The 55,111-nt window shown below is 54.7% G+C and overlaps 3 protein-coding genes and 1 long non-coding RNA gene across 8 annotated transcripts; all 4 read left to right on the plus strand.

Moving 5' to 3' along the window:
* Nucleotides 1-15: 15 nt before the first annotated feature.
* On the plus strand, nt 16-3,674 carry SRSF1 (serine and arginine rich splicing factor 1). The gene is made up of 4 exons (XM_057417480.1): nt 16-331; nt 628-812; nt 1,070-1,242; nt 1,497-3,674. The coding sequence occupies exons 1-4, from the start codon at nt 138-140 to the stop codon at nt 1,689-1,691; spliced, it is 747 nt and encodes a 248-aa protein (XP_057273463.1). The 5' UTR covers nt 16-137; the 3' UTR covers nt 1,692-3,674.
* A 9,521-nt stretch (nt 3,675-13,195) lies between these two features.
* VEZF1 (vascular endothelial zinc finger 1) lies at nt 13,196-28,007 on the plus strand. Of its 5 annotated transcripts, none has more exons than XM_057417482.1 (7): nt 13,197-13,405; nt 18,712-19,517; nt 20,131-20,194; nt 21,095-21,278; nt 22,735-22,953; nt 25,157-25,201; nt 25,586-28,007. In XM_057417482.1, the coding sequence occupies exons 1-7, from the start codon at nt 13,373-13,375 to the stop codon at nt 26,011-26,013; spliced, it is 1,779 nt and encodes a 592-aa protein (XP_057273465.1). In that variant the 5' UTR covers nt 13,197-13,372; the 3' UTR covers nt 26,014-28,007. The 5 variants fall into 5 exon arrangements, with proteins under 5 accessions (XP_057273466.1, XP_057273465.1, XP_057273467.1 ...); XM_057417484.1 differs by having other exon boundaries at nt 13,199-13,405; nt 18,712-19,430; XM_057417485.1 differs by having other exon boundaries at nt 13,201-13,405; nt 18,712-19,409.
* LOC130603625 (uncharacterized) lies at nt 14,321-15,579 on the plus strand. The gene is made up of 2 exons (XR_008973228.1): nt 14,321-14,361; nt 14,749-15,579. It is a non-coding gene; the product is annotated as an uncharacterized LOC130603625 (long non-coding RNA).
* A 15,809-nt stretch (nt 28,008-43,816) lies between the features above and the next one.
* Nucleotides 43,817-50,564, plus strand: CUEDC1 (CUE domain containing 1). Its single transcript, XM_057417481.1, has 10 exons — nt 43,817-44,120; nt 44,678-44,805; nt 45,429-45,555; nt 46,672-46,858; nt 47,488-47,571; nt 48,204-48,293; nt 49,069-49,162; nt 49,327-49,385; nt 49,722-49,792; nt 49,958-50,564. The coding sequence occupies exons 1-9, from the start codon at nt 43,827-43,829 to the stop codon at nt 49,787-49,789; spliced, it is 1,131 nt and encodes a 376-aa protein (XP_057273464.1). The 5' UTR covers nt 43,817-43,826; the 3' UTR covers nt 49,790-49,792; nt 49,958-50,564.
* The last annotated feature ends 4,547 nt before the right edge of the window (nt 50,565-55,111 follow it).

Below are 55,111 nucleotides of genomic sequence, written 5' to 3' on the forward strand. Positions count from 1 at the left end.
CCGCGGTCGCCATTTTGAAGCGGTGTTTGGGGAAGGCGGCGCGCTCGCTCCCGTGTGCCCAGCCCGGCCCCGTGCCCGCCGCCCGCCCGCTCCCTGCGCCCCGGCCCTGCACCGCCGCAGCCATTGCCGACCTTGCCATGTCCGGAGGGGGCGTGATCCGCGGCCCAGCCGGCAACAACGACTGCCGCATCTACGTGGGGAATCTACCCCCCGACATCCGCACCAAGGACATCGAGGACGTCTTCTACAAGTACGGGGCCATCCGCGACATCGACCTCAAGAACCGCCGCGGGGGCCCGCCCTTCGCCTTCGTCGAGTTTGAGGACCCCAGGTGAGACCCCCACAGCCTCCCCCCATAGGGCAGGGCGGCCCGGAACCCACTGCGGCCTGCCCGTGTGCGTGTCCCACAGCGCTGGGCCCGAGGCGGGGGCAGCCGCCCGCGCTGCCGCTCCCCGCCCTGCAGCCCCGGCTCCTTGCGCCGCGGTAACGGGCCCCGCGCCGTTGCGGGTGTCGGGGGCCCATGGAGGGGGGCGCCGGGCGGGCGGGAAGCGGGAACAAAGGCGGGGGGGCGGTGCATGGGCAGGGCGGGGCGGGCGGCCGCGCTCACCGCCCCGTCCCGTCCCGCAGGGACGCGGAGGACGCCGTCTACGGGCGGGACGGCTACGATTACGATGGGTATCGCCTCCGCGTGGAGTTCCCTCGGAGCGGCCGGGGCACCGGCAGAGGTGGCGGCGGCGGCGGCGGGGGTGGAGCCCCCCGGGGCAGGTACGGCCCCCCGTCCCGGCGCTCGGAGTACAGAGTGATCGTCTCGGGTGAGTCCTTGCTCTCATTTTCTTAACCCCAGTGCTCCCCCGGGGTCCTCCAGGCAGGCTTCCCAGCGGAGAGGTGGTGCAGCTCCAAGTTGTTTTGCCTCGCATAGCCTGGGAGGAACGCTGTGCCTGCGAGCATCCCCTCTAGGCACGCTGTCTGCTTCCTCAACAGCCTCTGTCGATTCCTTTGAGCTGATGCTGTAGCTACACGAGGCTAGAGTACAACTCGGTTTTAAAGTCGCTCCTTGCTTTTTACATAGGGCTGCCTCCAAGTGGAAGTTGGCAGGATTTAAAGGATCACATGCGTGAAGCAGGTGATGTATGTTATGCTGATGTTTTCCGAGATGGCACTGGTGTCGTGGAGTTTGTACGGAAGGAAGATATGACCTACGCTGTGCGAAAACTGGATAACACTAAATTTAGATCTCATGAGGTAGGTTTCATACTTTCTTTGGCCAGAATTGGATACAAGGGGCTTAACAGTAGGATTTGAAGGTAAGGAACGTGTGGTGTTCGTTTATATACAAAGCGGCTGAGTAAGTCTGTGGTCAGTTTGTCAGGAGATAGGCTTTAAAGCTTTGTCTGTTTCCGTGCTGCTAGTAAACAATATCTGCAGTCTGTCAGCATGCCTAAAAAGATGGCCCTAAAGCCTAGACTTTTCAATCGAAAGTTCTGTCTATTCAATAGGGAGAAACTGCCTACATCCGTGTTAAAGTTGATGGCCCAAGAAGTCCAAGCTATGGAAGATCTCGGTCACGCAGCCGTAGTCGTAGCAGAAGCCGTAGTCGAAGCAACAGCAGAAGCCGCAGTTATTCCCCAAGAAGAAGCAGAGGATCTCCACGCTACTCTCCCCGCCACAGCAGATCCCGATCTCGCACATAAGCGATCACTAGCTCTGATCTTTTTGTAGAAGCCCATGTTGTACACAGTTTTCCTTTAGTACAGTCTTTCATTATCCTCTTTTTTTTTTTTAATTCCAACTGTTTTACTCGAATTGGCTAAAGTGTTGAATTGCATTCTTGTGTAAAATCCCTAGTGAGTATTTGCTCCTTCACATCGACATTCCCCTCATGTCTTTGGTAAATTGTATTTTAATTGATGTCAGTCAGGATTGTTTCGGTTTAGTTTCTAGTTCAAATACCAACATTCTTGGAGCTGTGGTATTGCTGTGTAAATGTCTCAGTGTTCAGCTATGGTTTATACGAGCTGGGGATGTTGGGATGTTTGTGGCTAACTTGTCTCTTCTGGGGGATCTTATATTTTATCTTGCCTTTTCGTGTGTCTTTCTGTAGACATATCTGAAGAGATGGATTAAGAATGCTTTGGATTAAAGGATTGTGGAGCACATGTCAATCATTTTAGGATTGTCAAAAGGAGGATTGAGGAGGATCAGATCAATAATGGAGGCAATGGTATGACTCCAAGTGCTATTGTCACAGATGAACTTGGCAGTATTGACCTTATACTGAGAGTCAGGCTAATGGAGCGCGTGCACCTCTGTGTCACGTCAGGCACGGTCTAGTTACCGCAGGCTACAATTGCTCTTTGCTTTAAAACTCTTCTTTTGGGGGGGCAATTGTGGCTAAATATTTGCTTTTGTTTATTCTCTAGTCCATTATTCCATTCTATTTTTAGGTTTTTTAAGGAATAAACCGGGTCGGGGGTGGGAGTTTTGGTTTACTTTGTCATGTAGCATTTGGTTACAAGTGTTAAATGTTCTGTAGTATTTGTGCACTTGTAGTAGATCAAAGGGTATCTTTAAATCGGAGTATAATATCAATACTGCTAAAATCTGCATGTCCTCTGTGTGACTGATACAGCGTTGCTATTGCATTTCTTAAAGTATCAGACTGAAAGCAAAAATACAACCAACAACTTAGACAACCAAGTGGGGAATAACTTAAAGTCTCAGCCCTGCCCCCTCAGACTAATTGTCAATTGACTCACCGATCCGTTTGCGAACTCCAGTTCCCAGCGTTCCCTTCCAGCCGGGAATGCTGTTGTAGCTCAGGCCTGCAGCAGGTGGATAGTGTTAGCAGTTAAAGCTCTTCCAGTTTCGTAGCCGTTTTTTGCGACCACAAAGCCGTGCGAGCGATGAGTATGTTGGCATTTTCAGTTGACATATTGTAAATATGACAGATGTTTCCTCCCAGTAGTAATTAACATTTCTAAGAAAGAATTATCTGAGCATCACCATTCACGAGTTTGTTTTGGGGAATTGATAGTTATTACTGTACATCTCTGTTAATTGATGGCAAACATAACTGATCATTCCCCAGAATCCTATTTTTTCATTACAGTATCTAACTTTTTGCCTCCTCTTTTTTGGTTTTGCTGGTTATAAAGGTTTGGATTGGAGAGGGCTCACTGGATCCCAATCCTTGGAGCTGGATCATTGGATTCAAATCATAATGTGGATAGGATAGGGAGGCTGAATTACAAGGATTCATGGAGCGGGATCAGATTACCAGGAACATAGGAGTGGATTCCTGCCCCAACCAAACCGCACTCGTGTGGAGTCTTTTTGTTATTCAACTCAATTGGCTATTCCAAAGATACCTTTTTTTTTTTCCTATTTTTGACGATGGGAGCCCTTAAGATGCACGATGGAGTTTTTCCATGGTTTTTGGTAAAAGGAGCAAAGCGAGGACCTGGAGAGGTGCGTTGGAGCGATCTCCTTGGAAGGATTCAGCACGAGTAGATGGTAAACGCTTAAAGGGGAAAAAGGGGGGGGTTGTTTAAAACATAAAACCGAAGTCATTTCTCTAAATTTAATGACCAATTGGAGTTAAAGATTGAGCAGGTTTTCAATTGGCTTCTGCCTTTTTCTTTTCCTTTAACAAATAAAATTTTTACAGAAACACACACCCGGGGGTTGTGGTTTGTTGCCAAGCTGAGGGCTCCGCTCGCCATCACGGCCCCGCTCGGCCGCACAAAAGCCTTTTGTGCTCCACAGAGATGTAGTGTTCACAGGAAGCGCTGGTGTTTGAGCTGCTCCCAAAGAAAGGGCTCCGTTCCCTGGGAAATGGGTGGAATTTATTACAGGAGAAGGGGGAAAGAAAGACTTCTCGCTGCTTAAAAGAGGATGTGTTAATATTCATGTTGCCTGTGATACTCAAGGGAAAATGGGAGGTTCGGCAGGCTCTGTGCTGGCCCTGCAGTCCTCTTGAGGGCAAATGGGATGTGCAGACCTTGGTGGTGGCTGGAGGCAGCAAGTGAAGATGATTACAGAGGAGCTGATGTAATCTGGTCACAGTCATCCCCAACATCCAGCCTGGGAATGTGGCTCCTTTCTTGTGTGGTGACTCTCATCGCTTAGTATGAAGTCCATGAAAATTCCTTTGGTTATCAAAGTTTGTGTGAAACTTGCAGGGAATTAAAGCGTCAGTGTGGAGCACAGGGGTTGTGGTTCTGCACAGTGTAAGTGTGGTGTACAGGGCTGTCCTGGGGAGCACAGGCTGGGTGGTTGGGTCACTGTTTAAGTGGGTACCTTGGGTTTGTGTGGCTGGGGCTGGGTTTTGGTAGCAGGGGGCTGCAGGGATGGCTCCTGTGAGAAGCTGCTGGTAGCTTCCCCAGTGTCTGATGGCACCAATGCCAGCCAGCTCCAAGATGGATCTGCCGCTGGCCAAGGCTGAGCCCTCGGGGGTGGAGATGGCACCTCTGGGATCATGCGTTTAAGCAGATGGATAAAGTCCTGCACAACAGCAGCTGGAAGAGAGAGGAAGAGCTCTGCAGACACCAGGACACACTCAGTGCAGGAGGAGGGAGAAGGTGCTCCAGGCACCAGAGCAGGGATTCCCTGCAGCCCCTGGAGGTGCAGCAGGGGGATTCCCAAAGGAAGCTGTGAGCATGTGGGGAAACCTGTGCAGAAGCAGGGTCGGGGCAGGACCTGTGGTCCCATGGAGAGAGGAGCCCATGCTGGAGCGGGGATGAGCGTGAGGAGCCAAAGACGTGTCTATGAGATGTACTCTCAAACAATTACTGATTGATGGCAAAGCCCTGTGCCTGAGGGCAAGGTAAGAGCCATGCTGCACACAGAATGCACTTGGCTGCTGGAGTGGTTGTGGGACAATGCTGGGTGGGAAGAGCTGTGGGGATGAGTGGGATGGGGAGCAGGAAGGTGGGGTGGCTCTTGCCAGAGAGGTTTGTTTGTCGGGGAGTGGAGGGGGCAGCGTGTGCTCGATGGCATGTAGGTGTGTGCTGTTGGAGGGGAAGTTGGCCTGAAAAACCCCAAACCCTTGTGTGGCCTGAGCTCAAGGAAGGTGAAATGGGAGCGGCTTTAAAGCAGTGGTTCGAGTGCGCTCAGGGAAACAAAACCTCTTCTTGCACAAAAGGAAACCTGAAGAGTTTGGTTTGAATTGGAGTGGTGCTTGGAGCGGATCCCTCTTGACTGCCGAGGGGCTGGGAAGAAGGGGACCTTCATGGGGTAGGAGGAGTGAAGGAGGCTGAGACCCTCAGGGATGGAGGGGCTAAAGGCCCCTCTTCGAAACACGAGGGTCTGGGTTCTGACGCAGGGAGTCCAATGGCACTGGGCATAAGGAGCTGATTAATGTGCCGAGGCACTAATTGAAGAGGTGGTTCAGCTGATTTCAAGACACAGCAGGACCTGTACAAGCTCCGAAGGGGTTGCAGCGTGGTAAGAAGCATCACCTCGTGGGAAGGCCCTTCCTCCCTGGCACAGGAGGGCACCAGATGCTGTGAGGAGGAGGAGGAGGAAACACCAGTGTTCCTCCACGTTGGGATTTGTGGACCAGATCACCTTTGTGCCAAGCTTTTAACACGGAGTTCTCAAAGACCTGATGGGGGTTTTATCCCTGCAAGGAGGCTGCCGGCCCTCCCTGCTGGGCGGGAATGCTGTGTTTTCACTTGGAAAAGGGGAATGGCGGAATGCTGGAGTTCCTTCTTTCTACCCTGAGGGAAGAGATGTGGGGCTGCTGCAGCTGATCCATGTCCCTGCTTTAACGCAACGGTGCTGGAGCAGCTCTGCTGTTCCTGTGCAGGGGAATCTGCTTTTCCTGATGATCCTGCGCTTCCCATAGTGCTGCTTTGGTACAGCTGAGGGCAATTGTCCTCCCTGGGGCTGCGTGGTCCCTCTGTGCCGCCCTGGCTCCACGCAGCTGCCTGTTGGCAGCCCAGCACTGCTGGCATTGTGCAGGCACTTTGGGAAGCGCAGCGGTGAGGGAGGGAATCTGTCCTTAATCCCACTGGTAGCAGAGCGCTTCATAAACCTGAAATGGGTGGAAAAGTTGTGGTTTCTCCCAGAAACCACGGCTTGGGGGGGTTTGTTGTTTTAATGAACAGAAACTTCTGCTTTAGAACAGCAGAGTCATTCATTGATCTGTTCGTATCGGTTGTGGCTTCAGGTTTCTCGCTCCTGGTAACAGCAGTTTTTAGCTGTACAGCACAATTGGAGCAGTTCCTGTGTTGGCTGAAACCAGCTCCAGTAAGGGTAGGTGCAGAATGAGCCTCGCTGCACCTGCGGCTGAATCTGTTTCAAACAGAAAGGTGAATTCTTCAGGAGGAAACACCCCATCGAATCAAGATTCCAGGCAGCTCCCTGTGGAACCAATGTTCCCTGACATCCCTCTCCCGCATGCCTGCAGAGGTGAGTCAGACTTGCAGGGCTCCATGTAAGCAGCCACACTGTGTGCTCCTTGAAGGGCACAGAGCCTCGCCTGCCCCTCGGCCATAGAATCCTGGAATGGGTTGGGTTGAAGGGACCTTAAAGCCCATCCTAATTCCCTGCCACGGGCCCGGACACCTTCCCTGCTCCAAGCCCCTGTGTCCAACCTGGCCTTGAACACTGCCAGGGATGGGGCCGCCACAGCTCCTCTGTGCCCTGTTCCCGGTGATGCGAGGGTCCAGGCTCAGCCTGTTCCTGCCCCTTCCCCACCGGAGCGCTGCGTGTGTGTGCAACAGTTGTAGGGCCATTAGCATAATTTTATGCACTAATTTGTGTAATCATTAAAGAGCTGAGAAGGGCATTGTTCGCATGAGTAATTACCTCGCTGTTCTAATAGCTCCCGTTCATCCCGGCAGCGAGTTTCATGTTTCTGTGAGTCAGCCAAAGAGCCCTGCTTTGGCTATAACAGTGTTTTAAGCAATATCCCCCTGTTTCGCATGCCTCGGTTGTGCTCTGCGTCGCTGTGACGCAATGGAGCTGATGAGCTTACACCACGCAGATGGCTACTGGGGACGCGGGCCAGCACGGATGCAGGGCTGGAGCAGCTCTGCTCTGGAGCCAGGCTGGGAGAGCAGGGCTGGGTCAGCCTGGAGAAGAGAAGGCTCCTCAAGGGGAGACCTGAGAGCAGCTCCAGTGCCTGAAGGGGCTGCAGGAAAGCTGGAGAGGGGCTTGGGACAAGGGATGTAGGGACAGGCCAAGGGGAATGGCTTTAACAGCATCAGGCACGTAAGGTCAGTGCATTCAGGGAAAAACACAGCCACGGAATTAGAGCAGCCGAGGCAGCGAGGAAATCCGGGCGCTAATCCCTGATCTTTCACTGACACACGGCAAAGCCCGGGCGAGCCGGCTGCCTCCCTGCTCCCAGCCACAGCTGGAACACACGGATAATGCTGCATTACCTTCCCCGCGGGCCTGCCGCGATTAAGAGCGGAGAAGAGCTCACAAATCCTTCGGGAGAGGGAACGGTGGGGATTAGTGCCCGGCTGGAGGGCTGCGGTCCCCCTGCACCCGCTTGTGCCTTTGCCAGCGCCGTGCCCCATTTTCCTTATTCTTTGTTGTTTACTCTTTTCCCAGGGCCTGGGTGTTGGTTAATCCCATTTGGCAGCTATGGATCGTCTCCACGACAATCGATGGTTGTGCATTCGGCTGCATCGCTCAGCTGATCCCACAGGAATGAGCATCCAGCACCAGCAGGAGCCTCGGGCACAGCATCCCTGCTCCACGGGCAGGGACACCTCCCACTGGAGCAGCTTGCTCCAGGCCCCTGTGTCCAACCTGGCCTTGAGCCCTGCCAGGGATGGGGCAGCCACAGCTTCTCTGGGCACCCTGTGCCAGCGCCTCAGCACCCTCACAGGGAAGAGCTTCTGCCTAAGAGCTCATCTCAGTCTCCCCTCTGGCAGGTTAAAGCCATTCCCCTTGGCCTGTCCCTACATCCCTTGTCCAAAGCCCCTCTCCAGGTTTCCTGCAGCCCCTTCAGGCACTGGAGCTGCTCTCAGGTCTCCCCTTCAGGAGCCTTCTCCTCTCCAGGCTGACCCAGCCCAGCTCCAGAGCAGAGCTGCTCCAGCCCTCACAGCAGCTCCATGGCCTCCTCTGGACTCGCTCCAACAGCTCCACGTCCTCCTTATATCTGCATATCTCTGTAAAACATACATGTGTATAAACACGTTAATATACATGTACCAACCTATATGTATAAATTATATACATGCATAGAACTGAGTATTTGATGCTAAGCATGGGCAATCCTCACTGCACAGCACCAGTGCCCTGGCACTGTGCATCTCTCCGTATACCGCTTGCTCTGGGGTGTCCCTGGTGAGCGCACCCACAGCGCGCAGCCCCATTTAGAGCAGGAGCAATCACTTCGCACATGCCTGAGGACAGCCTCAAAGCAGGAGCTTCCCCTGCCCCTCGTCTCCATCGGTGCAGCCAACGACAGCAGCTTCTTGGTGGGAAGAGCAGCTGTGATGGAGACACCCAAAATAACACCCAAGGGCAGGGGATGAGGAGTGCGGTGCAGCTCCGCTGCAAGGTGCAGAGGGCAGATTAGCCCAGGCACAGCTGAGGACAAGGAGGTGGGAAGAGATAACGGCACTCTCCCTGCTAAACATAGCCAGGATGGCTCCCGGCCCCGCCGCAGCGCTGAGCATCACTCACGGCTATGGGAGATGGGAGCCAGCGGTGCTGTGTGCCATAAAGGCAAAGCTCGGGCTGCAGGAAGGCAGGGATCTGCCTGTCTTGGGGATGGTGCTGGATTCAGAGGGATGGCAGAGAGGGAGGAGGATGATATTCCAGGGAAGCGGGAGGGTTTCCCATAGCGGGACAGCCGGGAAGGGAGTGTTCAGAACTGCACGGATCGGCCATGGCAGGGCTGTTTGGGATGGGAATGCTTTCACCAGGGAATGCTCGACAGCACGGAGCAGCTGTAACACTGTTCCTGCCTGGCTCTTGGGGAGCCCTGGGCTGGTGAATGTGTGTGATGGGAGCTGACACCCAGCTCCATATGGACCTGGGAGTCTCTCTGCCACCCTTGGCATCACACTGGCTTTTCCGTGTCCTTCCTATGCACATGGCTGCAGCAGCAGCACCTCAAAAGTTTGGTGCTAAACACATGAAAACAGGGAACGCAGCGGTATTCCCGCAGGCTCCTGCTTAGGAGGCTCCTTCCCTTTGATAGCTCCTTGCTGCTCCTCCGTGGATTGCCATCACGCCTCTCCGCAGCGATCCAGCCGAGCCGGCTGGTGAATTCCTGCATCCTATTTTCCTCCTCTGAAAACTGGAGCGATCCTTCAGATGTGCTAATTATGGGAAGGCGACGGCGCGCTCTGCACCAGCAGCAGCAGCAGTGCTGCCTCCGAGCCCCAGGGCTGGTGCGTGTGGTGGTCCTGGCATTGGTACTCAATGGCACAGGATGGAGAGTGGATGGGTGGCAGCAGGGGATGGCTGTGGGCAGCCATATGGCAAAAGCCTTCCCTTTCCCTCTGCATGCAAACACGCTCTTTACCCCTGCAGCACCTCCTATCCGTGTTTGCTGCAGGTCAAGGATGCGCTTGTCCAGCAGGCAGTGGGATGCTCTTTGGAGGATGCTGCCCCATCCCATGGTGTAGCTGGCACAGGGCAGCCGTGCTGGCGGCTGAGCCTGCAGTGCGTGCTCCCCGCTGACGTGTGTTACTGTCTCTTTTTAGCTTCCCTAATCACTTGGAGAGGGAAGTTGAAGCTGCAAAGAGAGACGCCAGAGAAGACACGAGCTGGGGAAGCAGCTGAAGGGAAGCTGCCTGCAGGGAGCACATTCTGTCGCTGCAGCTTATTTACACACTCGAGGGCTCTTCAGCCCCACGGAGCTGTGGAATCCACTCGAGGAGCAGAGACAAACAGCGAGGGGCTCCTCCAGCACTGAAATGTCCAATGTGTTCTATTCTGAGCGATGCACACGCAAGCTCAACACAGGAAGCAGAGCACGGCGTGCCAGAGATAGGGGCTGGGAAGGTGCTGGGTGAGGAGGGTCCCTGCCATGGGACCCAGCCCATCAGCTCTATAACCATGGGAAGTGTGCAGAGAGCAGATGTTATGACTTTATCACTCATGTCCACGACAGTCCACGCGGGTTCTGCAAGGATAACAGGATAAAATGAATACAGTTTAGATGGAATTCAGAGTTTAGCCCTTCTGGGCTCCTGAATGGAGGGGAGCTGCATCCTTGCTGCAGCAACACCCACTGGTGCCCATGCAAACAGGCACCTTACCAAGTCCTGTGGCCGAGCACGGTGGAAGAAGCTGCTCCTCTCTGTATGAGTCGTGCCGTGAAGTGGCTTTGACACATGACCCATGGGTATTGCCTCCTCTGGAGGTGGGGCACTGGAAGCAGGGGATACCCCAGCAGCATTCCCGACACCAGCTTGGGAAGCGCTGAGCGAGAAAGGAAGGCAGGTTTGTGTTCGGAAAGGCAGGAAAGAGCACCCTGGGGATGGTTAAATGGGCCACGCATCCTGGTGCCCTAGAAATTCCCTGTGTGGGTACGCGAGCGGCAGCACTGCGTGGAGGCTGATGATGCTCTCGCTGTCCCGGCTCCATGGCTAAGGGAGCTGGAAGGTGTAAGTTAAACAGCAGAGCACCTGAAGCCACCTGTGATGTGGGTTTGTCCAAAGCAGCGCTGCTGTAATGAAGATGGGGAGTTTGCAAATCAAACCTTTGTTTATTCTGCTTTGGGGCATATATAATGTATATGTACATCTATAATGTATATGTACATATATAATGCAAATAACGTGTTTTCAAACACTGTGGCTTTTCCATTTCCAGTTATAATTCTGGGTAAAGGGAAGCTCGTCAGGTTTGGCATAGACTTGCCCTTTATTAACAGAGCTCCTCCGAGCTCCTGCTTTGCTTTGCTCCTAACACAGCTCCTCTCCCAGTGTTGGCTGTTGTGGGATGTGGGGTGCCTCAGCTGCATGCTGGTGAAAGGAAAGCGGCTTCCAGCTCCGTTTTCCTCTCCTCTCACTCCATAGGAAGGGTTTGAGTTCCCAGTTTTGTTCCCGTAGCCCCTCCTCGGTTGCAAAGCCCCAAGAACGGGGCTCAGCCTCCTCCGTGCTCATCGGGATTTCTCCCATGACTCAGTGATGCTCGGGCAGTTTTCTTAGCCTTTAATTGACGCCAGCGCGAGCCCTCCCAGGTCTTCATGAACGGGCATTAACAAACCAACCCGACCAACAGGGAGGAACGTAGCCAGGAGCAGCAGCGGTGTTCCCCCTGTTCCCAAGGCATTGCTTCCCCTCGGCTCTCCTGCAGCCCCTGCTCTGCTGATAACGGTCGCTGCTACTGGGAAAGGGCAGGAGAGGGGAATGCGGCGGTGCGCGGGGTGGAACGGAAGATGCTGTGGTTATCCCCGTGCCACAACGGGAAGAGCATCTCTGCGAGCGCAACAACCGCTCTGTGAGCGAGCTGCGAGCCGCTCGGTGTGATCCCAGCGGGGCTCAGAGCGCTCCACGTGCGAGCCCCCTTGGGCTCCTTTATTTGGGTTTGGTTTTCCCAATCCAAGGCTTTTGCAGAACAGGGTGTGTGTGTGGGGGGGGATCTGCGCATCCCCAGCGCCGCCCACCTGAGGCATCGGCACAGGGGGCTGCGTGGTGCCGATGGGGTGGGCAAAAGCAATCAGGCTCCATATTCCCCCAAGGGAAAAGAACCCGAGAGGGGGTCAGAGGGCTCCGGGAAGCCTCATTCCCACAAACTTCCCTCTGGGAGCACACGGACGAGAAACCCTATTACTGTTCTTTTGAACGCAAACAGAATTTGACGTCACCACTTGACCCTGGCACTGGGATTCAAGGAAAACAGCTTGCACATGGCCAGGGAGGCGTGAAACGACCGCAAGCATCCCGAGGGGAACGACGGCTCCATTGCAACGCTCCTGGAAAGCAAAGAAACGCCCGGGGAGGGCTGGGACCCCCAGTGGGGCATCGGAGCGGTGCCGCACCGGGGTTAGGGGCTTTGGGACCTGCCTTTGTGTTACCGGTAGCAGGAGGCGAGACCAACCTGGCTCCTCGCTGAGGTCAGGCTGTGCAGAAGCCGGTGCAGCGGGCACCGAGGCCTCGGATGCAGCGGGGTCGGCGAGCCCGGGATTGAACGGAACTGAGGGGGGGAAGCATAATAAAGTGCTGTGAGGCTGTTGTCATCTCCCCCCTTGCGTGAGCAGGGTTTGGGTTCAGAACACCCCGTCCCTGTTGCAGCATCCAGTCACCACACCCGTGTTCTCCCTATCCCCGCCATCCACCCCTTGGGTCCCTCATCCTCAGGTGGGGATACAGGTGCCCGCGGTGCCCCCGCATCCGTCCCTGCCTCCTGGAGCACCCAGGAAGCAGGAGGCGCCCTCCCGGCACAGGGAGCCCAGGGCCCCGTCCTTCGCCTCTCAGGGATGCGCTTGATGTGTGTAAACACGTAATTAACGGTAAGTATACACTTAATTGCTTGCGGCTTTGATTTGCATTCGGGTGCTGCGCTGGAGACGCCTCGATGCGAGGAACCCGGTCAGTTCGGACCCCGGCGTGTGCGGGTGGGGGCTAAAGCCGAGCAGCCTGGGGGGGGGCCAGGCTGGAGGCCGCGGGGCTGCGCACCCTGAGGGAGGGAGCCTCGAACCGCGGCCCCGCGGGGGGACCGGGGTCAGGGCAGCCCCGGGGATCCCCCCCCCCCCCCCTCCCCAGCCTCATCCCCGCGGGCCCCGGCGGCAGCGGGCGGGGCGGCACCTGCGGGGCCTCCTCCCGGCGCCGTCCCGCACCCGCGGGCGCAGCCGCCCCCCGCCGCCCCCGCGGCTCCCTCCCTGCGCGGCGGGCGGAGGCGGCGGGCGGGGAGGGAGGGGAGAGGGAGAGGAGGGAGGAGGAGGAGGAGGAGGGCGGGCGGCGCAGGCGGCCCCCGCGGGCCGGGGCGGCGGCGGCGGCGGCCCTGGGCAGCTCGGCCGCTCCTCCATCTTCTCTCGCCACAGCTCGCCTCGGCTTCCCCAGCTCGGGACCGGCCCATTGCCAGCCCCGCGGGGGGGGGCGGCCGGCCCTCCGCGCCGCCCCGGCCCCGCCGCTCGTCCCGACACCCCGCCGCGCCGGCCCGGGTCCGCCGCCCGCCCCGAGGTGAGGGGAGCGGCGGGGGCGGCGCCGCGGCGGCCCGGGCCCGCACCGCCCCGCCGGGCCGCCGCGCCGCCGCCTCCCCCCTCTGGGCCGCAGTGGTGCAGCCCGGAGGTTAGCGGAAGCGGCCGCTCGGCGCTGCCATGTTGAGCCGCCGCCGCCGCCGCCGCTTTGTTGTCGGCTCCATGTAGCTGAGGCCCGGGGGAGGGAGGGGGGGGACCGCGCCGCCGGAGCCGCCGCCGCCGCCGCCCGCCGAGGGCCGGGACGCCCCCGCCATGGAGGCCAACTGGACCGCGTTCCTCTTTCAGGTGAGGCCCCGCGGCGGCCGGCGCTGCCCGCGCCCCCCCCTCCCCTCAGCGGCCGCCCGCCGGGCTCCCCGCTAGGCCGGGGCTGTCAGTCAGCGCCGCCGCCCGGCCTCCCGCCCGCCTCCCCCCGGCCGGGCCCGCGGCGGCGGCGGGGCTCGACCCGGAGCGGAGCGGAGGGGCCCGGCCCGCCTGGGGCAGCGGCAGCCCCGGGCCCCGCGCCGCCGGCAGCGCTTTTCCCTCCTCGCCTCTGCCTCCCCGCCCGCCTCCCGGCTTGGCCGCGCTCCGCCGCCGCCCGCGATGCTGCTCCCTTATTTATTTATTTCCAGAGGAAGCCGATATCGTTCCGCACCTTTCATTTTCCCCCAAATAACCTCTTTTTGTTGTTGTTGCTTTGCTTTTCTCCCAACAACCCCCTGCCCCCCCCCCCCCCCGCCGCCAAAAAGAAAAACAACAATAAAAACCAGCGCAGCCTTCCACCGGGCTCTAACAAAACCCCGATGGAACAAACACCGTGTCTGGGAGAATGCATTAATCCCTCTTTAACCGGCCTGACTCAGGGCCGCTGGCGGGGGGAGCTTGTTTTCGTTTAAAATGGGACGCGAGCGGGCCGGATTCGTGTGAAAACTGGCGAAATGCTAACGGTAACGGGCAGGAATAGGGACGGTGGAGCGGGCAACCCCTCCCTTTGCCAACTGAGTCACTATTTTCCCCCCTGTGTCTGCGAGAGGCTGACTTAGGAGCACCGCTGTTTATGTAATTCCAAGGGAAAGGCAGGGTAGCGATGAAAAAAGGAGGAGGAAAAAAGAAAGCACGATCCTCCCTTGGCTTTTGTGAGCCGAGCCCTTTCACGCCGGATCGTTTTCTGGTGCCTCCTGCTCTTTCGGAGCTTGGGAATGTGTGGCTGCAATAGGAGGCAGAGGGGACAGAAATAAGCAGCCCCGCACATCACCTTTGTCAAGGTACAGTAATCCCCTTTGCACGTTCCCGGCGGCGGGCACTCGCTCCCTGTCCTCCTCGGGATTAATCCCAAACCCGCCCCGTGACACGAGTTCGAAAGCCTGAGTTGAATGAATAAATCCGCCGAGAGCGAGCACCATTCCTTCAGAGAGGGGCAAAATCATTCCCTTGCAAGTACCGAGGGATGAGTCACTCGCTCGGGTGCTCTTGCCTCCAAAAACACGCCGGGAATGTTCCCGGGGAGCCGGTACCGGGAGCTGGGTTTTCCACCTTTTCGCCATGGGTGATGCCATCGAGTTTGGCTGAGGGCTGGCGAATTATTCCTCACTCTAGTGGGCAGTTGTGATTCGCACGTAGGAAACTTCACGCTAAGAAGTTAATCTCCTTAGTTTAGGGCCATCTCCCTCCGAGCTGGGGCTGCTTTTATCGCCTTGCTGCCTCCCAGCTGAGCGTTTCCCAGGCTGGCAGCGTGGCGTTGCAGGAGCCTCCGTTAAGAAACGCCGAGTAATACTTTTAAGTACGTGTCCAGCGTCTTCCTGCTCCTCTTGATGCTGGAGGAGGGTTCTGCCTTTTGCAATAGCGGTGCCGCACTTGGATTTAGGAGTAGGATTTTGCTGCTTCTAATTAAGGAGTCAGCAGCTCCCTTTCCTAACGTGCTCAGCTCTGTGCGACTTGGAAGCATCTTCATAAAGCCGTGACATGGAAGTTTTCCTCTGACTCCTTTATTTTTGCCCCAAAGAATAAAGCCTTAAGACCTTGGAAGAAATGTTGGATATCGTCCCTTGAGTCATTTTGTTCAAATAATGGTGTAGGGTGCGAGCATCCTCATGCAGCGGGCAGAAAGCGCTGTTCAGACAACTCCTGATGTGAGTTTAGTTCTCCTCCTTGCTCACCAGCAGCCTGTCAGCCGAGATCCAACTGGGATTAGTTAAAACTAGCAGGAAAAAGTGGATTTAAAAGCCCTTCCCGGTCCCTCCTCGGTATTGGTTAAATAACAAATGCCAGGGACTGAATAAACCCCTCATTCTTCTAGGGGGCTTTTAGCACGCTCCAGCTGTGACAGGATTTCTCAGGGACAGCTCACGGCGCTGTGTGTAGAGTTGTAATTCTTAGCTAAATGTGTTTGGAGGAGGCTTCGATGCCTTAATTCGAGCCTTGGCGGCGATGGGATGCGTGACTGTAAATTGCTCCTTCCAAATAAAGTTGTCTGATTGTGTTTAGGTGGCGTTTTGATGACTTGTAGCTCTCTCTTTAAAGGCTGCGCTACTGAGTAAGCGGTTCTTGTTTGGAGCAGTTCTCGTTGGGATCTTAATAGTGCCTGAAATGCTCATTTTGAAACCCACTTTAAGTATCTGCTGGGGAAAGTGAAAGTTGTATCTGTTAATGTGAGGAGGACTCATCCATCAAGCAGAGCGCTGGAGATATGACTCATGCTAATTTGTTGCTCTCACATTAAGGCTGGAGCGCGAAAAAATGTTCGCCTCTGGCATTGGGAGTTCACAATGCCACATCCTAGCACTGCGGGTCAGGAATTACAGCTCGCTGGTGTTTACTGCCCCCCAAGGAAAGCACAAATCAGTGCTAGAACCAAGGGGGGTTTGGCCCGGGCGAGCCAAGTATCACTGAACTGTTGACTTGATGTGAATGCTGGGTCAGGCAAAGCCGGGTCTGTGCCTGAATAGGAATGACTTGCCAGGGGCGTGCAGCAGGTGCCGGCTCCCTTCTGGAGCAGGGAGTGAAACAAATACCGCCTGATCCTTTGCTAAAAGGCTTTGATGCTGCAGCCCTCGGGAAGGGAGGAATACTGCTTGTTGCAAACAGGGGTTGTTAGGAAGACAGCCCTGCTAATAGCGGTGGCTATCTGGGAACCAAGATAAGCAGACTTATATAAGCAGCGGCTCTGTAGCCTGTAGCCTTATGAATATACATTGTTTTATGGCTCCCATCCGGATCGGTTCCGTAGCAATAAGTGCATCGTTGCCATCAAGTGCTGACGGTTCTTTAAGGCTTAAAAATATCCATAAACTGCGTAAGTTTGAACCTTGTCCAAAGGATTTGGGCTCTCTATTATCCGATCTGCTAGCTCTGCCTTTGTAACTGTATCTCTGGAGCTATCCTTAGGTGCTCTTAAGTGTCTTCTGATGCAGTTTAACAACATTGTCTAACGCTTATTTCAAGCTGGCTGTAAAACATCTCAGATTTTCTAGTTTTTAAATTAAAATTGTCTTTTAAGTACACAACTTGCTTAATATTGTGCTTTCAATGTGTGTGGTGCATGCTGGTTTTATGCAGCGTAGATGTCCCAGTGGCTTTGTAAAATCATGGAAAAGGAGCGGTTGGAACTCCGCGTTTGCCACTGAAGTCAGGCAGGAGTTTAGTGGAGATGCTGGAGTTGGGACCGTGCTGGTTCCAGGAGAGCTCTGCATTCGGCTCCTCAGCAATCACAAAGCAGCCCCTGAGGCTGTTGTTTGAGGTGGCTGCTGTGGCCAGGCCCGGTGTGGTAATTCTCAACCTACCTGTTGCATCCCGAGCTCCGGCGCGGATGGGATCCAACCAGACAGGCTGGCCTGGCTCCTGCCGAGTCCTGCACGTTGTCACACCGAATCCAGGCTTTCTCCCGTGAGCCGTTTTCCTGTCACATAGGCTCGGAGTGTTAGGGAGCACGTATTCACACCCACGTGGGTCAGTGTTTGTGTCCACCGGTGGCTTCTATCCAAAGATCACCGGCATCGTGCTCCTGAAAAGTGAGTGGCTTGAATGCTGCAGGGCCCCAGCGGTGGCAGGAGGAGGTGGGACCCCCCCCCTGCAGCCAGGGGGGAGCCCCACTGAGGTGCTGTAGCTGCTGCAGCAGTCGGGAGAGGCAAAGTGGCCAGAGCTTGGATGCAACTAAGAATAAAGTCCCCGAGTGAGCTCGTGGAGGTACTGACTTCTCCAGAGGACGCGATGGAATGGATTCCCATAGGAAGAGTATTAGCCTGAGCGCGGTTTGTAGTGCTGCCCGTCCTGAACTGCTGTAAACGGAGACAGGTTGGGGGGCACGAGCCAGCGCAGCGTTTTGTTCGGCTCTGACAGCCTCGGGTCGTGTTATTTTGTGAAGGAAACCATAGGAAAGAAGTCCTGGAAGGCTGCAGCACTGATCCAATGGGAATGCAAGTTTCCCCAAACTCAGCTTCAGCCCTGGCACGCTGCGTTAATAACGAGACTGATTTAAAACTGGTCTGATGAGACCGAGGCACATCTTGAATACAGATGCGCTTAAACTGGCTTAGGGTGCTAGAGTGATTTATTTTAATGCTCCATTAGACTGAATTGGTTTGTGTGGTTTCTAAACCGCTTTAAATTTGTATCTGCTAGGGTTTTGTCCTAGTCTGACTGGAGGAGTTTTAATCACCGTGTTTTCTGCCTTAGAATAAACAGCCTCCAAATACAAGCGGCGTGTAGGACAGCCTGTAGCAGCACAGGCTGCAGCTCAGCTGAGCGGGGGATCCCCTTCTGTCTCTTCCCTTTAGCTTCTCCCACTGATTCTGTAGTTCGCAGGCAGTTGGTAGTGGCTGTTTTGAAACAGTTCTCAGGGCTGTTTTTTCCCCCAACGCCCCCAACTGTGTTCTCCAGCATCTCTAGGTATCTACAGTGCTCATCCAATTAGCTCCTCTGCCTATCACACAGTAGCTGCTGACGGAGAGAAAAAGGACATGTCACTATTCTCGTTCGTTTCCAGATGCAAAGAGCACGCTGTTCAGTGTATAAATGCGATGGGAGCCTGCTAAGTGTAGCAATGTGGCTTGAGACAGCCCTGGATTCAAGCTGCTTTGGTTCAGTGCTAACGCGCCAGCACGAGCCCGCTGTTTAAATAAGACACCTTAGCGCATCCTGGCTCCCTGTGGCTGCAGTCTGATTCTCAGCGTGCACTAAGCTCGGCTTAAAGGTGGGGCATTATTTTGCAACTCCTGTCAGTGCATTCATAAGCTCCAAAGATAGTCCCAAGGTGGCGTCTGATACGATCGCTAGCAAAACAAGTTATCTGTTATGTAAAGATCAAATGCTGTGTTAGGAAAAGATCTGACAAGCGCCTCCTTGTTTTCCATAGGAAGTGTTGCCCTCCGGAAACTTATTAATTATTTGCTTGTTATGATGTGTGCCATCCCTCCGCTTGCCACAGAATCTGCACAGCCAGTGCATGTACAGCGTGAGCGGGTTTGTTCTTGTCCAAAACCAGAGTTCTGTTCCCTTTTCCAGTTGTTAACTTCAATGGCTTTTGGTGTAGAATGCGCTTTCCTGTAGGTTGTCAATGTTCTCACCGTGTCAGAGCGAGCACCCATCAATAGAATTTAAGTGTGAATGTTTGGTTTTAGGCACACGAAGCCTCACATCACCAACAGCAGGCAGCACAGAACAGTTTGTTGCCTCTCCTGAGCTCTGCTGTTGAGCCACCCGATCAGAAGCCGATTCTGCCCTTACCAATAACGCAGAAACCTCAGCCTGCACCAGAAACATTAAAGGATGCTATTGTTGGGATTAAAAAGGAAAAACCTAAAACCTCCTTTGTGTGCACTTACTGCAGCAAAGCATTCAGGGACAGCTACCATTTGAGGCGTCACGAGTCCTGCCACACAGGGATAAAGTTAGTGTCACGGCCAAAGAAAACTCCCACCACAATGGTGCCCCTTATCTCCACCATCGCTGGTGACAACAGCCGAAGTTCACTGGTGTCGACTATCGCAGGCATCCTGTCCACAGTCACTACGTCTTCCTCTGCCACCAACCCCAGCAGTAGTGCCGGCGCGACGGCCATGGCAGTGACTCAGACAGCCAAGAAGCCCAGCAAGCCCGTTAAGAAGAACCACGCTTGTGAGATGTGTGGAAAGGCCTTCCGGGATGTCTACCACCTCAACCGGCACAAGCTGTCCCACTCAGATGAAAAACCCTTTGAATGTCCCATTTGCAATCAGCGCTTCAAGAGGAAGGATCGCATGACCTACCACGTGAGGTCCCACGAAGGTGGCATCACGAAACCCTACACCTGTGGTGTTTGTGGAAAAGGCTTCTCGAGGTACCATGTAGAAAATCCCAGGCGAGCTCAAGTATTGGCTTTTCATAACCAAGAAGGGTTAAGCTATCATAGCGAGGGGCTAGGAGAACCAGACATCTTAGAAGATTGGTGAGGGGATAAAGAGCCTTGTTTACCTCTAGGGTGTGGGTCTTGCTGTGAGCCAAAAGTGCTCGTTCTTTTGTGGGAGTGTTTTAAAACCATCTTGTGACCTCATCCAGGTCCATAGGACGAGTGTCCGTGTCACTGATGGGCGTCACGGAGCCCCTTGACCAGCCTTTGCAGAGGCCAGTGGCTGGGTTGGGGCACAGCAGGCAAACCGCCTCCTCGTCTGGTAGCAGGGTTGAGGTGTACTGACAGAGCAGTGCGGGGGAGCTTGCATTGCTGCTGGCTGTATTTACACCCGTGCTCGTGACAGAGAGAAAGCTTCAACCTTTAGAGCCGTTGCTCTGTCACCTTTACACAGGGTACCACCAAACGTGCCACTTTCAGGTGTGTTAAGAGGAACGTGGTTAAGTTTTACACAGCAGGTTGGGTCTCAGCGTAACCGTGTGTTACTCTAGCTGAAAGCCACTGCGTAGGTGAGGGGTGGATTTATTCGTGCTGTGCAGAGGGGGTGGGCTGCAAGGGGTCACCAGCAGTGTTCAGCACTGCTAGACGCCGTGTCCTTACTATGTATTTGTAACAGTGTGCATTCTCTTCTCTGTTCCTCTCTTGTTTGCAGGCCTGATCATTTAAGCTGTCACGTTAAACATGTTCACTCAACAGAGAGACCCTTCAAATGCCAAGTAAGGGCTAAAGTGATTTGTTAAGAACAATGCCTTATTGTAACGTTAGCATCTCGGGTGAACAATCTTCCCAGAACTGTATTTGCTCCTGGACTGTTCGTTCACAAGGAAGTTTAGGAATAAAGTTACATCTGCCTTACGTACCAGCAGCGCTGTAGTTCTGATGGAAGTGTAGATGCAGTTTAAAAGGATGCTGCGGCTGCTCTTTAAGGAAGATGAGAGGCTTTTTGCTTTTTTGGAGATCAACATAGGTGCTCTGTTTTAAGATGTGCTTAACTTAGCAGTAGGATTGTAACAGCATCCTCAGCTCAGTGCTGATCACTGGAGTCATGTGTGCAGTGTGTTGCTCAGCATGTTTCAATTACGTATGTTCCTCACTATATCCATGTAAAATGGGTTGGAATAGTTGGTCCTGGGTCCGTTACTTTGCTGGGAGGTGAAAGCAAGTTGGTGTAAGTTGATGACTGAGTCTAAGAGAAGAAAACTTGACTGCCCTGGAACAATTAACTGTTTTGCTTGGAATAGCCATGCTTGTTCCAACCTGTGTTTTAGTGACTCATCGCATTAAATAAAAGCCTTGTGTAAAAGGAATAGCCTTAGTAGAAGGTTTCATTTCCTTGTTCTGATTTGGATAGGAACAAACGTAATTGAGCAATTGAGGGTATCAGGTTCATATTTGTACAGTTAAATTGTATCAAAACCCAACTTTGCCTCTTCTGGGCTTTGTTTATAAGATACCTCTTGTTATGGTAGGTAAAGCAACCACTGTTTAAAGACAGTTCAAGTAGCATAGAGTGTGATTTTTGCACGTACAAGGTAAACCAGCCTTATGGTGGGCATGTAGTTCATACTGTAACGATGCTGTCTGCACTTCAAGTGTAACTGTTGTCCTCTATATAGACGTGCACTGCTGCCTTTGCCACCAAAGACAGACTGCGGACACACATGGTGCGCCATGAAGGAAAGGTATCGTGTAATATCTGTGGTAAACTTCTGAGTGCAGCATATATCACCAGCCACTTAAAGACACACGGGCAGAGCCAAAGTATCAACTGTAATACCTGTAAACAAGGCATCAATAAAAGTAGGTGAACGTTTTAAAAACATTTCTAATAACAGTGTGTTTGCAAAGGGAATTGCCTTTGGTGACGTTAAAATGCCAAAACGCACCCCTCGGTCCTAGGCGTGCGTTTTAATAGGTGTGAATGCTCTGTTCACACCTATTAAAAATAGATGGTTGATAACAGAATCTTCTTCTGCTCAAGAATTGGCTTGTGTGGAATTGGTTTGCTGCTAGAATGTGCTGTTATCGCTGCAACTTGTGAGGGTAACCCATCTCTTTGAACAACAAGAGTTCCCAGGTTTTCTCAGCTTCTAAGTACTTGCTGAACCATACAGGCCTAAAAGTCCAGCAGGTAATTCTGGAGAGCTTAGGATATTTAAGAGCTGCTAAGATCTGGCAAGTTTCAGGTGTGAAGCCTCCCCTACAGCTCCTCAAAAATAGGAGAAAGATTTCTGTGCTTTCTCCAAGCTTTGACCCTTTGGGTTCGATGATGCCTCCCTTTGGCATTAACTGACAGGAAAAGCATTTAAATCCAGCCCTGAAACGTTTTGAGCATTAATGGCATGTGCCTGGTGGTGTGCAGGAGTTCAGATGGGATGCTTGTAATAGTTCCTTCTAGTCTTAAAGTCTGTGGAAGTGCTGAAGCCTGAACCTGGGAGTGCTTAGTAAGCAAGGAAAGGCTTGGTTTTCGCATCTTCCCTATTAAAATACCTGTAACTTAAGTTAACCTGCACGGTTAATGATACAGAATGGGTTTTCAGAGGAATCTAGAGGGAGAAGTAAGGGTTGTCTTTGGAAACTTTGTCCTTAATGCCTTTTAAACAGTATTAATTTACAGCATCTTTTCAGTGCCTGTTACTCCTGGCTAATTTGAAGGTCCTGGGAATGTCTGAAATGCCTGATGGTTGAGCTTAACACAGAATTTGGGTGTGAAGTATTTTTCAAGGTATAGGGTTACAGCTCTGGCTTCCCAAGCCAGTTTGGGGCTGCTCGGCCAGTTCACATGAGGCATTTACAGCAGTTGTTAGAGGTGGAAATGATGAGCTGTTGGGCGGCCAGAGAGTAGTAACGCACTGTTCTGTGATGTAAAGGTAAACTGAAAGTGTGAGGTCATACTTGGAATAACAAGTTAAAAGGCTTTTTTCTTTCAAAAGCTGAGATTTAGAACCAGCGCAGTTGGCTCAGCAGCTCGAAGTCTAGAGCCTGGAGACTTTTCTTCAATTCTTCCTAAAATGCAAACAAAATAATCAGAAAGGAAGTCAGAGCAGATGTTCCCAACTTGCACTTTGTGTTTTAGCTCTTGGAAAAGTAGTTTTCTAAAGCACAGAATTAATTATGTGGTTTTAAGCACCTTTGATTTTTGCTCTTGGAATCCTGTGAGATTCCACATGCTCTTTATGGAAGAAGCCTTTGTGATGTCAGCAGAAAACAGAGTAACTTTTCAAGGTGAATTTGTGTTCTTACTTAATTGGCATAGCATGCATGAGTGAAGAGACCAGCAATCAGAAGCAGCAACAGCAGCAGCAGCAACAGCAACAACAGCAGCAGCAGCAGCAGCAGCAACAGCAACAACAACAGCAACAACAACAGCAGCAGCAGCAACAGCAGCAGCAGCAGCAGCATGTAACAAGTTGGCCTGGAAAGCAGGTAGAGACCCTGAGACTATGGGAAGAGGCCGTCAAAGCAAGGAAGAAAGGTAAAACAAACCAATACTTACAGTCTTGGCTTTGTAAGATATTGGAGTTGATAGTTCTATAGGGAGTTTAAGATGTCAGAAAAGGATGTCTTACAGGAACGTTTCATTCTTAGTAATAGCTAGAAACTAGCAGGAGGATAACATGGCCAAAATTACCCTGTTGTAAATGAGCTCCTTATTACCCGCTTCCCTTTGGTCTGTGCGCAGAGCAGTCATCATTATAAAGGGATGCTTGTGTCTGCTCCAAGGCAAGAGTGTGTTTTTTATCCTTGCATGTGGTTTTCAGCTGTGTTTGTGCATATTTACCAGTTGTTAACTTGTGTGCATATATATTTATATGTATATACACACATAACACCCTCGGTCATTGCATCATCATCAGTTTGCATGTGGGTGCTTTCTGTGTCCCTTTCATCATTTCTCCCCCCAATTTATTCCATTGGCTTTAGCATCATGTCACTGGCTTTGCAGAAGGTTTTCTAGAACACATTGTTTGTTTGTTTGGGGTATTTTTCACTTAATTGCAGAGCTAACTCATAAGTGATCCCATTTGTCGTTATCACTAGCTCACAGCTTACATATATGTGTGCTGCTGCCATTGCAGTTGAATGGCTTCCCGTTGTTGGTCAATGTGTCAGTTTGTGTCAAAGAATAGGTTGCTTTCAGTTTAGTGTAGGAGTTCAGCAGCTTAAAGTCTTCAAGTTACTGCTTTCTTACTGTTTCACAACAGTTTGATTTCTAATGCCTATCTGTGACTCTCCTTTTAGAAGGAATTCCTAGCCACCGCTTGCTGCTTTCACTAGCTGTTCTAGTAATAAATGTTATTGACTCACCTTGTTTTTCCTTTTCTCCTAAGCTTACTTTCAGTATCTTCAGTCTTTTTTCTTTTCTAGGTCTTGTTTGTGTATTAGGCTGCTTAGCTCCTTTTGCCTTGGTTGTTATTCCAGTTGAATTCTGTGATCAGACAGTGTAGAAACAGCTTCAGCATGTTCAGATGCAGTGATAACAGAAACGTTAAAGACCATCAGGCCACTAGATAAAGCAGAAGGGTGTCAGAGTTAGAAAATCTCTGAGAATTTGGGGTTTCTGCTTGTTCCTTCCTGTGTCTTGTTCCCTCTCCCTTTCCTGTTCAGATGATTGAATATGCACTCACATGAAGAGTGGGTTGGGGCAGACTGGTGGGTGAGGGAGGCGGGTGGGTAGAGGTGCTGTCAGTTGATACGAGCTTAACTGAACTGGGAAGGGGCACGGGTGGGATGTGTCTTCACGTATTACTGTGCTTGAAAGGTGAAGCTAGATCAGACAGTGCCATGCCTCGTGCTGCTCTTTCCATGCTGATTCTCCAGTGCTTGTGCCCCCTGTTGCATTGGCTTTACAACACATTATGGGATACTTTTTTTTAGTCTAATACGATTCATTTTCACAATTTATTATTATTTTTTTACTCTTTCCCTTCCTTTCCACCCCTCCTAGATATGGACTTTGAAGAACCAACAGTAACCCTTGAATGGGGCTAATGTTGCTTTCAAAGTTAACTCTGTCTTGGTACATTTGTATTGCCCAAGTGGCAAGAGTGGACTCTTTGCTCCTGGCTTACCTCCTGAAACGTGGGTGTAGACTGAGCTTGGTGTCCTACCCTACAAATGTGGAGCAAGACACGGCTTAGAAGTGCTGTAACGTTGATGTAGGATGTGTTTTTGTTGGTTTCTCTAGCACTCATCCCTTCCCTTTACCCCTGTCCACCAACCCGCTTCTGGTTTTGGAGCCTTCTCGTATGGGTAGCCGGCAGGTGGTGCTGATGGATGTGTAGTGATCCCTCCACGTCCTGGACCGCTTCTGCCCGCTCCCCAGTGCCCAGCCCTGCCAGAGCCACCCCCCCCTACCCCGTGGCAGCAGGGCCGGGCACTGATCTGCTCCTCGGCTGCTTTGTTCGGCACTTAATTCCTGCTTGCTGCACCACCCAAACCACCCCACCAACCCAAAACCCCGCAGAGCAAGCCAAGCTGGTGTGGAGCTGTAGCTTATGTGGAAGCTGAGGAGATGCTGGGGGTTGGAAGGGTGTACTGGGTAGCCTTGAAAATCGCTAAGTGTGACCAGTGGAGTGGTATTTAGTAGCAATAATTAAGACTGAAATAAGCAGGTAAATATTGAAACGAGCTTTGCTTAATCAGTCCCTAATAATGACTTTTTAAAACCTTCACAGAATGTCAGTTCACCTTTGAGAAGGCTATAGAGTACGTACCATTCGGTATGTACACTCTCTCCTCTATTTATAATGTTCCTCTTGGGAGGATTTCTTTGACTGTACAGTACTGTTTTTATGCACATGGAAACCCTCTTTATAAGACAACCTCGCTTGACTTCTCAGGGAAAAAAAAAAAGATATTGCATTGAAATGAAGTGCATGAGAGTTTGTATTTCTTGTAGGCTATAGAATGTTAACAGTTTTAACTTACTAATAATTCCTAAAGAAAATGATGCCAGAATTTGTACCTGTTCTTGTTTGGGTTTTGTTTTTGTTCTTTTTTTTTCGTTTTTTTTTTACTTTTTATTTTTTTTTTATATATATATCTTGTCCATGGTTTTTTTTTATGTGTTAAAACCTTTTTGTCTTTTTATGTCTCATTTTTAGAAGCTGCTAACTTGTGCCAAACCTCCACTGCTGCTACTACGCCTGTGACTCTTACTACTCCATTCAATATAACGTCCTCTGTGGCTTCTGGGACTATCACAAACCCAGTCACAGTGGCAGCTGCAATGAGCATGAGAAGTCCAGTAAATGTATCAAGTGCAGTTAATATATCCAGTCCGATGAACCTAGGGCATCCTGTAACTATAACAAGTCCATTATCCATGACATCTCCATTAACGCTCACCACACCAGTCAATTTACCTACCCCAGTAACAGCTCCAGTGAATATAGCACATCCAGTCACTATAACATCTCCCATGAACCTCCCCACGCCCATGACGTTAGCTGGTCCCTTAAATATAGCCATGAGACCGGTAGAGAGCATGCCTTTCCTGCCCCAGGCCTTGCCCACGTCTCCTCCCTGGTAAAAAGAGTTTCTAAACAGTATTAAAAAGGATTAAAATGGAATCCTTACCAGCAGTTCTTTTCTGGGTTTTTGTTTGGGTTTATTATTATTTCTGTTGCTGGGGTTTTTTTGTTTCGTTTTGTTTCGTTTTGGTTTAGTTAATAATAAATTCAGACTAAGACACTGGGGCAACATGCACCATCAGAGACCATAGTAGCATCTTCCCCTGTTGATTTGGCTCGTATGGTTCAACCTTGAGTTTCACTGGAGCACTTGAGTTAACGCAAGTTTTCCCTCTTAGCTGACTGATGCTGAATTAGAGCAGATACTTATTGCCAGAGTTTTAAAAAAAAAAAAAAACAACTAAAAAAACCCACCAGTTTTATGTTTTATCCCCCAAATTATAACTTAGAGAATTACTTTAATGTAAGCACTAGCAAAGACCCCTCTGCGTGTTTAACAGGGCGGATGGCTAATCTTAACTTGACAGTTGTTTAAGTTTCTGAGCTAGTGTAGAATCCTTGTCTGTGTTGATGTTTTTTCTTTTACGGAGTAAATGCATTACAATGTTGTCATTTTAAACAAAAGAAAAATGCATTTTGGAGAAAAATATGCATTTTACCTTTGGGAATATGGTAATTTCAGGCAGCATTCCCTATGGGAAAGGTGATACCAGCTCTGATATGCAAAGCATATGATAACTTATCATTCTAACTTCAACGTATAATAGGGATTGTGACCTGATATTTGGAGATGTAAATATTACCCAACATATTACCCTAAGGGAATAGAGCATTGTAGTCAACATTTTGTTTAAGAAAGCTTATGGTTTGGTGAGAAACAGCCGTGGCTGACAGAAGAGGAGTCGAGATGTATGTAAACATGGTCTCTGAACAGTCAGACCCCTATGGGACTCTTATCTAGGAGCAAAAGGAGTGCTTTGAAACTTAAGAAATATTGCTTTAAGCTGGAAGATTCTGGAGGCACTGGGTATGATTTTTATGCCCTCTGCCTCCCAATCAGAGCCTGCTGGTGTTGCAGCAGGGGACAGACGTGTTAGTTGTTCACTAGAAGTTTTGTCTTATATTAAATTGTATACAGTTTTTATTCTAACCACTAACTAGGTAGGATGCCCCTCCAGGACAAGCAGAGAGCGTCTTTTAATTTCTCCCCTATTTCTTAATCAAGTGTTGTGCAAATCTGTTCAACTTTGTAAATATTTGCAAACATCATCATTTTTACGTTACTCTTCTATTGTGTTAACACATTTCTATCAGTTTGTGGGGCTTTCTGGGGTGATGGTTTCAACTGTGCAGCCCAGAACGTCTCCACAAATGGTCACACATGTTTAAGCTACATGTGCTTTTTATTTCTTAACCTGTTTATCTGTACATAAAGTAGAAAGCAAGATCTAGGGAAACAGCTATACTTTTTCGACTATCATGTCACATATTCACGTTTTTAAACCTTTGTTTAAAAAAAAAACCAAACACCCTAAACCCAAGACTCTACATTAAAAAGACAAATAAAGATTACAGTTGAGATGTCTATATCTTAATGAAGTTGAAAGCTACAGAGATTAGAGTGTGTGCATTTTCACAAGAGTGCTAGCAGGACTGACTAGTCAAAATGGACTGGCTGCTTCCGTTCCTACCCTGCCGTGTCAGTAACAAGCAGTGATTGCCAGGCTGCTGGCTCAGGTGACAGGTATCTGTATCATTACGTGAAACTGTTCTAGGGGCTTGGACTACATAGTAAAACAACAAAAAAAAAACCCACAAAAAAAAAAAATAGAGCTTAGTGTAAAATAATTTTATAAATGATCTTTTGTACTTTAGGACATCAAATTGTACAACTTTTGTATATATAAAAGCTTAGGAACTTTCTGTTTAGCAGAAAGGAAACACATTCCTACACTTTTAATGTATATGTTTGTTATAATGTCCATGTAAACATATGCCCTATGTTTGTGCCTTTTAATTAGTTTGTCTCAATAAACAAAAATGTAGAGAAGAATATGTAGCTATGACTTTGTTACCACTGTTCTTACTCCAGATGTGTAGAGGTCTTCGTTTTTGCACTGTGTAGAGCATTGCGTGCAGACAGCTGCATGACTTAGGCTGATCCGGCCGGAACGAGGCATGTGAAGGGAATGCACCCCAGGAAAACTCCCTCCTCCCGTAGCGTAGAGCAGCCCGTGCTGGTGGGGCCGTGCATGTTGGGACGTGCAGTTTCCAAAGCATCTCTGCCACCCGTGGCAGTGACACCAGCTCGCACCAGTTTTACACAGTAGGTGTGTAGCGTTCTGCACCCGGGGACGCTGCAGAGATGACCCTTAGGTGAAGTTTGGGTGTCCCTGAGCTTAAAGCAACCCCCAAGAAGCATTAAAAGCCAAGATGAAAATGTGTACGAGACGTGGTGATCTATGAATTACTGACAATAAACAGGTGTGAGACTTAATTGTACGTTGTCAGTTCCTGTAGCACTGACAGTGGGTCCGTGCAGCCCCGCTGCTGTTACGTATACCCCAGCAGCGTAGCAGTAGAATAAACCCATTAAACCCCGGCAAGGAGACTTTTCGACATGACAGAGGCTTCCCAAACCACTAAACCACGGTGCTCTTAGCAGGGCATAGGAAAAGGGCTGTTTCCTCTTTTATTTTATGTTGGTTCTGCTCGAATGTACCTGGTTTATGTCCACAAAGCTACATTAGCTAATTGTCAACCTGTTTCATCTGTACTTGGGTAAACATTTGCTTTGTACTGTGTATAAATGGTTCCGAGGTGTGCTCCTCGGCTGTCTCGACGCGGACATGAATTTCACGTTGTAATGCCATCGTACGAAATACATTTAAGCTGTTTTTTGACACCCAAAAGCTACCTGGTCAAGTAGTTTATACGGCATGCATGCTACCTTCTAATCGCTGGTTCATCCACAGTCTAACGAGGCGGCTGCTGTCGGGAGACGACGTCTCGTGTCACGACAGCGATGAGCCATTCGCACGGCAGCTCGTGCCGCTGCGGCGCCGGGGAGTTTGAGGCTGTAAGCAAATGGTGGATGTGAAGAACAGATGCTCCTGTTACACCGAGTTAGTTGCGATGCAGCTGATGCGCTTAGCCTAGTTTATTTCATGGAAACTTTTAAGCTGGATCTAGTCCAACATCCAGGGAAGCCTACTGCTGCCGTTGATGTGAGCGGCGTTTAGATCCAGCCCGCTCAGGTCTCCGATTGCAAGGAGCTCAATAAGGGGTTTCTTTTTTTTCCTCCTTAAGTTTCCATAAGCATCCGGCCTTAGGCTTAGCACCGACTGCAAGTTTGGAAGTTGCGTTTTGCCTTGGAAGGATCGGTGCAGTGGAAAGTCAGAGCAGATCAGTGGCACGAGAGCTCGTCCTGCGGGCAAAGGGAGCCACCGGTGCCCGGCTGGGTGCTGGCTCAGCACTGTGGGCAAGTGGGCACAGGGAAGTAAGTATGAGAGCGCAGGCACCCGTGCTGCGGGAGCTGCGCCAAAGGTGTAGCTCGGGCACGGTGTTGCCTTGGTTTGGGGCACCCCACCGCTTCCAGAGGGTGTCTGGGGGGAGGAGGAATGTGGGGTTCGACCTTTTGTGTCTTGCCAGTGGGGAGTTACCCCGGGTGTTGCGAAGAGGGTGGATTTCTGTCAAGATCACGGCTAAGACACGTGTTCTTCTCAGTGTGTGAGTTACGTTCTGTTTGCCGTTGTTCACAAATAAAAGATTGGGGTTTTTCCCCCCCCCCTTACAATAACTTTTTCTTGCGAGTGGCAGAAGAAACCCAAGTATTTAACGTGCTTGCATTTGTCCACGAGAGCTTTAAAGCAAAGCAGCACACCCCAGTAAGCTGTTTGAGCTGCAGCAATCCCACGTTACATAAAGGGGCCGGGGATTAGCCGGGGCATTACGGGTGGCGATAAGCCCTCCGAGTTCTGCTTGTTCTTCGCTCACTTTTATTTTAGCAGCAGTCCCTCTGAGCTGTGTTCTCAAGCTGCTTTGGGTTAATTTGAAGGCGCAGGGTTAGCTTCCCCTCAAAGAATGAAGGAAGGAGAACTTGGCTTTAAAGAACACTTGGGAGCATCCAGTCCACTGCTGTTTTCTTACCTTGGGGTCCCTGTATGGGTTGGGAAGCAGACTGCAGTTCTTCAGTGCTGGATCCTGCCTTGCTCTATTGGTGGCTCAGTTTCTCCATCTCAAAAATAGACTTAACATTATTTTCAAAAGGCAGCTATTAAAAGCACTTCCAGTTTTTAAATGCCATCGAGGTCTGTCTCAGTGCTTAAGTGGCCCTTTTTTAGCAGTGCTTTTCAGGCTAAGTAGGGAGTGTAGAAAGAAATCTCTTCCTCTCCTAATTGTCAGGCAGAATAAAACCCCATCCCCTTCTACCTGTTCGTGTAATTCCGCATGTTTGTACTCCTTGCTTATCTTTGGATCATTCACTCACAGCTTCCAGAGCAGCCACCGAAGGATGACAGAGGAACTACGTGCTCCTTTTTATGTCAAAAATAGCTTTCACCTTTAAGCGCACAAGGCTCGGGGACTGCTTCCTCATCAGAAAAAGAATGCCTGAGCTCCCATTGCGAATCCATTTTACAGCTGTGTTCACATTCGACTGTCAGCCCCTGCTGAAAACCGAGCGCTGAGGTCTTGACCTAGAAACAGCCCTTTTTTGGTATTGCTTTGGAAAAAGGTATTCCAGGGCTGGGAGAAGCCGAGCCAGGAGCTCAGGCCCTGATCCCAGGCTCAGAGCCTCGGCAGTGGATCGCTTCCTCGTGCCTTGTGTCTCCCTGAAGCCCAAGTAAAGACTGCTGGGAAAGGTGGGATTATGGTTTACAAAATTAAGAGGTTTTTTGTTTGTTTTTTTCTGGGGGGAGGGGGAGGTGTTCAGGTTTTGGGGTTAATTGGAATTATTTTTGTCAAAGTCCTGGGGTTTTCTTGAAGGAAACCTAAACACTTTTTGACAATAAGATACTTGTAAAGCATTTCAACGTGGGCATCTGGAATTACTGCTTGTGGCAGACCTTGGCTTTCCTCACAGAGCTTTTCCAGTGGCTACCTCCAAACCCGACCCATGTAGTAAGAAAGCAAGGGGCGTTTTGAGAGCGTGTGGACCCTTTTGTTTTCCAGGGAAGGCAGAGAGATTCCATTCACCTTTTCGCTTGTGCTTCCCGGCTGTCAAGACAAACCCATTTGTGTTCTGTTTTCTGTGCCAGGTTTGTTTTTCAGGGAATTCCTGATTCCGTTGGAACTGGTTGAATTAAAGTCACTATTGTAATTCCTTATAGTTGTGTATTTCTATTCCCATTTCTTCTTTACTTCCTAGCGCCATTAGCACCTAAGGCCCATATCAAAGGACAGTAAAGAAACTTGACCAAATCACCCATTTCCCCTGCCTGAATCAAGCCTGGATCAGGAAAAGAGATCATTGCAGTCAACAGATCTCTCCGCACAGCGCTGTGACACGGTAGAGATGCTCATCTCATCCGCGTTAACTTTGGGAAAGCAAAGGAACGCACTGAAAGCCGAAGGTTTGCCTCTGATGTTCTCTCTGTTACTGATGTCTGTGTTCCTTGTCAAAGCCTTACAGGTTGCCAGCCAGGCTCGGCACCGCTTAGCTGCCAGACGTGGATGACGCGGGGATAAACCTCGGCATGGAGCCTGTCCTGCGGGAGCTTTGGACCATCCCCGTGCTCGAGGCCGTCCTTTCGAGCTGGGTATCGGGAGCTGCGGTGTCCCGAAGGGTCTGGAAGCGGGGAGGGAAGCGGAGGCCGGCCCTGACCCGCTGCCGTGTGCGGTGCCCGCAGAACGGGAAGCGTTCGCTCCGTGTAAATCGGCTCCTGTGATGTGTAAGAGGAGCTCGCTCCCCGGCCTGGGCTGTGCTGGGCTGCGGGATGGCTGCAAGCTGTCAGGCGCCGGAGACCGGAGGCGGCTGCTTTCTGTCTGTGGTCGAAGTGATGCTGTTAGAATCCGCCTCCCGTGTTCAGCCCTTTGGGGCAGGAGTGCCGCATCCTCCTCCTCCTCCTTCATCCCCTGTGTGCACCGGGATGGGGGTCCAAGAGCCAGGAGCCGGGAACCGTAACGGAGGCTGGGAACAGAGCAGCTCCGCTGGGGGTGCCGGGGGTGCCTCACTCCACGCGATGCTGGGAAGCCTGGGAGCAGCACGGGGATTGCTGGGACCCCCCCCCCAAGGGACCGAGCATCCCCGCGGGGGCTGAGGGCACCGGGCGGTGCCGGCCCCCCAGCACCGAAGCGTGCGGACATGGGGGTGAACCCCAGCCCCGGGGGGGGTCAACCCCGGCCCCGAGCGCCCCCCGCCCGGCCCCGCTGCATTTCGGCCCGGCCGCCGCTAGGCCCCGCTCCCAGCGCCCCCCCGCCCCGGGCCTGCCCGGCCCCGGCCCCGGCCCCGCCGCGCCGCCCCCAGCTGCCGGGCACGGCCGCCCCCGCCCGCCCGCAGCCACGCACGTCTCGGCCCGGCTCCTTTCCATGGTTCCCGGCGTGACCGGTGCCTGCCGCCTCCCGCACCCCCGCAGCGCGGCGCCCACCGCCGGTAAGGGGGGGGGGAAGAGCCGGGTCGGGGCTCTTTGTGCGCCGGAGCTGAGCCGGGCAGGGCTGGGGCGGGCGGGCGGGCGGCCTGTGCGGGCCGCGGCCCGGAGCCTCGCTGGGCTGAGCCCGGGCCCCGGCGCTGAGCGCGGCCGAGCGCGGGGCTGCGAGTCCCGGCGGGGAGAGCGGGGGGTGCGGCCGGACCGGCCTCCAGCGGGGCCCGCGGCCCGGCGCGGCGCCTGTTGCGGCTGCAGCCCCGCGGCCTGGCCCCGCCGCGGCTCCCGGAGCGGCCGCTCGGCCCGCGGGCACCGGCGGGGTGGGAGCCGGGAGCGGGGGGGTGCGGGTGCGGGTGGAGCCCGGCGCAGGGTGCGGGGTCCCCGTCCGTGCGTGGGGCCGGGATGGGGCCGCCAGCCGTGGGGCAGCAGCGGTGTGACCCCTGCGGGGAGCGGGGGGTGCGGGCAGGGCCGCGGTTCGGGGGGTTCCTGCTGCAGGACGGCGTCCGCTCCTCTGCCCGGCTCCGTGGTGAAGCTCCCCGGTGAGCTCCGCACCCCGGCCGGGCTGGGGCACAGCTCGGTGCCAGCTCCCGGGCTCGGGGTTCGCTGCGGACCCCGTAAGGATGGAGGGCACCGTCCCAGCAGGCTGCTCCCGGCCAGCGCTGAAACTGACATGGGCTGCGCCGGTGGAGAAGGGTCTGAGAGCCTGTGCGAGCCCCTGCTCAGGGCAGTGCCCATGGGAGCCCCTGCTCAAGGCAGTGCCCATGGGAGCCCCTGCTCAAGGCAGTGCCCGTGCGAGCCCCTGCTCAAGGCAGTGCTCTCAATGCAGTCTCCCCAGGCGGGATGGGAAGGCTCCTTTCTATGACTTTTTAAACAGTGGAGTCTCACCTCCTCCTCACACCTCCTCCTGCTGCTGCCTCTGACAGCAAACGTGGGGGGACGGATATCCGTGCGGGAATGGGTATCCGTGCGGGAATGCCGCCATCCCGGGGTGACCTGCGAGGGCTCTGCTGGGGGAAGCTGTGGCTCTCCGCGCCTCCTCCTCCTCCTCCTCCTCCATTTCTACCGACGCAGCTGCTGCATCTGCTCCGCCGTGGTTTCGTGAGGGTTTTCCTGCATGTGGGAAGTGTGGAAGCGCCCGGATGGAGGGGCGAGACCCCATGGGAGCCCTGCCCCTCTGGGAAGGGAGAGTGCTGGTGCTGGTGCTGGGGTAGAGGCTTTTGGTGGTGCTCATGGCAGAGCAGAGCCAGCCCATCACCAGCTCGCTGGGCCTGTCTCATTGCTCTGTTACCATGCACCCGCTCCTGTGGCCTTGCCTTCCCTGCCACGTTTGACCACTGCTGCAGTGAGGATGTGCTTGGTGCCAGCAGAGCCGTGCACACCAGTGCATGGGTGTCTGCAGCCCGTTCCTGGTGCTGGAACAGCTGATTGCCAAAAGCACTTCAAGCACACATTAAAGGTGCTCGTCCTCTTCCCAGCCCGAAGTTCCCAGGAAAGTTTTGGCTTTTTTATTGAAAACCAGCTTTTTTTTTAAAGACAAAATGGAACAAAACAGTGTGTAACCCATGCACCAGCACCCAGCCTTGTCCCTGACCGCATCCGTGGCGTGGCTGAGCCGGCTTTGCCCATGGCAATTCCCCTTCACCCCAGGCTGATGAGAGCAAGCAGGGCTTCCCAGCGTGATAGCAAGTGCTTGGTTCTTATCTGCCTCCACAAACACCCTCTGCCAGGGAGCAGATAACAGGGATGCTGCGTGCTGTGGACTTGGGAGCTGCTGGCAGAGGAGCTGCAGGTCATTCGTGTCCAGTGGCTGTGCCATGAGGCTGAAATCCCAGGGTGGGACCCGCAGGGAGGAGGTTGCTGCCATAGCATCACAGGGTGCTTGTGGTCAGAGCAGGGAAGCTTTGGGGCAGCGTGAGTGAGCGATGATGGTGATAATTGTAAGCTGTAAAGTCAGGAAAGCGCTTGAAGCACGGAGCCCTTAGTAATGGGCTCCTCTCCTATGCTGTGGCCGGCGTGGCAGCGTCTCCATCACCGTGGCCAGGGTGTGGAGAGATGCCAGCTGGATCCTCGCCTCTGACTGATGGCGCTGGGACCAGGGTTTCCCCTCCTTGGTCCCTGCTTTGCGTGGTCTGTGGTTCCCTGTGGTCAGCGCGGGAGCTGGATGGGCGCAGCAGTGTGTGAGCTGGGCCAGGGCAGGCACGGAGAGGATGGAAGGGGAAAGAAACCCTCCCCAGCTGGGTGGAAACACAGGGAACGAGAACGGGGGAACATCTGGGTCTGGCTCTTGCACCGCTTCCGATGGGCACGGGGTGGTTCCCACCTCCGGGTGACGGCGGTTCAGATCCATCAAGCAGCCCCATTGCATCCCCACCCCTGCTCCAGCAGTGCCGCTGCACTGGGGTCCCCCCCCGTGTCCACCCTGGTGCTGGGGAGGGGGGGACACAGAGGCTGCAGTGCCCCATCCGCCCGCCTTTGATGTGTGTGAGTGGCAGGGCCATTGTGGCCCCTTTGTGCGTCCCTCGGTTCTCGGGGTGCGCACCAAACCTGCCATGGAAACCGGAGGAAACGCAAATCCCAGCGCTTGGAAAGCTGTCCTTGTGCCACCCATGGGGAAGGTGTCGTCGGGGCACCGAGAGCTGCTTTTGGGGTGCCTCAGGGTCTTGGCAGCGGGAGGAGCGGCGGTGACTCAGAGGTGACAATGTGACATTGATGGTTCTTTCCATCCTCTCCCGTTGCTCGGTGACAAAGAAACAAACAAGTGTCTTAAACGCCCAGCTCGGAGCCGTGCAGGAACTGTCCCCTCCTGCCGCGGCTGTGCGTGTCAGGGCTCTGGCATGGCCCCAGCGCTGGTGCTGCTGCCTCCGGCTGGTTTGGTTTGGGGGGATAGTGAGCAGGGGGAAGGCAGGCTGCCAGCTCGCTGGTGAGGATCCTCCCTGCCAAAGCACACCGTGATGGGAAGGGAGATAAAATCCATCCATGGAGAAGTGCAAACGCTTCAGGTCTTCATTGCCAGATGGCTTTTATCAGCGATGGATGCTCTGGCCCTTCCTTGGGTTCCCAGAAGAGTGTGTGTGGGGATAATGGGGCTGAAGGGGATGGAGCAGAAGGGAGGATGCTGATCAGAGCAATTCCCTGCCTTGGGAGGAAGCAGTAAAGTTTTCTTTCCTGTCTGCTGGAGGAGCTGTAGCTAGGAGCCGGGGATATGAGGCTGGCATGTGGAGGGCACCATCCGTAGCAATAATCCATGTAGGTAAGGGCAGATCCTTTATACACCAATCTGAGCCCAATCTAGGGCTATACTTAACACTGAGTGTTTGTTGATGGCTCAAGCTGCAGCCCTTGGATCACTCCCTACCAGCGGCTGAAGTGATGCAGGATGTGCATCCCCCTTGGCCGTGCTTTCTCCCAACCCCAGCCTGCTTTTATTGCTAGGAAGTGATTCCTGGCTCCTGGAAGTGCTGTTTCTTCCTTGTGCCTGGCAGCTCATTGATCCCTGCCCTTGCTGGCTTCCCCAGGGAAGGCACACACAGCCGTGCACACAGGCATGCTGGTGATGGAGCCTAAAGTGTTGCTTACAGAATCCTCAAAGTTCCCTGGCAATGGCCACGGCCAGGCTGGTGCAAAGCAGCTGGGAAAGGATGGAGATGGGGTTGTACGAGGGTTAGTTATTAGTTAGTAATTATTAAACAACAACACAGAAGTGAGGTGGGAACAGAAGTGAGGTGGGATGTTGAAGAAGAATGTGCCCCACTTGCTGTGTCCGGCGGGTGAAGGGGGAGTGAGCAGAGCTCTGGTTTTCCCTCCTGTTGAAGGCTGTGCTGGTGCAGGAGCAGACTGCTGCTGAGCTTGAAAGGAGGCCGAGAGCTTATCCAAGCACTGTCTGGCTCCAAATCCAGGTTAGCATCCTGTGTCATTGCCGTGTGAAGTGTGCTGAGCCGTGATAGAGCAGAAGGAACGGAGCAAACTCAGTGTTTCAGCTTTCGAGGCCTTCTTCCCTGTAAGCTGAGGATGGAGGAGCCTGTTCTTATGGAGGGCCTGATGTACTGTTGTTAAGTGAATACCTGTCCGTGGTGAGGTGCAGTGCTTCAAGCAGGTTCTCCTCTGCTGAGCAACATCACCCGGTGCAAGGGAGGGCAAAAGACCGGTGCAATTACAGGGTGATGCTGTGTCCCGGGACAGCAAGGGAACGGCAGCGTCCCATCCTCGGTGCGGTTCCTTGGCGTGTGGCTTGCGTCAGCCACTGCCTTAGTGACTCAGAGGAAAAAGAGCTCCTCCATTCCCAACGTAATGAATCCCTTTCTTCCTTCCTTCTGTGGTTCTTGGTCTCGGTTTGCAGCGATCCCGACTTGTAAGTGAGGTGCTGAGGCAGTGTGGGATGTGCGGGGCTGCGGCTCCTGCCTTCGGTGCGGCAGCAGCATCCTGGGTGCTATGGGGTGGGTGTGTGTCGAGTGGGCAGCAGGCAGGAGCCTTTTCACTGTCTTTATGCCCTGCGTCACTGCTGTGCCATGGAGCAAGGGGCTGGGGAGGAGGGAGACGCAAGTGGTCCTGCTTGGGAGGGCAGGCTGGGAATGGACAGCTTCAGACCTTGCAGCTCTTCCACACTCCTCCTGCTCATCGCAATCTCCCCATCGCTGCATCAACCTCATTTCCCCCCCCATGCTGCCCTCATCCTCTCCCTGGGGACACCAGGAGCTGCAGATGTGGTGATGGAGGTGCAGGACCTTCCCATGCTGGGCTTCACCATGCCCATGGCCTGGAACCCTCCTCCTCCTCTTCCTCCTTGGCTGTGGTTTAGTGCCCCGAGGGAGGCCAGCAGTGCTCACCCTTCGATCTCTTCACCAGCCCCTAATGGCCAGGGGCCTGTCCTGGTGAATAATTCATTGTCAGCCAGAGTTTTATGGCTAATTTTGTTTCCATAGGAACCCATGTGGTCCATGGAGCCTCGGGTGAATCAATATGGGGTTTTTTGCCTTCACACATTAAGCGATGTCCCTTAACCCCGGTGGCAGGAGATACTGGTGGTTGGGTGGCACTTGGTGCCTGCCTTGATCTTGATTTGTGCTGCCTGTTCCTGCAGGATGCATAGGGCCAGATCCTGCAGCGATGCTCTGCACCACCGGCTCTAATCCCAGTCCGTTCCACTCCATTCCCAGTGGAGCTGGAGGGAAGGGGCTGCCTCTGCTCAGGCTCTTTCGCTGTTTTTCCCCTCCCATCCTTTAATTTCTTTGACCCTTAACCTAAAATGGCAAATGAGCATTTGTGAATCAGCTGCTCCAGTTACCAGGGGCCTGGCTTTGCTTTTGCTCACTCCCTGTTAGGTGCTCACTGACCGAATCCAACCCCAAATTGCCTGGGGGTGACTCCTCCTGCCGCGGTTCCAGCCTGGGGAGAGCCGCACACCTTTGTCCCCGCAGGAACCTGTGTTTGCTTCCATTCCCTGCTGCTTCCCGGAGCTTTGGTGCCGAGCTGGAGCACAAAGGGAGGAGAAGGGATAAGCGGTTGGAGATGGGTTTGTGTGACATACGGTGTGAGGGCTCTGCATGATGGCTGCGGGGATGTGCGTGCGCAAGGCTTCAGACAGTGGGTAAACCGAGGCAGAGGGATGATGGGCACAGGGCATTCCTATGGGATGGAGGCAGCGCTGGTACCCGGACCGCGCTGCTGTCACCTCTTCACGCCAGGCAGCGCTTGCTCCTCATCATTCCAAGCAAGCTCTGAGCTGCTTTTTCAGCTGGGACGTGTGTGTTTTGATGTCAGCACTGAAAGCCCGAGGAGGAAAGGTCGCTGGTGTTCAACCACCTCGTGGAATAATCTCCTATCAGCCTCTCTGCTTTCGGCAGCCTCTTGCATCTAATTCCTGACACGTTGATACAAGATCGAGTGGAACAGGGATGCAGCTAAAGCGTACAAAGGGATGCTGGGTGACTTTAATCACTCACACTTGCTTGACCTATTTTTTTCTTAATCCCTTCCTGGAAACCTTATTTCATGTTTGAATTCCCTCAACTATTTTAGGAATGTCGTCCTACCAAGATCAAATTACCTTCAATGGAACCAGCGCAAAGCAGCCTCGCAAGGCAGGCGACGTTTGGATTAAGATCTAGTGCTCCCTCATTAATCCAGGCTCCGTTTGGGGTGGGGGCTGTAATTCCAGCATGGAAAATGGGGTGAAAGCCGGGGATTAGCGCCACACAACGCCATAGGGCAGGGGGTGGCATCGCCAGGGGCATGGATGATGGCACTGATGGCTGCGGCTGGGCGAGCAGAGCACCACTTCTCTTTAACGTGGTTCCTGTGCGTTTCACAGTGTGGGGCTGGCTACAGGCTCCCCACTGTACCCAACCAGGAGTGCTGCATGGCTCTCCCTTGCCCTCTGGTCCTAAACGCTGCTCTGGGAGCCAAGAGGGGGATTTCATTCTGCAGAGGTACGTGCTGCACAGGCTCTCAAGCGGCGCTGGCTTCTGCTCTGCCCCTTGATTGCTTTTTGCGTTTTAAAGGGTTTAAACCCAGCTGTTTCAATGCGTGGTGGAACAGGTATTAAAGGGGATCCTCGGGTGCTTATTTGTTTCCAGGAAAAAAGGATTTGCTCGCAGGCAGTTTTCCCAGGAGGTGAGCACACACATCCCGGCGCGGGACGGTCAGAGAGGGGGTTGTGGGGACACTGTAAGGCCCCATCCTGCACATCCTCGGCGTGTGCTGTGCCTTTCACTTTGCTGGTGGACACTGCTGTGATTTCTGTTCCCATTATTTACGTTCCGTCACAGTTTCAATCCAATTATAGGCACACCTGCAGCCGCCCAGCATTCCCATTCCTGGATTGAGCAATCCCTGGCTGCAGGCAGAGCTCGGCCGGCCCGCTCCGTCCAAAGCTAGTGTGGAGTCTTCCCTCCCCTGGCAGACCTTGTCTCCGGATATCCCTGTGCATGGAAATTCCTCCTGCGCTTCCAGAGCAGCCCCCAGCGAGTCACTACAGGCCTGGGCTTGCAGCCGCCAAGCCCTGGGTGAGTGCTGGGCTGTGGGGAGCAAGCATTCCATGGAGTCTCCCCCAATCCTGGCTGCAAGCAGGGGGTCCCAGCTCCAGCGGGTTTGCAGGGATGATCTGCAGACAGCGTGGCAATAGCAGGGGACAAGGGGCCGGCTCAGCGGCGCTTGAGCAATCCCATCTGGTGCCTGGGCTGCAGCAGACGCTGGGGAAAGGAATATTCTCGTTTGCACTTGGTGCCAAGGCTCTTCCCTGGCGATCCGGTGCTTTTACAGCTGCTGGCTGCTCCCATCCGGCTGCGCTCCTCCCGGAGCTGAGCAACTGCTGCTCCCAGCATGACATGGCCGGTCCGACCAAGCCCTGGGATTATCCAGCTGCTCCTCTGCGCCATTCCCGGATGGCTGATGCCGAGCTCAGGCAGCCCTCTCCGTGCTTGTGCCCGGCTGGAACTGACCTCAAGCCTCTCGGGCCGTGCCTTGACGTGGAAAGGCCGTGTCTGTGAGGTACCGAACGCGTCTCTCGCAGGGATGGGAGGAAAGCGGGATGCAGGACACGCTCCCGCAGGCTGTGCACATCCTGTCAGCTCCCTGATGAGCCTCATTAAGGGTTTCTCAGCCACTGAGGTCTTGTTCTTGGCTCTGGCTCAGGCGAGGGTGGATGGGGGTTGTGCAAGTCCTTAGCAGAGCGGAGCCGTGGTGCACCCATGGGCTGGCAGGGCTGAGCCTCCTCCTGAAGAACAGCTTTCGTTTGGTCCTGTTTAATGTTTCCTAAGCAGTGAACTGAAGGCAGGAGCTGGACCCAAAGGAGAAAGCAACCCTAAATGCGTGCACAAGAGCATCTTGTGCTGTCCTGGTGGCAAAACCTACTTGGGCTTTTTCTGCTTGGATAAAAGCCGACGTGGACGTGGCAGCCTTCCTGCAGGCTGGATGCTACAGCAGCACCGTGGCTCTGCGCCTGCCCCAGCCTGGAGCTGGGATGTCACCGCCTGGCACAGGTCAGCACCGGGACAGCCTCGGCCACTGCATGTGGAGGTGGCTCATGCAGAGCTGTCACCGTGTCCCCGGGGCCAAGCGGTGCCCTCACCCTGCGAGGTCTTACCCAGGGCTCACAGGGGGCACAGGGGCAGCGCCAGCCCCATCAGTGCCCTTGCTCCCACCTCGCTGCTCCCCATGACCCTCGGGATGGGGACACAAGCACTCGGAGCTTGCAAAGCCTTTAAGCTCCTCCTGTGATGGGCGCAGCAGAAGGGCGAAGGATTACGCATGTGCCCGGGTCTGGATGAATGAATACCAGCATTCAGGGGCCTCTGCATGACAGCAGAGCAAGGACTATTTTAAGCCCATTAGGAACCAGCTAAAGGAGGCATCTCAGCCTGATTCTGCAGACGGGGGCAGGAGGCAAAGGGAAGCCCAGCCCGCCCCCCCCGTGCCCTGTGCTCCCGCCCGCGCTGGCAGGCACACACCAGCTTTGTGCTTTCCTTTTTGGGAAATCCAAAGGATTTTGCTTTTCCTGGCGTCTTCCCAGCCCTTCACAGGAATAAGGGCCAGAAACGTGCCGAGCCCCTTCCCCATGCTGGTGGCTGGGGTCCTGTTGGCCTCCCCGCTGCTCACCTGGAGATGCTGATGCAGACAAGCAGGAGTTGGGGAAGGTGCTGCACATACAACTAATGGGTTCTCTTTTAACCTAACTCCTGCTGAGGGAGGGGCTTGATTTGCTCTGGATTTTAGCTCATGCCAGTGTAATGGTTTGTGTTTCTCTGCATTAGCAGTTGGGCTTTAAAAAATGGGTCCAAAAGCCTGGATTTGGAGCGTGTCATTGCTGTCACCTCTGCCTGCAGCGGCGTTTGCCCATGGGGCATGTGGAACCACCCTGGTCTGCACCTCGGTTTTGCCCAACAAGCCCTTCACAGCAGCCCCTGGGTATATCAGGGCTGGGAGGGTCCCAGCAGCACCATCCCTCGGGGTTGTTTGAAGGCAGATGTTCAGCAGAGCTCGTTTGGCACATGAATCTGTTGTCCTCTCCCTAACTGAGTTCCTCCTCTGACCAGAAGCTCTCGGTGGGTGTGATGCTCAGTCACGCTATCGGGCACGGGCTGTGAGCGGTCCCATGCTCATGTCACGCTGTGTCAGTGTCTGCATCAGGAGGAGCTGGTCCCTCTCCAGCGGGGCAGGGGGCTGCAGGGGATTGCCAGTGCCTGGCATGGCAGTGGCCTTCCTCCTGGTTACAGGGAAGACCTTGAGTATCCTTACTTATATCTAATATAGTTAACTATTTGACTCAAAAGTCGAATGCTGGGAGCCAGAGACCCCCCCAACCACGTTACTTTATAGATCTTGGGATTTTTAAATAGATCCGGGGTTTTCCAAGCTCATTTCCGGATCTGGGGGCTGATTTTCCTACCTGGGCTGCCATGGCATTGCTGAGCTAACGCTTCTCTGCAGGAGCTCCCGTACTTGGATCATGCATGTGTTCGCAGTGTATCCCCTATAAGCTGTTTTCCCCCGGATGCCCAGGCTCTTTCCCCACCCCTTTGGAGTATCCAGATGTTTCAAGGAGCGTGTGTACCCTGTGCATGCGTTCTAACTCGGTTGGAGACGTGACTGAAGCAGCCGTGCAATATTGCAGTTGAAGGATGGCACCAGAGGTGTGAACAAGGCGGGCTCTTTGCTGGCAGTGACTCGTGGTGGCAGAGGAGGAGCACAGAGGAGAGGCTGTGTTTTATTAATGGACTCCAGCAGATTTATTTGTCCTCGGTGACTGGAGCCGGGCAGGGCTGTCGGGATTGTTCCTGCTCCACTCACACAGCGCTGCTCCGAGCCTGGCTCCCAAAAGCAGGGATCCTGGGACCTGCCGGGATGGAGGCAGTCCCCAGCGGAGTGATCTGTTAAATGCATTTTGTTAGGGAGCAGGGAGCGAGCTGGGGGCTTCTGGCGCTGTTTGGAACCGTCCCCTCATGCAGAGCAATGGTTTTCCCGGTTCTTCCGTGCACCCTGTCCCGTGGGATGAGCGAATGCCACCGGGAAGTGGCACTGGCATCATACGTGGCTGAGGGGCAGGGTCTGGGCTGGTGCTGCTCTTTGTATGGGGCTGCTGTTCAGCCCCTCACAGATGCAGATGCATCCAGGGAGGGAGAGCGGAGCGTGCCCATGGAGCAGGAATGATCCCCCAGGCTCTGGAGGCACAGTGATTCCTCTGTGGGATGAACCAGCACCATGGAAGTGAACCTTCTCCAAGGTTTTCCATGGTTTTCAAGTGTGTTTTGCTCTCGGCAGCCTCTGGAAGCCCCTTGGAGCAGGTTGGGATGGCTGAGGCTGGGTGAGCACTGGGGATATGGCTGTCACCTATGGCCAGGGGCAGGGGAGGGCCTGGGTGCCCTTCAGAGGTGGCTGCTCCCCTAATGGCTTTGAATGTGATTATTTCACTAAGAAGTGTGCTTGGCACCTTCTTCTGGATGAAATTCCATGTTAGGGACAGTTATCTTGAACTCCCTGCCTGCCGCTTAGGATAAAGCCTTTGGAAATGACATTATGAATCAAAACTGTTCCTGTTTCAGCAGTGGTGTTAATCCAGAGCTGAGTTTGGCCCCACATTTCCAAACAAGAAGCAGTAGCTGTGTAATCTGTTTATGGTTTTAAAGCGAATGTTAATCTTGGATTGGATGGCTTTTCCCAAGGGTCGGTTTGCTGCAGAGTGGTTTAGCCCCTGCTCTGAAACCCTCTTGAGCTCACTCCTTTTGTTTTGAAGAGAGATTTCAGTGCATTTCTGAATACATGTCAGCACCTGGAAATGTTCTACCTGGGGCAGTAATACCATTTTTCATATCTTGCAACTGTTTGCACAGCACCATGCACAGTTTATACAGCATCCAAGCGCCGGTGTACTGGTCCTGCTGCACGGATGGGATGGTCCCATGAGGATGTGGTTGGATGGGTCATAGAATCCCAGCCTGGTTTGGGTTGGAAGGGAGCTTAAAGCTCATCCAGCTCCAACCCCTGCCACGGGCAGGGACCCCTTCCACTGGAGCAGCTTGCTCCAAGCCCCTGTGTCCAACCTGGCCTTGAACACTGCCAGGGATGGGGCAGCCACAGCTTCTCTGGGCAATGGAACTGAATCAGACGTCCCCTATGGACACGGGGATGTGCTGCACGCCATGGGTGACCCTCTCCTCTGTCCCTCGCAGGTGGGAGGATGCTGCAGCGCGCCGGGGGCTGACGCACGGAGCCGCCGGCCTCGGGACCCCGCTGCCCACCCCATGGTCCCTGCCGGCTGCCGGGGCCGTGCCCCGTGACCCGTGGCCCCCAACGCCGCCATGACGAGCCTCTTCCGCCGCAGCAGCAGCAACGGCAGCGCCCGCGGCAGCGGCTCCTCCGCGCAGGAGCTCAACAACAGCCGGCCCGCCAGGCAGGTCCGGCGCCTGGAGTTCAACCAGGCCATGGAGGACTTCAAGACCATGTTCCCCAGCATGGACTACGACATCATCGAGTGCGTCCTGAGAGCCAACAACGGCGCCGTGGATGCCACCATCGACCAGCTCCTGCAGATGAACCTGGACAGCAGCGGCTGCGATGACAGCTCGGACTCGGAGGACAGCATCCCCCCCGAGGTAACCCACGCCGGTGGTCCTCAACACGTGGCTATGGGGGGGAGCGGGTCCTGGCTCCATCATGAGCAGGCAGCCCAGTCTCATCCTGCCTCCTTTCTGCCTGGACATGGTGCTGCTCAGCTGGTACAGGCAGGCAGAGATTTGGGTGCCCAGTTCAGCAGGTCTGGAATGTGCAGCCTGAGTGGTTTTGTCTTGGATGGTGCTTGAGGCTCAAGCCAAACCGCTGTCCTCCCTCCCTCCCGCCTCAAAACCCAACAGAGACCCTTCTGCTGAAGTCAGGCTGCAGTCAGCTGCTGTGAACCCAGGAACAGGCTTGATAGAATCATAGAATGGTTAGGGTTGGAAAGGACCTTAAGATCATCTAGTTCAAACTCACCCTAAATGTGATGCCTTGTCCCTTGAGACCAGCACCTCCAAACGCCACCAAAATCCCCCTGATGCAGGGGGACCAGTGCCAGGAGGTTGCCCCATCCTCTCTTCAGTGGCTTTGCTGCCACGCACAGGGGTCCAACCTGTTCATTCCCCCTGCTCACCCTCACCCCATCCTCTCCCTGCAGATCTTGGAGCGGACCCTGGAGCCGGACAGCTCAGACGAGGAGCCCCCTCCTGTCTACTCCCCCCCTGCCTACGAGAGCCAGGCGCTGGGCAGCCGCTTCCCCTGCGCACCTCCCACCCCACCACCCAGGTGAGCCCCCAGCCCCACGCCACGGCTGCACCCAGCCTCCTGCACCCTGTGTTGGTGCTGGGGGGGGACCTGCTGTGTGTTGGCTCCCCCAGCAAGGGGAATGTGGCAGCAGTCTGTTAGAGTCTCTGGGTGAGACAAAGCCAAAGGAGATGAATGAAGCTCACAGCTGGCTAAAAGATCCCCCCGAGGCCCTAAGAAGTGAACAGCTGAGGGGCCTGGGAGCTGCTCCAGCAGTGTGTGGAATGGCAAAAATCAGCTAGTGGGGTGGGGAGCCCTTGTCTCTGCTCAGAAACGCCAGGTGCCGGCAGCCGGGGCCCTGCACGTTGGGCTCTTGGCACCAGAGACCTTGGTGCGGTGCTGGGGCTCCACAGGGATGGTTTCTGGGCAGGAGAAGGGAATCCAGCCTGGGAAGTGATGGGGCGAGGCTGGAAGAGCAGCTCCCCAAGACTGCAGACTAAGAAAGCCTTTTGCTCTCCAGAGCTGATGCTGTTGGTTTGGGATGGGAGCTGTGGTCTGTTGGTTCCCAGGAGCGCTGGTGGAGCCGGGCAGGGAGCTGCTGTGTGCCTGTGCCCCGTGCTGAGGGTTTTCCCTTGCCAAAGGCACTGTCTGTGCTTGTCCCGCAGGACGGACGTGCCAGGGCCCGGCAGCACCCCCGTGTCTGGGCACTACAGGAACTGGAACCCCCCGCTCCTGGGCAACCTCCCTGAGGATTTCCTCCGCATCCTGCCCCAGCAGGCTGCTGGCACCCAGGTGAGGCTCGCTGCCCCTTCCAGCCCATGGTGTGCGTGGAGCACCAAACCCGGTCCTCAGCCGCGCTGAGCTGCAGTGCCAGCGCTCTGAAACCGTCTGGGTACCGGGTATGGATTAAACTGGAAGTCTTGGAGTGCATCTTGTTCATGGCACGACTGAAGTGAGCGGAGGATTTGCCCCTGGGAAGTCAGAATCCCCACGTGCTTTGTGGTGGTTTTAGAGCCACAAGGCTTGGGGCTGTGGGTGCCTTTCTGCCCACGGCGGGCAGCACCCAGCTCCTCTCCAGGCACATCACATCCCGGGGTGTCCCTTGGCCCCTTTGCAAGTGGGGTCAGGACCTTCCTGTCACAGCAAGGGACTCGGGGGGGCTGCAGGCCTCCTGCCTACCCCGTGCATCAGCTCCTCCCTCCCTTCTTGCCTCCAAAGGCAGCCTGCCACGTTTCCATAAATGATTGCCCTGCAAGTTGAGCTTCACGGGCTATATTACCTTTCTGGGAATAGGAGCGTGCCGGTTCGCTTGGGCTCAGGGGGAGGAGAGCAGCAGCTGCCCTTTTCTTTCCCCAGTAATTGTGTGCTTTTGCTTTTTATGGCTCTCTGAGAGCAGCTACAAATCAGATCAATAGTGCAGGTGAGGAGGAGGTTGCAGCTGGGGAGCGCAGCTCTGCTGCTCCCGAGGTGTGACTGCCCTGGGAGCTGGGGGAGAGCACGAGGTGCTTCCGCAGGGATGTTTGCCAGGGGGAAATTGCACTCTCTGCTTGAGAGATAGGGGGAAATAGAAGCAGAGGTAGCGGCTGAGACCCTTCTTGCTCACCTCCACGCCAGGTTCGGTCTTGGCTTAACCCCGTGGTTTTAAGTCCTAAACCTGTGCAGGTCTGTGCTCTGCAATGGAGGCACCAGTTCCATGCTGGTCTCAGAGCGAGAGGTCCCTGTTCCCACATGGGATACCCGGCTCTCTCCTTTGTCCCCTTTGCAGCAGCACCATCCCGAGTGCAGCGCAGCCGGGGGGGATGATGCCTTGAGATGCGGGGTATAGGAGGGTGTAAAAGGCCAAGCTGAGCCTGAGGCCCTGCAGGGACCAAGGCCATCGACCAACCCGTGCCCCGTTTGCCTCTGCAGGGCTCCCCCGGCCGCCGGCAGCCCCTGCCCCGGGGGCTGGCCCCAGCGCGGGGCCAGGGCTCGCTGGAGCAGGAGCGGCGCTGGAAGCAGTACCTGGAGGACGAGCGGATCGCGCTCTTCCTGCAGAACGAAGAGTTCATGAGGGAGCTCCAGAGGAACCGGGATTTCCTCCTCGCCTTGGAGAGAGGTGGGAAGGGCACTGATGCGGCAGCGTGGCTCCTGCCAAAGCAGAGCCAGCCCAGGAGGGGGCTTGGTGGTGGCCTGCTCCTGGTGCTCAGCTGCCTGCCCGGAGGCTCTCCTCCCCCTGCTCGTCTCTCTGGCAAAGCCTAGCAAAACCCTTCAATCGTGGAATGGGTTGGGTTGAAGGGACCTTAAAGCTCCTCCAGCTCCAACCCCTGCCATAGGCAGGGACACCTTCCACTAGAGCAGCTTGCTCCAAGCCCCTGTGTCCAACCTGGCCTTGAACACTGCCAGGGATGGGGCAGCCACAGCTTCCCTGGGCACCCTGTGCCAGCGCCTCAGCACCCTCACAGGGAAGAACTTCTGCCTAAGAGCTCAGCTCAGTCTCTGTCAGCTTGAAGCCATTCCCCCTTGTATCCCTATGTGCCCTTGTAATGATCTGTAGCAAGGAGCTTCGGAAGTGCCCTCCAAGCCCAGCCTGGCCGTTGTGCCCTCCCCTTCTGCTGCTGGGTGAAGAGCTGCCCTTCCCCTCCCTGGCACTGCTGCCAGCCATGGAGGAGAGGGGAGAGGGGATCCGAGCTCTGTGCGCTGCCTCGGGGCTCTGACCGAGCGGGCTCTGGGCTTTCTGTTTTTCAGATCGATTGAAATATGAGTCAAAAAAGTCCAAGTCGTCCAGTGCAGCTGTCAGCAACGACTTCGGCTGCTCCTCCCTGTTACCAGGTAACCTCCAAGTTGGATTTGAGCATCACCTCTCAGCAGCGGGATGCCCCGCAGCTCCTGTGTTCCCAGCCCTCTGCCCTCTGAAGTGGCTGTGGGGAGGGAAACTGTCTGAGCCCTCCCTTCTGTCATCCCCCTGCATGGGAGAGGAGCTGATGGGTGATGGCTGGTGCTGCCCTCCCTACATGGCGGTGCTCCTGCATCCTGCTTCCCTCCATTCCTGTGGTGGGAGCTGGGATCCAGTTCCCAGGGGTGTCAAAGCCCTCTCTGGTCATGGCCGGAGTGGGGGATTGTGCCTGGGAGGTGTAATGAGTGTTCCTGGCTAATCCTGATTAACCTCAGTGAGTGGAGCAGCCGTCCAGAGTCACCGTTAGAGCTGGTGTCCATCGATGGCCCCCTCCATGTGGCATTGCTCCGGCCGGGCACATGGTGCTCAGGGGCACCCGGACCTGTGGTCTTGGGTTACATCCACCAAGGGTCCCCTTCCAGAGCCACCCCTGGTGTGCCAGAGCCCTCACCCTGCTTGCTCTCGCTCGGCTCCGCTCGTGGCAGGGCTGGAACTGGGTCACGGCAGTGATCCCTGTGGATGCCCCTCGCTGCACACACACTGCAGTGACCAGATGGTTGCCTTCCAGGTGACGCAGCCCCCTCTGCGCCCAGCGAGGCCGGCAGTGCCGTGTCTGACGATGCCTTATTCAGAGACAAGCTGAAACACATGGGAAAATGTGAGTGGGGTTTGGGGGCTGGCACCGGGATCCTGCCAGGGATGGAGGGGAGGTGGGAATGGGGCAGCAGGAGAAGAGCCGGCACCATCGAGGGGCGATCACCTGAGCTCCCTGCTCTGTGCATCCCCCATTTGGGACTGCATTTTACAGCCCTGGGCTGGTGCATCCCCATCCTGTGGTGCTCCCCTCCTGGCCCTCACCAGTGGCAGGGAGCTCCCATGCTGCACAGCAAGGCTGGGTGCGGGCACAGATGGGAGATGGAGACGTGGACCTTGATGCCCCAGTTCTCCCCTTTCCATCTGCCCCTGGTGTGGGTTGTGGCATGAGTTGAGGATGCAGGAGGAATTGCTGGGCGGGGTTTGTGTAGATCCTAAGCCAAGGGGGTTGCTTAACTCTTCCTTTTCCAATCTTTTCCTCTTAGCAAGCCACAGCCCTCTTCTCCCATCACAAAACAGACAGAGGTCTTGGGGCAGCTTGTGCGAGCCCGCTGAGACACTGGGGCGTGTGGGTCAGTTGTGGGTGGGGAAGGTCATGAAAATCCCAGTGAAAGGGTAAAAGCATCAGCCCCCCCCAACCAGGGACCGATGTGACCCTGTTGGGCACAGGACCCGGCTCTCCGAGCCTGGCAGTACCAGGAAAAACCTGGAGCATCACCATAGGGTGTAGGGATGCAGGCTGCTCCCACACCGCTGGCCCTGGCCATCTCCTGCCCATCACCCGTGGCAGCTTTGGGCAGGGTTTTGGGTGAGAGCCTCACGTGCCTGCTTCCCCCCAGCCACGCGCAAGAAGCTCTTTGAACTGGCCAGAGCCTTCTCCGAGAAGACAAAGATGAGGAAGTCGAAGAGAAAACACTTGTTGAAGCACCAGGTGTATCCTGCAAGGGAACGGGAGCTGGGCGGGGGGGCACCCCCACTTGGGTGTTCATGGGGACTCCCTATGGCTGTGGTCTACCCGGAGCCTCTGGCTGGCTCCCATGGGAAGGGCAGTTGTGGTACCCCGGGCATGTCCTGGTTTTCCTTAGCAGAGGGCACAGGATGGGGACAGCGGCTTCCACAGCAAATCTTCTCGATGATGTCGAGGGACATTCATGCGGTAAGAAATGGCAGATGTGGCACATCTGTCCTGCCCCACGCCATCGCCCTGCTGGGGGTTCCCATCAGGAGCATGGCCACCGGTGCATCCCTGGTGCCATGTGGCTCTCCTGGGGTCGAGTTACAGTCCTGGCAGATCTGCCCCCGTGGGCTAAAACCTCCTGCCAGTGTTCCCAGGCATGTGCTGGCAGCCCCAATGTCCCAGTCCTTGGGAATCGTCTGGGTGAGGAAGTCCGGGTCCCTCACTGATGGAGCTGGGACCATAGCGCGGTGAGCGGTGTCCTGGCGTGGAAGCAGTTGCTGCTCCCGACAGCCCCATCCTGCTTCTTCCTTTCAGATGAAGACTTCCAAGTGCGGAGGCAGCCGCTCCGGGAGGAGGAGGAGACGCTGAAGGAAGGGCAGTAAATGGTGAGAGGCCCCTGGGATGAGCATGTGAACGGTCCCAAGCCATCCGTCTGTCCTGGCTGCTCTGGGCTGGGACCAGAGCGTGTCCACGCGGGGACAAGTGGCTGGTGACAGCCCCATGCAGCTAAGGCTGAGCATCTCCATCCCTCCCCTTCTCCTCCCCTGCAGGACCCAGCGCTGGGGTTTAGTGCTGGCACGGGACGTGCCCAAAGCTTCATGAGAAGATGGCTGGAAAAGGAACAAAAGACACCCAACAAATCCCGCAGAGTTTTTGCTGCTCCCCCTCTGCTGCTGTTCTCCTCGGAAGTACAAAGCGCTGAGGCTCAGTTTTCTTCCCCAGGGCTTGAAAACAACTTCTATGTAGCAAATCAGCCAAAAAGGAATCAAAATGAGGGTCAAAGCAGGTCGGGAGCTGCTGTGAGGAGCCAGCGGAGCTCGGGCTTGGGAGGAGCAGCGCGAGCGGCGGCGCAGGAGGAATGGGATCAGTTGTACTAAGGAGGACGCGTTCCATGTGGGATCTGCTTGGCCGGAGCGCTCCTGACCATATCTCTGTAGTGATCTGGTGTGACTTTACTCTGCACACAGGAAGAAACCAACCCAGAACACGTGAGAGGGAGAACCTACAGCCGTTGTCTATTCTTGCTAGGAGTCATGAGCGGAGATGCGGACCAGGTGGTAGTCAGATGATATATAAATTGCTTCTAAAAGGAAAGGCCTTCTTTTCCTAGGTGTTTTACTTGGAATTAAACCTTTGCCTTCGGCATTGCTAAAACTGCCTTGAAGTTACAGACGCTTTGTGCCGGTGGGGCAGCACCAAGGGCTGGACTTGGCACCGGTGTCACCCTCGCTGCCGAATCGGACACATCCCATCGGGAGCATCCTGCTGGTGGTGATCCCGGCTGCCGGGCAGGGCTCCCCATGGCCCCAGGGGTGCCCCTGCCGTAGGTAAGATGCAGAGCCCAAGCTGAGGCCGCTGGTGTTTGGGCACGGAGGGTTTGCACAAGGGCTTGTGAGCGCCACTGGCTTTGGGGCTGGCCCGGCGGCAGGAGCATCCTTCCCTGCGCCCATCCCAGGCTGATTCCACTGTGGGGCTGGCAGGCGGTGCCTGAATCACTGCAGCTTTCGGGGATGCTGTCAGGCTAAAAATAATGATGTAAACAAATTCCTTCCCTGTGTAAGTCATGAGTGACGAGCGCGAAGGCAGGAATCGCTCCCGCCAGCACATTTTCTTCTCCTTTATCGGCAGACTCTGTTGACTGCTGAAGGCAGGAGGTGGCTCTAGACGTGCCTGTTTCGCTTGCTGGCTCCTGCAAAGCAGCACAACTGTTGTGAGACGGGAGCTGCGAAGGCGGCAGACGCAGGCACCCAGCCCTCCAACACACATGAAACTGTTTTCCCTGCCTCTCCGCGGGGTTTGGTAACAAAAGTCCACATTGCAGGCGCCGGCTCCCAACAGGCTCCTTTTAACCCCCCCCGCAGCCCGCACGCCTTTGAAGTGGGCGCCAAGATTCCATTCCCTGTGAGCGGTGCAGCCGATGCACTGGGAGCAGTGGGGATGCGGGTGCTTCACCCTCTCCCCGGTCCCTGGACCCAAGCCCAGGGTGTGCAGGGTGAGGGCAGGATGCGCTGGGCTGAAGCACCGCAGGATGCCCGCAAGCTTTGGGCTCCCTAAAAGCAAAGCAGCCCAAGTCTCACCGCACTGAGCCCATCCCAGCGTCGGTGCCTGCTCCTTTTCTTTGGAAGGAAGCATTGAGGAGCATCCCTTGAGTCACGGCAGCCTGGCCAGCAGGTTAGAGCCATCCCAAGGCACGCTGGCCTTGCCTTGACATGTGCAGGCTCCAGTGCTGGAGCTGCACCATGCAGGGCAAAAGATGGGTGTCTGGAGGGGCATGTCCCTGCCTGGCTCTGTCTGCAAGGGGCTGAGTGTGAAGCTGGGAACAGGAGGTTCTTGAGCCCCTGGGTGGGACTTTATTCCCAGCTTGACACTGATGGATGGAGAGGAGGGGCTCCTGCCCTCCCCTCCGCCACCTCTGGGGTCTATAGGAGGCTGCTGTTGCTCCCTCCCGATCCAAAGCAGCTTTTCTGCATATTTGGAAGAAAATCAAGCTTGGAACCGGCTCCGTTTGTCCGTGTTCCAGCGCCTCTCAGCTACGGAGGGCTTAACTCCCAGCGCAGTTTCCATCCAGGCAGGAAGCACCAACAGGCGGGAGCCCAGGCTCTGCTGGGAAGGGAATTCCACTTCTCCCAGACGAGGAGGTTGTTGTGTGGGGAGGGAAGTGCCCGTATCCCAGTGATTCCAGCATCCCTGGGTGAGTCCAGCGCTGCCGAGCCCATGGGGTTTGCTGTGCTCCCCATCCTGGGTGCAGGATGGGTGCTGTGGCTGCGGAGGATGGCGGTGAGCTCTGGCGCTGGGCAGAGCCGTGTTTCACATCACGTCACAGGTCAGTGGTGCTGGGCCCAAGCCCTGGCTGTAACCGCAGTGAGTGCCTGGTGCTGAATCCTCTCCTGGGTCCGGGGTCAGTGGATGCGTTGTAGCTTTGGGACCCTGCTGCAGTTTGGTGATAGAGAGGAGCCCCGAGCCTGCCTCTGCTCTTGCTTGGGGCTGAGCACATCCCCAGTGTGCATCCTCTGCTCCCTGCGGTGGTACCCAGGACCTGGAGCCCAGGGAGGGGAAGGGCAGTTTGGGGAGCTGGAGCGTGGGGACGGGATGGGTGCCATGCACGTGGTGGGTGCAGACCCCGTGGTTGAGCTCCATCTACCCTGCCAGCAAAGGTTTTGTGTCCGTAGATCCATAGGTTGGGGTTGGAAGGGACCTTAAAGCTCATCCTAATCCCCTGCCACAGGCAGAGATGCCTTCCACTAGAGCAGGGTGCTCCAAGCCTCATCCAACCCAGCCTTGCGGTGAGTGGGTCAGCACCAACCCATGCACCTCACAGGGGCTCGGGGATGTCTTTGCTAACACCCTCTAACAACTCACCCACCCTCCGGTCCCCAAGGCAAAGCCTCTCTGAATGGTGTCACTCCATTTGTAGCTGGTGCAAAGCATTGGGGAGGCACAAAGCATCATCTGAATGGAGGGTGAAGAGGGATTGGTTTTGTGTCCTTTACGCAAGAAATAATCAGGTCTAACAAGTAGAAAGGCCACTAAAATGGGCTGGGAAGCCAAAATGCATTTCTGACATGAAGGTGGTCAATCCTTGGTGATGTTTGTATCACTCCTATACAAAAGGGGTTCAACAAAGCAGAGAACCGGGTGGTGTTTGTGAGTGTCGCTGGTTTAGAGATTATTTCCAGATGTGATTCTTTTCTTACAGATGTTTCATAGTAATTCATACAAATAAAGCCCCGTTGTACTCTGAAACACTCGCCGGTGTTTTGCTTTTCTGCTCCCATTTCTTTACAGGGGGAAAAGAAGGAAGTTGGGATGGGGAGGGAGATGCCAGCTCTAGCCCAGCTCTAGCTCTGCCCCTCATGGCTGCAGGTGCCCTGGCTCGTGTCCTCCTGCTCCTGATGGTGCTGAGCTCACATCCAATCTGGAGGAAGCGAGTGCTGTGGGATACCCATCACTGGTGAGCTCCTCTCTCCATCCAGGAGCAATTCCAGCTTCCACCTGATTCAGGAGCAGGTCCTGTAGTGGGAGAGAGCAAGAAGAGCACCAGGAGCTCATGGAGAGCCGAGGATTCAGGTAAAGCCCTGGTACAACAGAGGATGCTCTGGGCATCCCTTTCCTTCCTGTATCACCTCCACTGTCCCCATGCTGGAGTTTCAGCTGGGCTCTGATGATGGGATCAGAGGCTGGAATGAGGAATCCATCCTGACACCCACAAGTCCCTATGGAAGCTCCCAGCTTGCCCATGGCCAGCAATGCATGTGGGAAGAGCGGAAAGGGAAAACCACTGCGGCTTCCATTCCGAATGTATGGAGCCCCTCGGGGCTGTGTAAGTTTGCTGTAAGCTGTGTCATCAGCTCTTGCACAAGCCAAGGGGCAACCCAGGTCCTTCAGTGTCTCCTGGTGGGATGAAGCACGTTGTTATAATGAATTAGCTCTGCAATAGGTGTTATTCATCCCCAGCCCTGTGCCGTGAGGATGGAGAGCGTGGAGCTGGATGGAATTGCTCCTGGAGGGGCTGGTCCCAGCATCGCTCCCATGGGGAATTGCCTGCTCCGTGCTGGGCTGGGCTTTTCCTTCCTTTCACATTCCTTGCAACAGGCTGGAGGGGGAAAACTGGTGAGCAACTCCTTGGAAGCTCAAAAGCAGCACAAGGACGCAGGGATGAGGGTGTCCGTGCTGGGTGTGAGGGAAGGGCAGGTATCCCTCAAACCTCACTTATAGGGGCTGGCCTGTGTGTCCCCAGGAAGCACCCAAACCCTCCATCTCAAACCCTTCATTATGGGGACTTTCAGCCTGTCTGGGCTGTGCTGTCATTGACAAATACCCACCTGGGCAGCCTTAGCAACAAGGCAGCATCTTCCCAGAGGGGCAAGAGCCATGGGGAACGCTCCACTCTTCCATCTCCTCGTGCCATGTGCTGGCACTGACAGGGCTGAGGTGCTTGTGGAACATCCCCCCCACTCACAGGGATGAGGCCGGAGCCTCTTCCCCTGCACAAGCTGTCCAGGAGCAGCCTAGAGCTCCCCATCCTCACGCGTGGCTTGGAAACCTTCCCTGCGGAGGAAGATGCAGGGAAAAGCCAAGGCGTTCCTGCCTTAAATGTCAAAAGCCCCGGGCTGCTGGAGGAGCCCTGGATGCTGCTGCCGTCCTGCCAGGGCTTTTCCAAAGAGCTGGAAGGACCGAGGCCTTTGAGCAGCTCGGATGCAGCCCTGGAGCGGTCCCAGCAGTGCCTTTTGAATGATGCTCTATGGGGAAAGGCTCTTTCGAGCCCATGTATTAAGAAGCCCAGGGCTGAAGCCCGGAGGTGGGATGAGAGTGAACGCTGGGGGTGCTCGCGCTGGCACCGAGGAGCTGCGGTGGAAATGTACTGCCCCCTTCCTTCCCTTCCCTTCCCGAGGCCAGGAGACGGGAGCAGGGATGCGCTGCTTTCCCTGCTCAGCTCATTCCTAAGGAAAGAGCTGCACCTAGTGACCAGGCACCGCTCGCTGCCGCGCATCCTCCCGTCGGGATGGGGGAAAGCGGCTCACAGGGAGCAGGGAGCCGGGATGGAGCTGCCTATAGACCAAGGTGGAGAGCACAGGATGGGCTCTGTGCTGGCCACCTCCTGCGCCATGATCGGGGCAGGATCAGGCCATGAACTCCTCAGATAGGGCTTGTACAAACCATGGTGGCAAATCACATAGGGATGAGACCCAGCACCAAAAGGTGGC

This window comes from Pezoporus wallicus, unplaced genomic scaffold (assembly GCF_028554395.1).
Source record: "Pezoporus wallicus isolate ANWC-B61680 ecotype Strahan unplaced genomic scaffold, APGP_CSIRO_Pwel_v1 contig_12352, whole genome shotgun sequence".
Taxonomy (NCBI): domain Eukaryota; kingdom Metazoa; phylum Chordata; class Aves; order Psittaciformes; family Psittacidae; genus Pezoporus; species Pezoporus wallicus.

Coding starts and splice junctions, on each gene's coding strand:
- VEZF1 (XM_057417482.1), top strand. CDS start 13,373: ATGGAGGCCAACTGGACCGCGTTCCTCTTTCAG. Junction 21,279..22,734: donor TAAACAAGGCATCAATAAAA/GTAGGTGAACGT, acceptor TAATTGGCATAG/CATGCATGAGTGAAGAGACC. Junction 25,202..25,585: donor TATAGAGTACGTACCATTCG/GTATGTACACTC, acceptor TCTCATTTTTAG/AAGCTGCTAACTTGTGCCAA.
- SRSF1 (XM_057417480.1), top strand. CDS start 138: ATGTCCGGAGGGGGCGTGATCCGCGGCCCAGCCGGCAACAACGACTGC. Junction 332..627: donor GTCGAGTTTGAGGACCCCAG/GTGAGACCCCCA, acceptor CCCGTCCCGCAG/GGACGCGGAGGACGCCGTCT. Junction 813..1,069: donor GTACAGAGTGATCGTCTCGG/GTGAGTCCTTGC, acceptor CTTTTTACATAG/GGCTGCCTCCAAGTGGAAGT.
- CUEDC1 (XM_057417481.1), top strand. CDS start 43,827: ATGACGAGCCTCTTCCGCCGCAGCAGCAGCAACGGCAGCGCCCGCGGC. Junction 44,806..45,428: donor CCTCCCACCCCACCACCCAG/GTGAGCCCCCAG, acceptor CTTGTCCCGCAG/GACGGACGTGCCAGGGCCCG. Junction 49,386..49,721: donor TGTCGAGGGACATTCATGCG/GTAAGAAATGGC, acceptor TCTTCCTTTCAG/ATGAAGACTTCCAAGTGCGG.